The following is a 58,086-nucleotide window of genomic DNA, read 5'->3' on the forward strand; positions in this document are numbered from 1 at the left end:
AGTGGCAGATCCGGGGCGCCCCCCCCCCCCCCTCTTAATTTCCAAAGCGAAAAAATATAGCTACAAACGGCCGCAGTTTTTGGACTGTAAAATGTCAAAATTTTCAAGCTCGCTTGCTCCGCTCGCTCGCATTTAATCGCTATGCCATTATTCTCCTGATGTTGCTGCCAGTAATTGCCAGCAGTTGCGCCCGGTGCCCCCCCCCCCCCTTAATTTCCAAGTGAAAAAGTATAGCTACGAACGGCAGTTTTTGGACTGTAAAATGTCAAAATTTGAAAGCTCACTCGCTCTGCTCGCTCGCATTTAAGTGGTATGCCATTCTCCTGATGTGACTGCCAGCAGTTGCGCCCCCCTTAATTTCCAAAGCGAAAAGATATAGCTACAAACGGCAGTTTGGGGACTGGAAAATGTCAAAATTTTCAAGCTTGCTCGCTTCGCTCGCTCGCATTTAATCGTTATGCCATTCTCCTGATGTTACAGTGATTGCCAGCAGTTGCGCCCGGTGCGCCCCCCCCCCCCCCTTAATTTCCAAAGCGAAAAGATATAGCTACAAACGGCTAGTTTTTGGACTGTACAATTTCAAAATGTTCAGGCTCGCTCGCTTTGCTCACTCGCATGTAATCGTTATGCCATTCTCCTAATATTGCTGCCAGAAATTGCCAGCAGTGCGCCCGGTGCGCCCCCCCCCCCTTACCCTTAATTTCAAAGCGAAAAGATATAGCTACAAACGGCAGTTTTTGGACTGTAAAATGTCAACATTTTCAAGCTCGCTCGCATGTAATCGTTATGCCATTCTCCTGATGTTGCTGCCAGTAATTGCCAGCAGTTGCGCCCAGTGCAATTTGTCGTTTCACACCGTCATTACATAATCCATGTAGGCCTAAGGAAAACTTACAATGTTGCTCAATGACTGCGCTGTGGAATGTATCACATTCCGTTATGCATTGTAGTCCCCATTAAGTTTGCAGACTGACAGCGCACGCACAAGCATACACACCTTAAAATTACTCTTCCACGAGGTGCCCCTCCCCCCCCCCCCCCCCCCCACTCCAATGTCTTGACCCACGATACGCCACTGGTTGCTACTCCAACCGAAAGACGCCCCCAAAAAACACTCCTTTCACTCACGTGACCATCATTAACTTAGGATGAATGGTTCTGATAGAATAAAAGAATATTGATTATTTTACTATTTCACACAGACAGGTGAAAAGGCGGGTTTTTTCACTTAACTTCTCCATTAGGGTTTTCCCAGATATGATTAAATTTCGCAAGCAGAAATCTGTTCATATACGCTTATATCTTGATGTGATATCGTTTTAAACGCCGACTCTTGTTTAGAATTTGCGAAAATGATCATGTAACATCTCACCCTTGTAACAACTAGACCCGGTCTCCCCAAGTCATACTCCCAGTCTGTAGTGAAGTATGCCTTATATTTGCATTTTTATTTTATACAACACCAATTTAGACTGTAGCTATCCAATTAGTCGATTGCCTATCACATGACATTAAGTGAAAAGTTCCATCGCACGCCCTAGCTGTCAGCCGTGTAACTGTGATTTTCCTGTCGTCTGCATGTTCATACATTTTACATTGGTATTTTGTTCCTCAGAAATCATTTTTTTTTTTTAAGTTAAATTCACCCGAGAGGTTAGACCTGTAATACAAATCGAAATAGTTATCGGGATACCATGGATAATATTAGGAATACGATCCGAAGTTTGATATAACCCTAAATACCCCATGTCGCCAAACAAGGAAGTGCTCACGTTGTTTTCTGTTAACACTTCATTCAAATCAAATTTTTTGTACCTCATTCCATTGCCCCTCTGGTGCCTGAATGAAAAATAATATCACATAACAATATGCTGCTTTTATATTTCTCTAAGAGATCATTTACATCATGTCGCCAAATCGCTGTCAGATACGTTACCCTTTTTCAGACTCTTGAGGGAATATCAAAGAAATGCCGCATGGCAGTGTAATGTCATGATATATATAATATGATATGATTGTATATGATTATTATGTATTGTTTTCATTTGGTAATAGCACTTTATATTTCATTGTATATACTAGTGTATGTTACTCCCCTATTCAGCCATTTGGCTGCCATGGCAGTATTGTGAATACAGAGTCAACCTAACGCATACATAGAACCATGATTTATTCATTGAATGTCTTGTTGCAATTACATATACTGATCAGAAGCCGCGGAAGCTTCATGTTACGATGAGCTGAAATCAGATACGATATCTAAACTTTGCCTCATTTATAAAAAAGTATGTTGTGAATAAAGATAAAACTCAGATACTTTTGAATACGTAAAGTAATGATTAATCACACAGCAGAAATTGTTGGATAAAACGATACGTTACCATCAAACATGTCAGATACGTTACCAATAAAATGTATCGTGCAGCAAGGTTAATCGCGACGCGCTTTTGAGCGCGGAATTAACCGGTTGATAACGCGATCTATATGACTTGTTAAGGGGAATTAAAAGTTTATTTGATGAAAATCGGTTTTGAAATGGCCGATCTATCCAAAATAAAGTAAAAGAAAGAGGTCGTAACAAAATGTGATGGCTCATATACTTTTATTTGGACATCTGTCTTGTACACTGTACTTTATTTTGGACATCTCAGTCATTTCACAACCGATTTCATGAAATAAATACTTAATTCTTCTTAAAGGTTTGTATACTCTTAAGTATTTCGTATTGAATTCGGCTTCGCCTCGTTGAATAGAGCGCCTCTATCTTTCACCTCGTGCGAAATCGTGTACCATCGCACTTCTGACCATTCACTATTTGTATAAAATCAAGATGCAGCTGAATAATGCAATAATTTCTGATCTGCTATTCGTTAACTTCTACAATGTAATTGCTCACGCAGGTACACTTGTGTGTGCTGTTGTGAGAAAGATAACACCAGCCCCTTCCAGTAGTAGTAACTGACTTGAAATCGCCCATTGTCTCACTTGTTTGCAACAGTATTGTCATGTATCATTCATATACTACTATTTTCTAAACTGAACTGATGTATGTGTGTGTGTGTGTGTGTGTGTGTGTGTGTGCGTGATGGTGTGTGTGCGTGTCTGTGTTTGACTGGGGGGGGGGGGGGGGGGGCGTCAAGCGAAGTGTTCGTAGTTGCGTTGGTAGCACCCCCCCCCCCCTCCAGTGCAGTCCTTCCTTTTTCTCGTGGTGTTCTCATGTCTCATTGCGTACCGTGTTATTGACAAGATGACACAAACTAATTACACGACCCTACTATATAGATAAAGCACAAAGAAACCAGTCTTTCTATGAAAAGAAGGAAGCAATGATGAAACAAACAGTGATTGCACGGAAACATAAAGATTATAACGTAATTTTCGAACCCATAGAAGGTTGTTTTTTTTTTTTTACACATCTTTGTATGTTTTCTTTTTATTGTTCCTATGTACATGTCATTTTGCTATTTGATTTGTCATGTAGGCTTAACACAACAGAAATTATCCACTGCAGAATACGGTGTTACAGTGTGTCAAACTTGAAAGGCAAAATCAAGATGGAACACTTTATTGTGATTCCCAGATCCAAGCTTAGATAACTAATACGTACATAATATGGTTGAGATTCAGCTCTAAAGAAACCAAGAGAGTAATGCCAAACTGAAACAAATCAGCTTTTAATCTCTTCCCAATGCTTAAATAGAGCCTTATAGAGGCTCTTCACATGAGGTATTTTAAAATTCTATCATTTCGCATATCAATGTTTGTAAAATGGTTAATTACACTGAAAATTGATAGGGCTCGATAATTGAGGATAAATGCCAATAGAGTTGAGTACAAACTGTCAAACATAATGACCAAGTGTAGGGCCTATCTCTTATCAGAAAGAAGGATACATATCGCACGATAGTATGCTATTGTTGTTAAAGTTTACTATTACTATAGGGGTTGAAATGAAAACAGTAATTTCACATTTGAAAAATTATGCCCACATCGTTTCTGAACATACCGAAAGTCATCGGCACGTTCATTCTCTAGTTACATTGTTACCATTATATCTTTAAATGTCTATAAAGGATATTCCTATTCTCGCAATTTGTATTTTTGTCTCACAGCTGGCAGACTGCTCTATTGCGACGCGAATGGAGCCGACACAGCCTACTACACTAACCTGCCTTTAGGGAGCTCAGGGCAGACCAAGACACCTGGAGTTGACATACAAAGTGCAGCCAGTAGCAGAAACCTGAGGGATGTGATCATATTCAACGACACAGTGTACTGGCTGAGGGGGGACGGTGTGGTGGTCACCAGAGACTACGCTTCGAGCAGTCCGACTTCCGTGCTGTATCCCATAACACAGGATGAACTCGGAGGTAATAGGGACCTTTTTCTGAGGCAAATGACCATCGTTTCTGATCACTCACTGTAATTCTGCATTGTCGTCATGTCAAGTCACCGCAAAACCACCATAAGAAATGATAAAAATGATACAGTCATGTGTTTGGTTTCATATTCAAAGTTAGACAAAATTATTAATGAGTTAATGATGTGGTAATGATTTTATGACATCTTCATTTTGACATGATCGTATAGTATACTATCACGATCATCTGTACGATGTAGATAGGATTATGTGAAATAGAAGGTCTCACTGTCATTTACTCCACGATTGCTGATATGAGACTATTACACAGAGGAAAGTTCGGATGTTATTAATTGACATTCTCTCTGGCATTTGCTTGTTTGCATTTATTTTGCTTTTCAAAACAAAATGAAACTATGTTGCTGTCAAGAGAAACAAAATGGAACAAAATTAAAAGAGAGCAAAAGAAATGTACATTCTCTAAAGTACTACGTTATATTTCTTATGGAACATTTGTGGATGTCTAAATTATGATGTTTGATTCTACAAGTATTGGGCTGGAGACCATTAACATTAGGATGGCTTGACTTGGCTGACGGCTTCATGGGGATTTAAGCTCAAGTTTGCTTCTCACTAAAGGTAGATTTCTGCAATAGTATGTAGTAAGGCAAAAATATAAGGCATCGTGTGTGTGTGTGTGTGTGTGTGTGTGTGTGAGCATAATGTGCATTTGATGTTTCTGCTGGGGCCATGTAGGTTATCATTCTTCATCAATATCAATATCAATATCAATATCGATATTAATATCAATGTATACGATAATGCTATTCAATTGAGGAGAACAGAAGATGAGAACAGAATCTGTACAGTGCTGTGTAAATTATGAAGCTGTCTTCTACGTAGTGTACCTCATTAGAATACACTTCTTTTGGTAGCTTTAAAGGAAAACAGTAATGAAAACAGGAGATTGTCAAAACAGAGGGATGAAGATATGATATAAAATATTTTATAAGTATAAACATGTATATGGGACATCTGGAAAAACAAGTGGGGTGTATTTATAACAGTGATTAGAACAGATATGAATAAAATTTTTATATGCCATTTTGGTGTCATCTTCGTGATTAGCATCTCATTGCACCTGCGCTAAACTGAAGTTATAATTAATCAATGTTAGCATTGGTTTCGTTTCCGCGCATTCGACATTCAGCTTGGTGATTATGGTAAAACGGGCATATTTTCTGTGACAGCAAAAATAGCAGATGATCCGATATACCACTCCGAAATATTCAACTAAAATATCATCGTGAGTCAGAACATTTGAAAAATACATTATCAAAAATCGCTTCTGATGTATGCGTAATACGTGTTGGCTTAGAAATATGGGGAGACAATGTACATGAAGATAAATATTCAGCATTTTACTACCTGAGGTTGAAAGAAGAAGAAAATTAGGATTGAAAAATCAATAAACATTAACATATGAATTAATTTCTTCTTTAATCTAAGTTATCTTATTGTCTGTCAAGCAAATGTCTTTACCTGAGACAAGTACATGTACAGCTTTAAGATGCAGCCCTCAAGTTGTAAATTTATATATCTGAGTGCCTGAATTCACGTACCTGAAACACCGAAAACTGCAACAGGATGACACGATAATTGTTCCTGCGACAGTTGCTTCGGTCTTATGTTCTCCAGGGACTTACGGTTAGAGTTATAGGGTTTATAGGGTTAGGGTTGTGATATGGGTTTAGGATTAGTTTTACGAAAAGATTGGGATTAGGGTTAGCGTTATGATATGTGGGTAGAGTCTATTTTTGTCTTAGCGCGGAGATGTTTCGTGGGAGCAATTGTCGCAGATTAAAATGTCATTGAACCCTCAAACAGACATCCGACCTAGAACACACCCTGTTACCCGCATGTGCCAGTCGCCCTTGATTTAAGCTATCAACAAAGTGTAAACTTCGGCTATTAAAAAAGAAATGCCTTGGTAAATGCACCCCATCATTTTTTATTCAGTTTGTTCCCACATACAGGCATCATACTCTTTGTTGAAAACCAGTACACTGTAAGTACACTGTAGCTACTAGTATTGTTGTAGCTGATGTATCTATAACTAGTGAGGCTCTCGCGCTTCAAAGTTTGTTCCGTAGGATTGTAATTCAAAGTATATCGTGTGCACATGTTGATGATTGTCAGAGTGAAGGGGATTTTGTGCTGATTTGCCTTTCCTTTGAATTGATTAATTGGTTTCTTCATCAGCATTGTACATGTACACACTTACATTATCGATAGCATTTATGATATATATGCGTACGTTGTTTACAAAGTAATCTTATCTTGGATGGATTTCCAATGCTGTTTAATGGCAATGCAAAATATCATGATTTAATAATTTCATATAACTTGAGACATAGGAGTCTGCATAAGAAAATTGAGTTTGAATTAAAAGTGTACGCTGAACAATAAATGTCGCAGAAGGGCTTTCCCCAACATTAGTGAAGCTCGCTTTGTTGCAGCCCTTATAATATATGCATGATAAACGATACATAGGGTAATACAAACGAAGAGAAAAAGAACATGAAAGAGGAAAGTTACATCTCTTAAGATATGGTAAAAGAGAGGGAAGAGGGAAGGGAGACGTTTGACTGCTTTCAGAAACTCTGTTTACCTTTTAGTTCATGTAAGGTATCACCTTGATTACTGCCCGCTGAACGGGGGGGGGGGGGGGGGGGCTGAAGGAACTGCAGCCCCAACGTTTTTGGCTAAAAAAATGCAACAAAATTTGAAAAAAAAAAACGGAAAAAAAGGAAGAAGTTCATGTACAGCTACCATGCATCAATATCCTATAACACTGATATATAGCGAGGAGCATTGTTTTGACAGCTTCTTATTTTTAACAGACTACATCATTATAGCCTTTGTATTTCGAATATATCACAAGGAAGAGAGTTCCAGAAATACAGGGTTGTTGTTTTTTTTTCAATTTGTCCTGTAGAATAACAGTGTGTGTCCTTGTTGAACTAAGATCATGAGACACAAAAAATGATAACTGTCGGGTATATAAACACAAATTAGAGTCAATATTTAAAAAAAGTAAATGTAATTTCCCTTCAAGGTTTTTAATTCTGCGAAAAAGGATCTGAATGTTCATTAAAACCTGGGTTATTGTATAATATGCATGGCATTCTTTTGTAGAAGTTGTATGTATTAGTTTTTTGAAGTAGCTCAATATTGCAATATGAAATGTACAAAAATGAAACTCATAAAGCAGGAATGAAATATTCATTGGAATACAATACTTTAACTTACTATTGAGCGTAAGCCTCCTAATATTGCAGGAAATGTACATAACGCTCTATTTCAAATGTCCATTTATAGTATTCTCAAGAAATAAGTGTTATCTTTTTGTTCTATTAATGAGCCATGCATCCTAATACTGAAATGTTGTGTATCTTTATCATTTTCCGTTTGTATGAATGAATAAAACCAGTCTCTTTTCAAATTATAAAATCGAATGATAATCTATCGCTCTACAACTATATTATATAATTTTATATACAATTGTGCTAATTCCGTTTAAAGGAGGTTTTTATAGCCTTTTAGGACTGACTGTAAGTGTAAAATTGAACAGAATACATTGGTTTCGTCGGCTTTTTTTTATATTCTAATTGTAGTAACTAAGATGAGGATGAAATATCATCGTTGTTGACCAAGGATACAAAGGGGCCCAAGTGGTTCAGTACTTGATTTATTGTCAAAAAGAGTGTGTTGTAGACAAGTCTTTCTGTTATTAAAAAAAAGAGAGACCAAGGGGGTGTTTCATACAGCTGTTCATAAACTTACTGGCAACTTACGAGCGACTGGTAATCAATTGTGATGTGCTACACTTATCGAAATTTCAATAATTCAGCACAAGAACTGATCACCAGTCGCTCGTAAGTTGTTTGTAACTTTAAGAACAGCTTTATACAACACTCCTGGGAAGAAAAGAGAGGAGAACCATGGCTGAAAATCAGAAAGGAGTCACTTTTTCAACATTTTAGCAACTTGTGCAATTTTGCATGCGTTTGGAAGTATGCCGGTTATGAGTGGAAGGTTGCAAAATCAATATACTTTTAATGTACTATAGAGGCGTAGTTATACTGCCATCAATTTGTTTCGAAAGAGTTTTAGTAATAGTAGTGAGATGCTCTCTCGTGGGGCATGTCGACTACATTTTGTTTAATACAACACTTTCTTTGCAGAGTAAAAGTGATATTTGTGACAGCTTGAATAGAGCCATGTATATAATGTAATGCACATGACTTGTTATGCACCCGGAAATGATCGTGGTTCAGTACATTATTTAGCGCTAAAAAAAATAAAAGAATAAAAATCACACAGTGTGTTATAAACAAGACATTAGGTCTTTCTATTGCACACAAAAGACCAGGAAGTAGATATAGAACTATTATTGGAAATTTAGAGGAATCTAAGGAGGAATCTAAGGAGGAGTCATTTTTTGTGTCCGTGCAACTTTTGCAATTTTGCATGCGTTTTGAAATATGCCAGTTGTGAGTGAAAGGTAACAAATTTGTACTAGAGGCGTTGTTATATAATGTCAGCAATTTGTTTTAAAAGAGTTTTAGTAATAGGAATGAAATGCTCTCTCGTAGTGAATGTCAAGTACATTTTGCTCCTTACCACACTTTCTAACACTTTGCAGTGCACAAGTGTGATTTGTGAGAGCTTGAATAAATTAGTCATGTAGGGGAGATGCATGAGACGAGACACTTCTCGAAATATTTTAACAAGTGTTTGTTACCTAAGTAGAGTACAACTATAAAGATGTCTTGTACCTATGAAATTTTATTCTAAATGATTGCCTACTTTTACAATATTTTCCTAGAAAAAAGAAAAGTCAAGTTGCTCAGCACTCCCACAGTGTGAGGAGAGTTACGATGTCTTCAGGAGAGCTGAGCCAGCTTGGGAAGGCATGTGCCACTTTTTTGAAGAGTTCAGCCCTGATGTCAACAGATATGAAATAAAACATAAAAATATGAAATAAAAAAGAAATACACTTACGAGAGGCAAGAAATAAATGTTAGCTTAAAATGGTCTCATACTACATCGAATTACAGGAATATCTGTAAAGAGTTTCAAACACTCGTTTCATTCACTTTATCAACACTCCTCATAAGAATCACTCGTATTTTAATACAGTGAAGTTTTGCTTTATAATATTTCGCAATGGGACTTCATTATATTAACGCATTGCGTTTCCGTGTCTTAGATAGGATAACCTCTTGCATAATGAAGCCAAGCAAAAACACTTACGAAGTTAAAAAGGACCATTATTATAGACACATACAAAAGAAATGTTAAGGTAAATCATAGTTTGGTAATATAACAAACATATATTTTCCTTTTCAGAGTGCTTGAGTATCTATCAACCTCTGAGTAATTAATAGGCATGACACATGAATAAAAACTACAGGCAAGTAATATATTCATAGAAGATTGACCAAAACTATGAACTTATAGAGAATAAAATCTACTCGTTCCGGTTAGTAAAGTACAACAATTTTCTGGCGCCGTTGCACCAGAAATGTAGTCATTTATGTCCAGGAATGTGTGTATACTGTTGACATCCGTATGTGAAAGGCAAAGATCATTTATAAAGGTAAATACACAATGATTCATGCCATCGGGGATTTGCTGATATTTCCTATGGAGACCTTGTAATCTAATACAACCTCTGAATGACCATTTAACCTTGAGTCGAAACGAAGGTTAAAATCATACAACTCAAACCCTCATGAGCTTGTGAATCAAAATGCATTACATTGCTAAACTCTCCTCAACGGGGCCATTTTTAACTTTCCTTTCGCGTATCAAAATCAGCAAAATCAAAAACCCATCAAATTTATTAATCAAAGATGTAACAATGGGAACTAGATTACACATAACTCAGTGACGAACCAATTGCTGTCATGTGAGTAATAGAAAAGGTAATACCTAAAGCTCATCAATTCATTTTTTTTTTTTTTTTTGGCTGCCTTCTGATTTTTTTTGACCTGTGTCTTTGTTGTGCTGTACCTCCTCTCCTTGCTTAAGAGTGACAGTGATGTTAAACACTACCAATAGAGGGTACAAGTGCTACATCTGTGAACTCTAACCAAGTTCGAGGGGGTGGCTCAACTTTCCTGCATCTCCCCGAACGTACATGCATATGACATACTGTTTTATATAGACCAGCATTTGTTCGTGATTCAGTGCATAATTTAGCGCAAAAAAAAAGAAGAATAATAATACAGTGTGTAATTTTGCATGTGTTTTGAAATACGCCGATTGTGAGCATAAAGTAGTTACAAATATCGTCAGCTGAGAAGCGTTCTAAGATCGAAACGGATGATACAGTGTTGGTAGATATGAGGATTTGGCTTTTAACTCTCTGCCAGATACTGAAATACCACTCATGATATACTCATATACAGGGAATATTATGCCTATAATGGGTACCATTCTTAGAAGAATTCAAAGTTCATTTGATGGAAATTGAAGACCTGAATATAAGAACGACCCAAGTCCAATTTTTGGCCAAATTCAGTTTGACACGGGAAATTGTAGCTTTATGTATGGACTCATCTTGTGTATAAATGATATCTCCTAATTACCCCCGGAAGTGCCTGAAATGAATGAGTGAAATCTTATATGAATGTAAGAATGACCCAAGTCCAGGACTTGGGTCACTTTTACATTCATAATTATCATAGCGCCCTCTCTTATCGCTTCTCTCATCTCAAGTCCATATGATTCAAAGAACGACCCAAGTCCATCACACAAAATGGCCTCTCCATAATTAATGTAAATGTTGATTGTCATAATAATATGTATGTGCAATGTTGCCTTCCCTTCACAGTTAAATAGAATACGATTGGACAAATAGAAAATATATGACGTCTTTTTTTTAGTTTACTCGAAATGGCCTTCCATGGACTTCGGTCGTTCTTATATTCAGATACCCAATTGATTTTGGAATGGCAAACATATCCGGAAAAAAAAATAATACAGTGTACAAAGGAATCGTAATAAAAAGTGTGTCCCACCTTTTTTTTTTTTTTTTCTCTCTCTTTTTTTTTTTTTGGATATCTCTTTCAAAACCAGCTTTCATCAAATTAACGTTGAATTCCTCTTGAAATTGCACTTTCTTTCATAAGTTATGCTCATAATCTCGCGCCCCCCCCCCCCCAAAAAAAAAAAAAAAAAAAAAAATGTTAACAAAGAGAGGTTAGGTCGCGACCAAAAGACTTTAAAGCATAAATAATGAAAAAAAAAAATCAGTTTTCATGAAATAAAGTCTTCTTTAAATCAAAAGTTGGGAGATTTACAAGCATTGTTTCCAATATCGGGTAAAATAGCACCCTTATCGTTTTGATTTTTCATCTTTTTCTAAAAATTGAAATGATCTAATATTAACACCAAGATGTAAAGGAGGTAAATTAGTTCTACATCGTGATATCAATAATTCAATATACCGAATAACTGTGATAACGCCCTTCTGGTTCTCAGCCGACGATAAGTACTAGAGGTGTCGGTATACTGCCAACATTTTTTTTTTCAAGAATTTTAGTAATAGGAGTAAAATGCTCTCTGGTGGTGAATGTCTAGTACATCTTGCTCCTCGTAACACTTTCTCAATTTTTGAAGTGTACCAGTTGAATTTGTGATTTGTGACAGCATACATAGGAGTCATCTTTTTGTGTGTGTTTGAAAATTGGAGCAACATAAGCAATTTTGCATGCGTATGCTAATATGCTGGTTGTAAGTGAAAGGTTGTTTATGTACAAGAAGTGTCGTTATATTGCCAGCAATTGGTTTAAAACAGTTTTATTAATAAGAGTATAATGCACTCTCGTATTGAATGTGAAGTACATTCTGCTTCTTGCAACACTTTCTAACACTTTGCAGTGTACCAGTGTGATTTGTGACAGCTTGAATAAAGTCATGTAGGGGAGATTCAGGAGACGTGCCACTTTTGGTATTTTTGGAAATATTCTAACAAGTGTTTGTTACCAAATTGAAGTAGAAGATATAGTAATTGCAGAATGTTAAAAGCACGAAACTCAAACAATCGTGTGTTTGTGAATGAAAATTGTGGCACAACTCCCCCAGACTGCATTGCTAATCTCTCCTCAATGTGACCGTTTTTTACTTTTCTGACGCGTATCGAAATGAGCAAATCAAAAATCCATCAAATTCATTAAAGATTACAATGGGAACTAGATTACACATAATCACTGACGAACCAATTACTGTTCTGTGAGAGACAGACAATTTAATACCTGAAACACGTCAAATCGTGTTCTGCTGTCTTTTGATTTTTTTTTTCGTGACCCGTGTCTTTGTAGCGCTGTGTCCACCTCTACTTGCTTGTGCTAAAATGACAGTAATGTTAAGCACTGCCAACAGAGGGCACAAGCGCTGCATCTGTGAAATCTAACCAAGTTTAAGGGGGTGGCTCAACTCTCCTGGATCTCCCCGAATGTACCTGCACATGACCTACTGTTTTTTATAGACTAGAATTTGATCGTGATTCAGTTCATCATTAAAAAAAAAAAAAAAATTATATAGTGTGTAATTTTTGCATGCGTTTAGAAATATGTCGGTTGTGAGTAAAAAGTTACAAATATCGTCAGCTGAAAAGCAGAAGGGCATTATCGGGTTCTAACATTTAAAAGGGATGATATAGTATTGGTGTATATGAGGATTTGGGCTTTAAACTTCCTGCAAGATACCAAGATACCACTCATGATATAGTACAGAGCATAAAATCGGTTTTGAAATGGCTGAAATTTCAAAAAAAAAGTAAAACACAGGATATTACAAGAAAACATGGATCCCTCCCCTCATTACGATTTTAAATACCTCAGATATTTCAACAATAAAATAAACGTTACATTCCTCTTAGAATTACGATATCCTCTTTCATGATTTATTGTCATTATCTCATTAAAAAAGTTAGAAAAGAGAAAATAGGTCTCAACAAAAAACTATACAATATCTTTAAGTATAAATACGCAAGGAAACGATCCAGTTTCATGGTTTTTTAGTGAAAGTTTTCATTTGTAACATTTTACTAAAAAGAAATAGAATTTCAAAATTGAAACCATATCGTGATACGTTGTGACGATAACTTGATACGATGAATAATTGTGATAAAGCCCTTCTGGTTCTCAGCCGACGATATGTACTATCAGAGGCAAACAATTTGTTTTAGAAAAGTTTTAGCAATAGAAGTAAAATGCTTTCTTGTGGTGAATGTCTAGTACATCTTGCTCCTTGCAAAACTTTGTCAAACTTTGCAGTGTTATAGTGAGATTTGTGACATATTGAATAAATTCATGTAAGCTTACTGTACATGCACATGTTATTGACTTGTTTTCTTGATGATTTTCATATAGGTATATACAGTGGAGATATGATTACATTACATATATATATATATATATATATATATATATATATATATATATATATATCATACCATGTCATATCATATCATAGTCAAATAAATTAGACTTGAGGTGGACGTTGCTCCTGATCTCCTTCTCCCTTTCAATCAATCGAACTTTCGGCCTGTCATCAGGCCTTCATCACGGTCTACCAACAGAACACTCATTAAAATGTTTGTCCAAATGGCCTAATGTGCCATGATATACAGCGCAATGCTCTACAATATGATGATCTTCTGAAGAATGACATTCATTTCCTTAAACACAAAAATACAATGTAACATTGTCTCATCAACAGAAACATATGGATAAAAAATGAAACATAAATTCAAATCCTTTATTTATCAAACTTCTGCTATGCGATAATCATACTTTGCAAAACAACAAAGAAGGAATTATCAGATTCAAAACTGAAATTGTGCAGGCTCTATCAACATGCTTTCCATACTAAATGCGTTTTTTTTTTTCAAAGCAGTAACAGTATCCTCTCAGACTTTATTAGAGTTAGAAGTGAAGAGTGTGCAAAGGATTTTCACGAAATGTAAAGGGGCATCTGAGACTCTTGATCACACTCACACTATGCTACCAAAAACGGGTTGTTGAAAATCTGCTGAAAACCCACTTTCCCATTCATTATTTTTATCATCGCAAACTTAGGAATAGTGTATAAAAAAGAATTGTCCTTCTGTAAAATATAGAAACTAAAAATTGGCTTGCTTAACTATATTTTCACCATTTCTTAGTCCGTAAGATCAAGGGGTGCGACTTTTGGTGGATTGGTGATGAACGGTCACATTATATTATGCCTACATGTACGAATACATCTTTCTGGTATTTTGTTTCCAAAATATGCATTATTAAATCTATGATTATATTTCTACATTATGAGTGTATTATTGTGTATGCTGACTCACGTGTGTGTGTGTGGGGGGGGGGGGGGGGGTTGTGTGTATCGGTGTGTGCACGCATACCTAAAGACATATTTGGTATAGGATAACCAGCCTTCAAACACATCGGGTTCTGGGGTGGCATCAATTATTGTAAAAACGATGAACGTACGTTGAACGATGAACAATATTAATGGCATCCAAACTGAGAATTAGGACAGTGCCATCTGCTGAACATCAATTCTATACAGTGAACTAGGACAAACCAAATGCAAGATATGGGTCAATTTTGGGGGGATATCGTGTTTCAGATACTAGTAACAATGATAATGATGCACTGCTGTTTGTGCTTGATAGGCACACTAGTTAATACATGCATAATGTACATGCATACACACTAAGCATTATGATTATGTAGGGCATATACATTTTCATTGATAACATTGACTGCTTTTTAAAGTTTCATAAAGTTTCATACAAGTTGTATAAAAACAATATCTGATTTCCTTTGTCAAACATTGGTGAAAATGTTCAGAATGATTTGCTCAGAATCGTTTTCCGAAGTCGGTCTTTCGTTTCATTTCCTTTCATAGATATCAATTCATTTCATGATATTTTATTTCACTTTATGTTATTTTGTTTTGTCAATACACAGTGCTTCAACGGTCAGCAAATGGCGGCATAATATGTGTACATAATCATTATGCATTATGCGCAGTCCATACTCAGGCCTACATGAGAAAACACTGAAGGAAATGTCATGTTTAATCCACACTAAAAGACAGAACACACACTGTTAGTATAGATCAAAAAGAAAATAGGAAGTGGAAAGCAGCGGACCGTCTCCATAGGCATAGCTTCACTATTTAAAGAAGATGAGTCTATGGAATGATGGTCAAGAATGAAACAAATAAACTCTCGTAATGCTACGTTTACACCATGTTCCCGGCAGCCACGGCAGCCACGTTTCAGGCCACCATGGACAAAACAGGATGAATGTGAGACAATGGGGTGAGACGGGATAGGCAAACATGACAGACTGTGGATGCCGTGTTAGATTTTTAAAATGTCCAAAAAAAATTGTCAAGGCAGTCCTGGTGCTTATGAGGATTTTTGTGTGACGTCATAAAACAGGGTGAACGCAACGAAACAACGTAATAAGCTGTAACAAAACAAATTCGCGACACTGCATTTATTTTTCACTCTCTCTCGTAGCAAGGACGCGTAGCTGAGATGGATATTATTCGAAAATTTTAATCAGACAAAAGTGGTTCCATTGCATTCTTAATGGGCTAGCAATGGAACACACCCAAAAGGTGAAAAAAATGAAATCAAACAAATTTTGCATAAAAATGTGTACTGGTAACACACATACACACACACACACACACACACACACACACACACACACACACAAGCATACATATAATATATATACAGTGCGTATATAAAAAAACGCAACAAGATTTGATTTCAATTTTGTCAAGATTGTGTTTACTTTACACCAAAGTGAGTAGCAACATCTTTAAACCACATATCTCCTCTTTCCAATAATATCTTATTTATGCATGCACGGTCATGGATGGCTGAGTAATCATTCTTTTTGGACAATGGGTCAAATTGGACTTGGGACCAAGTTTAGACACTCAAATTCAAATTCAAATTCAAATTCAAGTTCAAACTTTATTTTCACTTTTTTTTTTCAACAGAATGTTCAAGAAACACTGCAAGAATCAATGCACCTTATTAGAAATTAACTTAACAAATGGAATAATGAAATTAATAATCGCAACTTACCATTGCTTTCTTTCGGATATCTCTTTTTAACATTACATCCCATACCCCTCAACATGGTCACCATTCCTTTCCACACAGAGATTAGCTCTTTTCTCCATCTCACGCGCAGCCCTGCGAATCATTGGGGCTTGGTGGCGTAGAGCTTAACACTCATTTAGTGATTCTTTGTCTCAGAGTTGCAATGTCAGGTGGAGGGATAAGAACACTTTGCTCTTGAGATAACCCCAAAGAAAAGTCACAACAAGTCAGATCCGGAGATCGTGGTGGCCAGTATCCATTTCCATTCATGTTGTTTTCAAAGACGAAGGGCCCGAGAAGCAAACCGTTTCCACAAAGTCCGGCAAAGATTTATTATTCAGCTTTTCTCTACGAAAATCGACGTCATAGTTAAATGCAGAAACTGAAACGTGGTCCCAAGTACAATTTGACCCATGATTGTCTAAAAAGAATGATAACTCAGCCATCCATGACCGTGTAATAATGAATAAGATATCATTGGAAAGAGGAGATATGTAGCTTTAAGACCTTAACACAATCTTCACAAATTCGAAATTAAATCTTGTTGCGTTTTTTTTTTGATACGCACTGTATATATATATATATATATATATATATATATATATATATATTTATACACATTTATATATATGAAGAGTTCTAACGCAAAACCAGCTAAATCAATTCTTGTCAAGTTGGGATATTTGTGATTAAAGCTGCAAAAAAAAAAAAAAACCCAAAACAGAGAAACGAATAAGAAACTACATGATATTTTTAATCATATCTTCTCGGATATTCATACTCATGTCACAAGTGAGGTATTAATGGCAAAGGTTTAATTTTGCTCTATCTGATGATGAACTTACTTTGAAACGTTTAAAAATGGCGCTTTGGTCAATTTGCACTAAGACTCTCCATATGTATGATAATAATGATTATTGTTATCATATATGTATATATATATATATATATATATATATACATAATTATATACATATATATACATTATGTATATAATCATTGTAATATTCAAACTGGAGTTGCTCCGCGTGTTGGCAGTACTAGAAATAATAATGTCACAATAGATGAATGTATTAAGTGCCAATTGCCTTGATTTTAATTCAAAATTCGAATTTTCGGGGGCCTCCCCCTTCGTCAGGGATGATTAGTTTAAGATCAAGTTTAAGTTTGAGTTCAACTTCATTTTCATTTTCATCAAATAGCGAAAATTCTATACAACTATGCCAACAATGCCATTTAAAATTAAAAAAGATATATAGAATTACGGAATTGTAAAATTATATTAACATTGCCCAATACGATTAATATTGTCGAGGCTTTCGCCAGTCTAAAATCTAATGGCCTACTTTATGCGGTTACGTAAAAATACATGTAAATGATAACATATGTATTTCAGTATCGTAAATATGAGAACTTTGCAAATTGCATTATTTCTTTGTCGAGGCTAGCCACGAACTTAGCAGAATCGAAATTGTTCTCTTCCCTTATAATGATGATAATAATAAAGGACATTTATATTGCGCAGCTTCTATTATAACATACTCTACTGCGCATTACACAATGACATGCATACAAGAAATTCAAACAGAAAATACATTACTTCAAGAGATGACTTTTTATTCATTAAAACGGACAGTACAGTTTAGTTTGAGATGGGGGTTCAGGTTTTGAATTTTTGCGGGATGATCAGGACCCATTTGTATGAAATATCAAAGAGCATACAATTCCATGATGATTTAAAGGCTATTTAATGATTAGCCGTTTTGAAATGGCTGAGATATGGAACATCAAAGCAAAGCAAATTGATCCTGATAATAGTTGAGTAGAAGTGGTTTCTAATCATCTCGCAAGATTAATTAATTGCAGTAATTGGAATAGTTGCACAGCACACTGCACATCACTCTAAAGTACGACGATACACCTCATTGGTGGACTGTACTGGAAAGGAAGAAGAAGAAGAAGAAGAAGAAGAAGAAAAAGAAGAAGAAGATAAAATCTGGATCCCCATCTCAATTTCTTTAATTTTATATGGAGGGGGGTGAAATACCTTTAGCATGATGTGTGTTCTGATACTAGCCTGCTCCAAATGAGTTACCTCAGTTTTCTCAAGGTACAGAAACAGATAAAAGACTCCGTCCAAGTGAATATCAAAGGATCACCTTGAAAAATAGTCAATGAAAACGGTCAAACCTATTAAAATCAAACATCTTTTTAAAAGACAGGTAGGTAAAGTCTCGCAGAATATCCAGAAAGAGCTATCGTGATATAATGAATGATAATTCGCCACACTGAACAATTACTAAATGATAGATTTACCATAGTAATTTTGTTTTACATCGGTAAACAAATATTACTGAGGTATTTATTACGACATTCATTGGGTGACAAAGGTGTCTTAAAGCCTAGGGTAGAGCTTCTTTAGTCACGTGACTAAGTTTTGTTGGTTTCATATTTCCCATACGATTTGGCGTTAAGTGCATGCTATGCTTTCTCTGTTATTATCTTAAAGGTATGTCGGGAAAATTACGATCGTTATTGCAATAGCCCAAAATTAAACAAAATTAATAAATGGAGGTACATTAAAAATATCTCTTCTTCGTATCATTGTATGTCTTAGTACGTGAAATACACGGGTGGATGTTGACTAACTCACTTCAAGTGATTCTAAATTTGATTTGTGTTAATTCCAAGATAGCTGACTTGAAGTTAACTCGAAGATTTTATAGCTAACTTGAAGTTAATTCGAAGATAGCTAACTTCAATTTAACTCGAAGATAGCCAACTTGAAGTTAACTCTCAGATAGCTAACTTGAAGTTGACTCGAAGATGGCTTACTTGAAGTTTACTCGAACAATCGAAGATAGCTCACTTGAAGTTAACTCGAAAATAGCTATTCACGAGACATCTCAAGGTTAGCGATAGAGAAGCCGCGGGGGTCCCCACATGTAGTCAAGCATCGTGTGGACAGAACCGAATACTAACTTGGAGATAACGCGTAGTTTTGGGTGCAGTGAGTCTATCCTCGAGGATAGCTACCTGCAAGGACAAGCTTCGTCGTGTGAATGCATATCGTGGTGAGGAGGCCAGATTCTCGGAGATAGTTATCCTCGAGCACCGTCTGAACCTAACTTTTGTTATGCAGTTGCATTCTTTATCAGTTGATGTTATTATGGGAGGTTTCGTCATCCCTATTACACGCCAAATGTGGAGATTATTTATAACAGTGCACACAAACTTTTAATTTCTGGCCCAGATGTTCTCATAATAACCCTTTAGCAGCTAAAGATTCTGTACATATTTGCCTATTGTACGTCGGAAGTTACAGCGATATTACTCTCATTTCAGAACTTTTAAGATAATCACTGAAAAAATAACTGAATGTTTACTTTTGTCTATTATAAATTATGTTTATTTGAAAGCCTATTAATACTTAGTCGAGTAATTGTGTGTCAAATAAATAATTTTGGCATACTTTTGTTCACTTTTGACCTCTTTCAAATTACGTAATTATCTATTCTTTATGAAAGCAAAACAAATAGTTAAGTATAAAACTATAAACAAAAAGCAGACGGGCGGTTTCGGGTGTTTTAGGGAGTAATCTGACGGGCGGTTTCGGGCGCTTCAGTTACTAATGGGATAATATATGTGACCGTGCACCTCAAAACGAACAAAAAGTCGCACACACTGATTTTGCGTGAGGACTGAAAATAAGTGAAATGGGTCAACCTAGCCGAACTTGACTTTTTTATATTTTCAGAAAGAGCGGATCTTCTTTTACATTATGCTAAAATTTGGTATCATAAAACGGGCAGAAAAGTGTGTTTTTTTAGCAGTTTATCTCGAACGTTTTTGGTAGAATAGTGTGACTAGGTGTGTCTTTAGAATCCCTTTTTCATTTCTGAAAAACCTTGTCCACACTCTTCACTTTCAACTCTAATAACTTTTGAAAGGATAGTGCTACTGCTTTGAAAGTTGGCATTGATTATGGACAGAATGTGTTAATGAGGCATGTTTAATTTCAGTTTAATCCAATAATCCCTTCATTGTTGTTACTCTGGTAGTTTACTTCCTGTTTTTTGTCCCATTCATCGCACAGCCAGCACGGTTTGGTAAAGATTAAGCGCTTGAATAGACACTGTACTTCAGAGGCTCTTTTCTCCGTTCACACTTTTCGTGAGTTTGTGCTTTCTTTCCAATATTTAGATAGGTTAGGAGAGTCCATTTGATTTGAGTTATACATAATTTTAAAGCTTAAAGTCTGTTCTTTCAGAATATGGTCTTAACTAAAAATTCATGTCTGGCGACTTTTTGTTTGTTTTGAGGTGCAGAGTCACATATCATTAGTTTATTGGCCTCTATAGTATTGATTGTCTAGAAATTACGTACGCCTGGTCTGTGTCAATAGTATACTCCATATACAGTAGTCGAACGTCAGCTCTTCTTTCACGCACAGCGTTCAGTGTGTAGTTTGATAATCCCTCGTGCATGCAGCTCTGAGAGGATAGCGAACTCAGCCGTGAAGTTGTGGGAAGAACCCGAACGTCTTTTGTCGTAGTAGTGGTATCTGACAGGCGCCCCCTCCGGTGACAAGTTGAAAGGCCAGAAGCCGTAAAGGTGCGTCTCCTCACACACGGATATGGCCAATGTCAGTAGGTACAAACCTTAGCAAAGATTACCAGAAGACAGACAGCTTATACAGTTTAATTCACACTTTCGTAGAATCAAGATACAACATTTCCCCTTGACCATTGTTGACATGAACTGTAAATGATAGGATGTATCATTTTTTTGTTCTTTGTTAAATTTTAAATAGGATCGTGGTAGAATACTTCGTCCTGATCGGCTTCACTGTCAATGACAGCATGTATATAAATTTTATATAAAATCGCCTATAAAACTCTTGCTGGTTAGGCATATGATGTTTCCAATGTCAGTTTTTTGAAACCTCTTTCATTCTTTAACGCCCTATCTCATTCTTTCTCTGTTACTTACAGTTTAAAATGAAACAACAATTTGTTTCGAGCATTGCAGTTAATTGCCATAATATTCATTGCAGACGTGAATTTACACGTTGCCTAGGATATATGATAGTAGTGTAGGCAAGATTTCTGAAGGTGCCAGTGAAAATTGACACTCGGGATTTCTTAATTATCCCAGAAAGGGCGTTTTCCAATTTTGGTAGTCAATGATATGTTTGAATTTTAATTTTGATATGACATAATAAAAGGGGGAACAGGCTACATAGAAGTGTCTTATCCTGATATAAACGAGGCTTAACGGGACTGGGGAGGAGTGTTGGAACCCAAAATGCAAAAGTGCCATTTCATGAAGTGAAACAGGCAAAAACAAGGGCCAATGCCTATGAAAGGACTAAGCAATGAAAAAGAATCGATGAAAAATACGGCATTATGAAGATATCTATGATTTTGTGAAGAGCGTTACATGTAACGCTTGTCAAAATCACAGGGGGTCGGCTTAGAGGCTCTCCGTTCAAGTGTTGTTTTTGCCTCCCTCTTTTGTCCGATTTTGGCACAGCGTTGATTTATTGCCTTCTCCTCGGCGAAAAGCAAGCCCAAGATACATCGCCGCGATCGCGAGGCGAAACCCGGGTGCCTGTTCACTGGCTAGCGAGCGTTTATCGGTGCATTTCCCGGCATCCGCCGGGCAGCTAGCTAGCACGGGTCCGCTCGAACTCTGCTGGCTGCGTATAGGCCTACTTACCGTACCACTCCCACTCCATCCACACAACAATGGATCACAGCCGCAGGAGGAGAGCGAGAAATCTGTCTCCATGAAGAGGAAGACCATGAAAACCAGTGACAGAGTATGGAGATGGCGACAGAAAAATAAAATGAAGTCAATCCCAATTCCCCTCAAGACACCAAGGGGCTGAACGACAGAGATGTCATTTCACTTCTGCTGGATCGGTAATAAATTTGTGAAACTCGGAAGACTTCATTCAGTTCAGTGTGAGTAACACTTACTAACAGTTAACTTCAGTTACGACCTACAATGTAAGTGTAACATTGCTGATAGAGATGTCACTTAGAGGATCTACACACACTATACTATTGTTATGAGTAGGCCTAGATTAGTAGTTTTGTTAGGTGTCCTATGCCACACCCTAACATGTTTCTATTACGGTAAACTAACAGATATATCACAATTTGCCTGAGATTTTACTCACATGTGAAGAAAGGCTACATGCAGATTCACAAAGCCAAAGGTGTACCGGTATTCAGAATGCGATTGAGGTATTATGGTAGGTATCCTAGACCAATGTTCTACCACTCCTAGTCCGAGGCCCTTTTTCTCTGCCAATATATTAGATAACTGGAATTTTTTTTTTTTTTTTTTTTTTTTTTTTTTTGCGTAATGACATATCCCAAATTTGGCTCAACAGTTCTCTTATTTGAAATGTGCTTCTGGCAATTGCACAAAATCGCTGTTCACATTAAGAAATGGCACGCTAAAGTGTTTTGCATGTAAATACGCGAATTCCTATTTTACCATATTCTGGATTATGTTGCCCTATTCTACCTTCATGTCAAATTATGGGTCTCAAAATGTTGAAATAAGAAAGTTACGACACTCATCAGAACTACCGTTTGTTACAAATCGGCGATAGGCGAGAAATCCAATTTTACGAAACGACACTGAATGAGTGAAAGTGTCAGCGAAGAGCTGCGTAGAGTGATCATCTGGTCACTCTTGGTTTTTACAAATAGTTTGTGGAGAGTCAACCGTGTCTATGTTGTCACGGCAGCTATGATCGCGGACCAAAAACGTGAATTCACATGTTTGGTAAGGTACCTAATTATTGTCTCCGGTACACATGGCATTGCAAAAATGTTGATTGAAATGTATCTATTGTGCGTATACATAAGTGGCTAATGGCGTATATGCATTGCAGCGCAGTTCACTCAGTCCCTAGTGTAGTGGTTAATGGTGTATGCTTTGTAACACAGTAGGTGCTAGTTGTTGAGAAAGGTCTGTCAGATATTATTGTGGCAAATGTGGGTATCTTTTGTAGGGCAACAGCCAGCATCACATTCAAGGACCATCCTGACTAGGCAGCTCAGTGAAGCCCGTGACATCCCCTCTCGTCAGTTGAGACCAGCCCTCCCAGCTACCGAGCTTGATGTCAAAAGCCAGTGAAATTCCCTCTCGTCAGTTTCGACCAGCTACCCAGCTCGGTGAAGCCAGTGACATCCCCTTTCATCAGTTGAAACCAGCCCTCCTAGCTAACCAGCTTGATGAAGCCAGTGACATTCCCTCTCGTCAGTTTCGACCAGCTATACCCAGCTTGGTGAAGCCAGTGATGTCCCCTCTCATCAGTCGAGACCAGCCCTCCCAGCTACCCAGCTTGATGAAGCCAGTGACATCCCCTCTTGCCCATTGAAACCAGCCCTTGCACTGGTACAAAAGGTTTGTACAAACTGTCTTTAATTACCTGGTACATTTTGTTTTAATACACCTAGATCCAACAACTGTTTTGAACCTGCCAATGAAAATTAATGTTGATATTTAGTAAACAAAACATCAATAAATTGTTCGATTTAACTCTGTGTTCTCAAACGATGCTGTTATTATTCTTGGTGTAATAATTGATAACATTTTTTTTTTTTTTTGAACCCATAGCTGTGGTAGTGGTTAATAAGATTATGGTTGTCTTGATCATTACTTTTTGGGTTACAAGTTATATAGTTTGTACATTGCAGCCACATATAGGCCTCCTATATGATTGTATGTGGAATTACAGACCCCCAAATCCCATGCATGTGGCTGGATTTAAAGACATAGGCCCTATATGAGGTTGTATACATAGGGCCTACTTTGTAGACGCACAATGAGAGGCTGAGGTCATCCCGACGTCATGTGCAGTGTCAACTCATCAAAAATTTAGCTAGGGTCTGTAGGTCTTATTACCTATTTGCTATTTAACTTCTACAGTAGACAGTCTATTTCTAACATATTTCATGGAGTTTTCTCTGTTGCAAATATGTGAGCACTACAAGATATAGCTACCTGGTAGACTCTACACTGATATAAATGGGATAGCAAGTTCTGAGACTAAATTTACAGATTGGTGAAGAACTAATGGGACTATCCTAATTGTAAGTCAGTGTTAATGCCTTTCATTGTGTCTGATATACAGATGAACTCCAGCCCAGATGCCCCTGTGAAATGGAAAAAGGACATCTTCGTAAATGCCGTTGCCTTCTCCAATTAGTTTTGGAGGAAAATGCTACTCCGAGGAAAGGACTTGGGTCAAGTTGAAGTGGATCAAAACCTGGTGAGAGTGCTGACAGATACATGTATTGATTTTATCAGAGCCTGGGCAGATGTTAGAAGATAACAGGTTAGATGATGAAGATGTCCTTTTGGCATGCATATTTGGGAATTTTTATGTAGATATCATAAATAAAGTGGGCTATTTTCATTGGACTTTCAGCATCTAACATAATTACTTTCATCAGTACTAAACTTGTCATTGCTTGAATGATAGTCTTTAAAGAGAATATGTGTGTAATACTGAATAGTTAATTGAGTCTATATGAGTACAAATTTCAAGGTGTAGTAAAATAATTTTTCATTGCAAATGTGTAGTAGTTACTACCAACATCAAGTCATTAGATGAGAGAGCAATAGAATGTGCTTGTTGGCCTCTATTGGAGTGGAACAGCTAGCATCACATCCAAGTGCCATCCCAGATATCCAGGTTGTTGAAGCCAGTCACACCGTCCCCCTCTCGCCAAATAAGACTGCCTCTTCTAGGCTACGCACCTCGGTGAGACCTGTGACATCCATCTCGCCAGTGGAGACCAGCCCTCTCTGCCACCAAGCTCAGTGAATCCAGTGACATCCCCTCTCATCGATCAGAACCAGCCCTCCCAGCTACTTAGCTCCATGAAGCCAGTGACATCCCTCTCGTGTTCTTCTTTGTGGCTGGCAAATGTTTGAAAACTGATGTTTGATGACTTCGATATCATAATTATGTTGAGTGCATCCAAGTGATGGCAATGATAAAAGCTCTGACACCAGCTCTTCCTGTAGGCCTACTGTCAATTTATGCCTTCATTGTGTATAATAGCAAAGTTAGTAATGAAAAAGCTGCACCTTTGTACCAGGATTGTTGGGGATTCTGATAAATGCACATTGAACATGAATAACGTCAATTCCAATCATAGACTACATTCATGTGATGGCAATGATAACTGATATGACACTACATTTATATCTCTGAACTCTCTATTTCTGTCTTTTCTGTGAGGTAACAACAAACGTGTTAGTACTCAAATGTGTGAATCAGAATGAAACAGTGAATTGATTGCCTAGAAAATTTGTTCTTGCCCCATGTGGCAAGTAGGGAATATAAATCCTGTAAACTCCTAAACTGCATGTGCTTAAACTGTTACTGGAAACTGAAAGGGCTGCGATATCCAGGCGCAAAGTGTTTTGTCCTTTTTTTTTTTCATTTGGTCTTTTTCCCCCCTTTGTTTCCCAGGTGTTTAAGTGGTGAAAAGCTACAATTACTCCGTTACGATAAAATATTGCATCAGTGTTATAAAGTGAACTTAAACAGGGCTGTCATGCACAGCAGTGTACATCACTGAAAGGGCCTTTCACACATTTCATTATTGCTCTAATTGTTATTATCATTATTATTATTATTACTATTTTTGTTGTTGTTGCTAATGTTTTTATTACTATCATCATCTTCATAATGATTATTATCCTCATCATCATTTATGTGATCACTGATATCATGCCATGTGTTACATTCAAGTGGCACAGCAGGTCCTACACAATAGCATTGTCCATCAGCATTTCGGAAGACACTTTTTCAGCACATAATTTTGTGATAACTCTATCAAATCACATTATTATGAGGACAATATTTTTGTGGTAAATGGAGTTTGTGCCCTTGTAATATTCATTGCATCTATATTTTATAACCAAAAAAAGGTATGAATTTTGATAAACAAATGTGTTGGAAGTACTTCAAATGAGATGTTCAGTTTTCATTCACATAGATATAAAAATACATTGTAATATACATTTTGGTAGGTTCCTACATAATGTTCTACTGATATAATTGTGTATGCTAAAACCCTAAACTGAATGTGTTTTGACAATGCAATATGGCCTTTTTTACGATCAGTGGTGTAACTTTTGTACTCAGAGGGTCAAAATTTCAAACAAAATATTTTTTCATTATTCTGTTTGATTCCTGTTGGAAAGTATTCAAATTTTTGAAAAAATAACATTTCAGACCTTAAAGCTGAAGAGTTATTGGTGTAATTTAAGGAAAACCCTGGCACCTGAAGTAAATTTAAGCAAAATTTTGTTTTCATGAATTGCACCATAATGACAAAACTCAGTAGTCAAACTTCACCATGCAAAGTTTATATGGTTAACAACAATATATAGTTTGTGAATCAAAACTATTTTGGGGTTGAATATAAAGTGAATTTAAAAAAAAATACATGAGATTTATAAATTTTTGGTAAAAATACCAATTGACATGCAATTTTTAAGATTTTAACTATTTATTGGAGGGCAAGCCAGGTCAAACTCTATACTATAACAAGTCTTTAAGAAGGGCTACCTTCCTATGTAGGTTGAATGAAATTCCAATCATTTCTTTAAAACTTGGATTTTTCACACATGGATGTTTCGGAGGTGACAGTTAACATAATAGAATGTTTCGGAGGTGACATTAATATTAACACTCAGTTTTTTTGAGAATAAGTGACAATAACACAAAACTTCTTCTTTTTATCAATGTTTTTAATAATTATAACTCGAGAACAAGAAATTAACTCCTGTTTCAAGCAGATAAACCACACAGAACAAGTGTTTTTTTACACTTCATTAATTAGCATGGGCACCGGTAGTTTGCCTTCCATTTGGACAAAGGTTGTGAGCTAAATATTGTAATCTGAAGAAACATGGCATTCCATTTTCTACCTTAAATTTAGATGAGGGTGTGAGATCATTTTAGTAATGTTTCTTTGCTCTCAGAACATTTTATTCCACAACACCAGGGAAGAATCACTTCGTTTCGGAGGTGACATTCAATGTTAACATTGTGTTGAAATATTCATTTACAGTAAGAATATGACGGACATAAGCTAGATATTGTAACCTGAAGAAACATGGCATTCCGTTTTCTACCTTAAATTGAAATGAGGGTGTAAGATCATTTTAGTAATGTTTCTTTGTTCTCAGAACATTTTATTCCACAACACCAGGGAAGAATAACTTTGTTTCGGAGGTGACATTACATATTATTGTGTTCAAGTATTCACATAGTATGTTCCCCCCCCCCCAAAAAAAAAAAAAAAAATACAATTAGACTTTTGCATTGATAGCACCCAATGTGATTATATCAGCTAAAATCTACTTTGGGGTCTTAAATTATAACATCTTAGCTCTATTTTGCAGAAAGCCCCAGTCAATTTGGTTAAGTGGTCTCAAAGAAATGTGGATTGTTATAAAGGATGTCAGGAGTCTGATTCTTCCAAGTTTAGCACTTGGATGCTCTTGGAACTGCATATTAATGTGTAAACACAATAGACAGAACTTGGAGGGAAGGGATTTCTGACATGCTCTACAAAATTCCTCATTTATCTTTGACCTCTGAAGCAAATTGAATGGGGTTTTCTGTAAGGTGTGGGCAATGAGTTATAGTTTCAATCCCTCAAATTGTATTTTAGATTGATTCATTATCTTTAAAATTATCGTTGCGGAGGGTACCATTGTAATTTTTTGGTGGGGACATAGGTTATGAATGCCAAAAGCAAAAATTCTTATTTGACTTGTATTATGTTTTTGTTTGCACATAATATTATAAATAGATTAATTCAAGGATGTTCATGAAATCTTCATCATTCTTGATAGCCACCATACAAATGTCATCTGGTGAAAGGTGTTTGGTTCATCTGGGATAAATTTTCTACCTGTATATGCCAGATTCATTTAAACTGTTGACAATACTAAATATACTAATACTATACTACTATATATTCTATGTATCTTTCTGAATTGCTTGAAAATTACCAGCAAATCATATATATTAGTCACTTTTGAGAGTAAAAAGTATAAGATAAGAAAAAATCATTTTATTGTTTTGGAGGTGACACAACACAGAGACAACCCAACTTCTCAGGTGTTAACTAATATATTGTGAACATTCATGTCTTTCCTCGTGGCTTTAATTTTCAAATATAAGCTCTTTCTTTCAGTTCTTACTTGTTATTTTGTTTCGTTATTCTCTTTCATGATAGTGGATACCAGCTCTTATTTTGTTTTAGATTGTAATTCATACTAATCTTTAGCAAGTTTTTACAGTTTGGTTAAGACAACAGTTTGTGTTTCCCAGCTGAAGAGAGCAGCATAATGCTTTTGTGTGAACTTATGGGGAAATTTTTTTTTGTTCAGTAATTTTACCCATCAACTTCACAGAAGGTCCCGGACACAAACTGGTCTCAACCCTCTATTAGGGACCGAAAATGGACAAGTTCACCTCAATAGACACGAGGGTTGAGTAAGTACAGCAATATTAGTAAAACACATCAGTGAGAGTTTGAGGAAAGTAAGGCAATCCGTTCCAGAGTTTTGAATTTTTGAAGTTTCTGCTCTGTCAAAGCTGAATGAGAAGACTTCTATAGCTTGTGATGTCACACGTGTACAAGGATATAGAGAAAGTATCAAGAAAATTCAACATATTTTCACTTTTATTGCATAACAAAAGAACACTTGACTTTTCTCTTTTGGAAGGCAGGGTGAATAATATTGCCGTAACATACATCAGTAGCAAAAAGTAAAGTTTTGTGAAATTTACTTATATTTTCTTTATATCGTTGTATGCATGTGACATCATACACTGTCATAGTCGTGTCATCCAGCAGTGATTGCATAGATACTTAAAAAAACCCATAACTTTTGAATGGATTGTCCAATTTCCCAAACTTTCAATGATGTGTTCTACTAATGTTGTTGCATTCACTCAATCCACATGTATATGAAGGTGGACTTGTCCTTTAAGAAACCATTTTCTTTTCCTTGAAATCCCAGTACTTAAAGCCAAATTCTAAGATAAAACATAATAACAAAACAAGGTAAACACGTCATCAAAATTATATTGAGATAGAACTACAAATCTTGTTTTTTGATCTTTCCCTTTCCAGTCCTGGGGACTTGTTCCTCTGTTCACTTTAGTTGTCAGATAACTTCAATAATCTTAAAAAATACAATGTCATAAACAGTTTGTTCAACTTGGAAAATGTAATAATTATTGTCATACATGTATTTAAAAAAAAATTACATAATTTTGTTTATGATTACCACGTTGTACATGGAAAAACAACAACTAAGAATTCAAGAACAAGTTGTGCACCAGCTATAGGCATGTGGCCTTTTTTTGGAGTTTGATTATTTTATTTTATTTTTTTTAAGATTGTGGACTAGAGCATGCATGAACTGCCTCATGTATCACTTTGGTATCAAGGGAATTCTGGTGAGCTAGGTATACAAAAGTCACTTCTATTGTGATGATTTTGTAGATATTAAATTTATTTGAAATATGTTAATAGATAGTGAAAAGGAACTGAAGTCTTGCCTTTCACTATCACATAACAATATGGTGTTAACACACAATGTCACCTCCGAAACACAAGAAAAAGCAACCTACATGGAAAGCTTTGATTGGTAAATCTTCACAACTAAATTGCTTAAATTGGAAATCAAGCTTCTAAGATGAAAGCATCTATATGTTTACTTAACTAAAGCAGGAGAATTGATCTTGATTACAATATTATATAGACAACAGATGGGTGTATTTTGTGCATTCTCTTTGTTAAAAAAGTGAAAAAATGTAAATTTGCCCTAAAACGTACAGTATAGTAATAAAAACAAGAGTGAGAGTGTGTTAGTTGATTTTTCCACTTTGAGACTTATGTTACTAAAATAAATGAAACCATTGGTGTACATGATATGGTTTCTCTTCAATAGAAATGAGCAAAAACTCTTGTTAACAGTGTTTTGTCACCTCCGAAACAGTAATTCTTAGTTTTTATTAGATCTTTTATTAATCTCTAGAAAATTCTCACTTCCTGTTGCCATATTACTATTTTCATCCAAAAGAGATTCCTGTCAATTGGACAGAATCAAACAAAATTGCTTTGTCTTCGAGAAATTATCAAATATAATACGCTTGTTGTTTCGGAGGTGACGATTGTTTCGGAGGTGACAAGTGTTAACGGAAAATTGTAAATTGCTCCGAAATGAAAACAACAGGCTATATTTCTACTACCTTCCTTCAGAGATAATGTGAGGGGATATGTTACATTTTTGTAAATGTAATGTATAACTGATGTCAAGAATAAAAAAATCAAATACATAAATCTGTTGTCTCGGAGGTGACAGAAAAGTTAACGGAAAAGTTGCATAAATTTATAAACACTCACCAAAAAATGATAAGCTATTTGAATCAAATAATCTTTGGATCAAAGTTAAGTCAGATTGATTACTATTCTGTTTTGATGGAAATTAGCAAAGTTGAATTTTATAATTGTGAGCAAGAGCTAACTCAAAAGAGGGGTTAATTGTTAACGGAAAATGTCACCTCCGAAACATAAAGTTTGGACAATTTCAGTCTTTAAAGAAGACAAAGCAGAACCTGGTAAACATAATAGTTCTTAATGTTGGATACCTGTCTATCACTATAACAGCAAAAATAATGAAAAGGAATAAACAATTTAATATGCTAGGTCTGACAAAAAAACCATGTTAGAGTGCATACACCAAAAGTGTTGGATTTCAAGCATGTAAGTGCATGCCACATCTGAAAGAAAAAGAGAGGAAAGTTCATTAAGGTACCCAAGGTAGACACTGTGGGTGGTAAGTTTATGAGAAAAAATAATGCATATCTGTCAGTGTATAAGAAAGTTATACACCAATTAGTGCCAAAACCGTGTTTTACACCACTGATTGTAAAAATGGCCATATGTAGAAGGTCTCCACACTGAAATAGTATAGTGTTCTTTGTACTTGAAGTCATTAAACCATGTGACATTGATTCTTGGACTTTCACTTATTTTTTTTTCCCTGCAAATGTGCAAGTTACTTGAAAGTGGTTGCATTTGTTAGGTTTTTTTTTTATTTACATGTTATATTATCGTTATCATAATTGTTCAATATGATAGGAGTAAAATGTGCAGATGCCAAAATTGACTAATGGCAGAATGCTGAGCATTTTTTTTTTTTTTTTTGGCAAATGACTACCTTACCTGTGTAAATTGGAAATCTTTGCTATACAACTATTTCTATTATGACATTTCGTATTTAAAAGATATAGGCATACATGCAAGTCGTCAGCCCAGATTTGTTATCTCTACACATTGTATATCACATCACATTACTGTGAGAGCAGTTTCTAAATACATGTAGCACATTTGCAATTAGAACCTGTGCTCATGATGCAACACCAAATGCAAATATACATGCAAAGATGAAAGAAAATATAAGGTCAGTGTACCCTGGTACACACAACTTCTAATGTAGGTCCCATGTACAATTGCAATTTATATGTACACATGAAATTTGTATATGTATGCATGGTAGTATACCGTAGTAACGTAAGTGTAGGGATTTACTTTGAACCATTTATTACAAGTGTATCCCCCCTTCTGTTATAACAGGTACCACCCCTCTACACATAAATACGTCAACCCACACATACAGTAGTATTCACATCCACATTCAACCACGCATCCCACCTATCACAGACACACCACATACATGTATCACATGACATTTTCCACTCTTTCACTTCTCACCCATTGTTCCCTGTAATACTGAAATCATGCCTTTAAATAATCACCCACGCCTACACACCATTTACATACCGGTATTATGAATATTTAGTTTTAACCTTTTTTTTCCTTATATGCATGTTTTGTTATGTTGATTTTGTGTATGAATATTTGTTACAACCCACATTTACATGTAAACCCATGCCAAATTATGTGTAGAATAAACTGGCTACAAGTTAGTTAGCCAGGGGACTCCTTCTAAGTACGGTAACACATGTGTGCTGCCCTAGTTTGCTTTAATTGTGACGAGTGCTAGAGAGCTAAGCGAACCCGAGCCCTACATAAGAAATGTGTTAGATTTTTATTCACTGAAATATCAGAACAAGATATTTATACCTGTGTAGGCCTAATTGTTAAGCATCAATTTACCACTGAGGAAAAAATGTGTTCTGATGATAAAAACCTAATCAGGATTCTAGATAAAACTGAGTGAATGTTGTTGGCCTATGTGGAAATAATTGACTTGAACAGATTATTTCTTGTATCTTTTCTCCTTGTAGGTGAACAAGACATATTGCATCATGCATGGTTGCATTGCATGATGAATAAGAAAATGTGTAAGATAGCCTCAGAAATTGTTGGACTAGTTATTAGACTATTACAGGTGTCACATTATTCAGTCTAGAAGACTGAAATGATCTGATTCCCAACATTTTGTGTGTATCTGTGAAATAATTCCAATTAACCCTATTCATACAAAAAAAAAAAAAGGTAGGCCTAAGCCATACCAATGATCAATTTTCTAACCTATTCAGTGCATGTGTCAGTTGTGAAGAAAATCATCCACAATAAATGTTACAACGTAAAGTCACATTCGAAATTACGAATACATGACAAGTTGTACCGGTAATAAAAATGAACTATTGGTTAGATCCAATGCAAGTTTAGATATAACATGGTACCTGGTACTTCTCTAGCCTACTTGTGTTTCAAATCTTTGAAGAACTAAAAAAAAAAAAAAAAAAAAAAAAAATGGGTTTGCCATGAAGATTGCATTTCTTGACAATGTGCATGAAAAGTTTAAGATATGTATTGAATTACATGACATGTAATAACACAACCCGTTTGTGTTTCATGTAATTGTAATCAATTATTGAGATTTCATTGATTTTTTTTTTTTTTTTTTTCTACGTAGCCCGACCAGACGCCGTGCGAAGCACGGCAGCTTCTGCGTACTGGGCTGTGTCCTTACCCGGAAAAGTTTCTACGTACAGCTACAGGCACAGCCCAGTCGCTGTATAAATAGCCCGGCGTCTGGTCGGGCTACGTAGTACTGTACCGCGTTTACCTATCCCGCTTTCGGTACTTCTCAATGAAGAATCTTGTAATGGAGTTTGATGGCTTTTAGGATACGTAGCTTACCGAGTCTTCCGACGATAGAACTATCTCTCATAGTATCTTGGAAGAAGGACATGTGAATCAGAATCGGAGGATCTAGGAGTCCTTTGATTTTAGGTTAGCGCTCTCATCAAATGAAAACACAACGCGAACTCATACACTCGTACACAGCATGCAAGATCGTACAGCTCGAGCTTAGAAGCACTGCACACTGTGTATGATGCGAGTTATGGCAAGTGAAGTGCGGCCAGCGCTCGCCGCCGCGCGCGTATTTTTTTTTAGACGGCACAGATTGGGGAAACTAAAAATCTATCGGGAACCCTATCCCTTAACCAAACCCTAACCCTAACCCTAACCCTAACCCTAACCATAACCAAAAACCCTAACCCAACGTTTTTCCCATAGGTTCAACACGCGCCATGCCCCAATCTGTGCCGTCTTAAAAAAAAAACGCCCGCCGCGCCCATAGGCACAGCCAGCCGTCAGAGCTAGCTTGCTGTAACTAACGTATGTATAGTAGTTCCGCAGCTCACTCGGCATGTGGGCTTGATTTCGCTGTAAGTTGGCTTGATGTTCGCAGTCAACAAGCAGTATTCCGCAATTCAAATACGTATCGCCATCGTATCGAAGGATCTTTTTCCAGAAAAGTATGTTTTGTTTTTCGTTTTTTAAAACATTTGAGAAGATTCCGATTTCCAAGATATTATGACACATGTTAAGTTACATATCTACCTTTCATTTTATACCCAAAACACCTTCTCTTTCGCATGTTTTGCACAACCGAACACTCCTCACCAGTCCCTTTAATAATCATTGTGAATATTCGCACTGTCATCCCTGAAGAAGAGGAAGGATCCTCGAAGATTCGGATTATTCATTAAATCAAGATTGGCTATTAATGCATTCCCTGCATTCCTCTGTTGTGACTTTATTATATCCATATTATATATATATATATATATATATATATATATATATATGTATATATATGTATATATATATATGAGATTAAAACCTAAAATGGCATTAAAATGCTTTATCCTGGCGAGGAAAGCGCATGTTTTAGAAACAAGACACCAAACAGGTTAGTCATCGCATTCTTCATCAGCGACCAGGATGCGATGTGATGTTAGATTAAAATCCGTTTCTGAAGCAGGACATACACACAAGGGCATACGTCTGCTCCTGGTCGGACGGATTTCAAAACTTACCTGCTTGTGTGATGGAATGCGTCTAGACTGGTAGTTGCTGCCACAGTGCATGGTAACCGCGCAGTGTGTATGTGCGCGTTTGGCGTAGCAACGACGCATCCATGAACTGGTTCCCTCCACGAAGAGCCAAAGATGAAAGGATGAAATCAGTGTTAAAAAACGTTAAGTGTTAAAAAAATCCCTGGTAGCTTTTCAAGGACTTACATTGCCAACGTCATGCTCCGATTTACTATCACGAAGATAAATGGTTCAGAGACCCACCTCATCTTGTCTTTCACTGACGCAAACTCACACCTCCGGCCCCCATAGAGACATCATAGCCAGTAGTTGTGCCTTGTCCGTGATGGAATACTGTATCAGACTTTCCTGATAGTCAACGGTCTTTCCCGTAGTCAATCAGACTTTTCCTGATAGTCAATCAGACTTTACCTGATAGTCAACCAGCCTTTCCTGGTAGGCACTGATCAATAACGAACAGAAATGAATGAGATTAAAACCTAAAATGGCATTAAAACGCTTTATCCTGGCGAGGAAAGCGCATGTTTTAGAAACAAGACACCAAACAGGTTAGTCATCGCATTCTTCATCAGCGACCAGGATGCGATGTGATGTTAGATTAAAATCCGTTTCTGAAGCAGGACATACACACAAGGGTATACGTCTGCTCCTGGCCGGACGGATTTCAAAACATATAGACCAGACATACACACATACATATGATGTATATGATATAGCCGTAGGGAGACACTGTAGATAGAACATTAAGGAGACACTGACCCTAAGGAGACAAATTTGTGTCTCCTTGAATAATTGTTACATTTTTTACTGCTGACAACACTCATTCATATTTTTTACACACTATTAATCTAGGTTCAGATTGTTAAATATATAATTACACACACACACACACACACACACATTAATATGCATATATATATATATATATATATATATATATAATATACAAAATTATATATATTATATATATAGATATATATATATATATATATATATATATATATATATATGTATCATATCATATTCATGAAACAATCTGAACTCAGCCTAAGGGAGACAGTGTATGAAACATTGTCAGCAGTTTATATACCGTACATGTATAATGTAGAGAGAGAGAAAGGAAGAGACGTGTAGTGATACTGCCTTGGGTTTTCCTTTGTTCACTTATTAGTTTCCAAAGTTTTTTATGATGTTTTGTTTGTTTGTTTTTAGATAATGAGAAACCTCTCATGAAATATTAAAGAGCATAAAGATTCTAAAAGGAATTCAAACTTTATTTGATGAAAATTGGTTGTGAAATAGCTGAGTTATCCAAAACAAAGCAATCCTAATAAAAGGCGGGACCCACCTTTGTTTTTGGATATCTCAGCCACTTCAAAACCAAGTTTCATCAAATAAACATTGAATTCCTTTTAGAATTGCATGCTCTTTAACATTCATAAAGTGGTTTCTACGTATTTCGCACAAAGTTGAATGTTGCATCCTCACCTCAAAAGTTTCAGGTATTCAGAAGGCGTTTTGAATCCAGAAGACAATGTGACCGTCAAGAAGTTAAAAGAAGAAAAGGCAAGAAAAAAGTTACGAATATGATGATGATTACTATTATTTTTATCATCATCATTATCATTACTATTAATATTACAATTATTATTATTACTACTATTATCTTTATTATTATTATTATTTTTTTTTTATTATTGTTATTATTATTATTATTATTATTACTATCATTATTATCATTATTATAATTATCATTACCAGGCATTTAGATACACCATACACAGTTCATCTATCTATATCATAGCGCTTACAAAAAAAAAAAAAAAACTAAAATGTACTAAATAAGGAAAATGTATCAATTCCTTACAACTGAGATAAAATATCTAATCACAGGTCATAAACGTACGCATCAACATGTGATGAATGAAATTGCTTCTTTAACTGGTAGTATGAATTTAACTCTGAAGCAATCCAAATGCTGTTGTTTTTCGATCTGTTGTGGATCGCCAAGCGATGTTGAGTTTTCGATTAATGGCACTCCAATTCATAACGTGAAAGAAAAATCTGAAAAGTTCTTGGGCTCATTGTTAACATTTTGGATGAAGACTAGCGACGCTTTCATGTTTATCAAAGAGAAACTGTCACATATCTTGAACAATGTTGATGAAAGTCATGTCCGAAATGAATACAAAGTAGCCGTGCTGACCAGATACTCTTTGCCTTCTTTGCGTTATGTCCTTACTGTACATGATATGACAAACACCCAGTTATCTATCCTTGACGGAATGGTAACTAAGCAACTAAAACTATGGCTGAAGATACCAACACACGGCGCTACCCCGGCTATTCTCCACAGCCGAGATGGTCTCCAATTCAAAACCATATCTGAGTTGTACAAAGAGTGTCATGTACTAGCACATGCATCCTCCCGTTTGGGAGCTGACAATAAGGTTCAAAATGCTCTGGATAACAAAGTATCACGGGAGTCAGAATGGTCAAAGAAAATGTCATTATGTAATGCTGCAGTCTGTGAAAGTTATGTACATCAAACACAAGGTGTAACCATTGGAAAGACAAAGACTAAGATCAAAGGGATACTCAAAGAGGAACAGAAAGATTATTGGAGATCTAAAGTTGCTCCTTGGGTCTTTCAGGGTGACTTTCTGAAGTTGGTGGAGTTAGAAAAGGGTGACCTTACATGGAGATCACTCATATTTAACCTCCCTAAGGGCGTGTTGAGCTTTATAACTCGTGCGGCTATCAATGCCCTTCCAACGGCAGACAACCTCAGCAGATGGGGCAAAAGGCTAAACACCCGCTGCACTTTATGCGAAAACCACGAAACCCTGTTGCACATTCTCAATAATTGCAAAAGTGCACTGGAACAGGGTAGGTACAATTATCGACATGATAGCATCTTGCAATACTTGGTCTCTTTCATAGGCAAAGTGAAGCCCGACAAAGTTATCTGTCATGCAGACCTCCCGGGACATGACATCAATGGAGGTACTGTTCCGTCTGATCTAACACCCACCTCAGAAAGACCAGACATAGTCTTAGTCAATCAAAGTAGCAAATCAGTAGTAATTGGCGAGCTCACCGTCCCTTTTGAATCAAACATTGACTCCGCTCACAACAGAAAATCTGAAAAATACGCCTCATTGGTGCTTGACATTGAAAACCAAGGATACTCATGTGAGTTAATCTGTTTCGAGGTAGGATCTAGGGGACTGGTGACCAAGGAAAACAAACGTCAAGTCACTAAGCTGTTCAAGTTTGTAAGTGACACCCGAAGAATTCGGGAACATATAAGAACCATATCGAAAATTGCTATTCTTACCTCGTTTGCCATTTATAATGCCCGCAACGAACCCTCTTGGACAAAACCGGCATATCTCCAGCCTGCAATGGGAGATTCTTGGTGTATCTAAATAGTTCTAAGTACACACACATACATAAACACCCATTTGAATACACACACCCATACCCACATATAAACACACACACACATCCACACACACATGCACATACACCACACACACTAATTTTTCACACTCACACATGATTATAAACTTACAAAACGCATGCACATACACACACGAGCGGGCCCATGTGCGGACCTATGCATGCCTTATATTCACATGTTTATTTTTGGCGAGTACAGTATAGTAGATTGATCATTATAGGTCAATAATATTGATTATCATCAATAATATGTACCCCTCATTTGTATTGGACATTCTGCGCTCCATATCAGTATATTATTCTGTTATAAATGTGTCTTATATCTGCAATGACGACGAATGGATTTTGTATTGTATAGGTACTGTGAAAAGATTACATATCTTAAATTCTGATGAATTGTTTTTGGCATAAATTGTCAGAGATAATTAGTTAAGTGTTGTTTTGCTTTATGTATTGTATTTGGGGAAGTTTTCATACCTGGATTTTTTCTTTGATTTTTTGTATTTTGTATTAAGAATTTGAAGTACATTTTTTTTTCCCCTCAGGCATCTTTACAGTACATGACCCAGCTCCTTCAGAAGGCTTAAAGAATTACATGTTTTTTTCCTGTAAAATTGAACATATTTATCTATAATGATATTCTTTTGTTAAATATGCCAAATAGAAACAATAAAACAGAGGCAAAAGTTTAAGAGGGTTGAAATGAGATGAACCTAAAGATTGCAAAGGTTAAGATTTGGTGGTTTGCTGGCATCTTAGACTCATCCTCTTCCTCATCGCCACTATCATAATCATCATCAACATCATCAACATTGTCATCATCATCATTTTCATCAATATTGTCATCATCATCATAATCACCATCATCATTACCATTGTTATCATCATCGTCATCACTATGAATTATACCACAGAGGTGAGAGGAATACTATATGTATATCATATATTTATATAAAGTAATTATTTGTGGGCCGGTTATGTCCATTTTGATCTTCCCCCTTTGTATTGTTAATTATGTATATTCATAGGATCTATATTTTTGCATTATGTATTTATCATTATGTATATTTTCCCGTTTTTTCTATAATATTGGATGTGAAATAATTACGATTATGTTGGGTGGATTTAATGCAATTCATTGGTAGTGAATTTCGGTAGATTCGTATAATTGAACGAATGATTAGAGTTATTTTTGTGTGTGTGTGTGTGTGTGTGTGTGTGTGTTTCTTAGGTTAAATTTATGCTGATATAAGTTCATTTTAGCGGGTTTTTTTTTTCTTTTCGTCCTGAAACAGCTGTTCATGTATCATGTTTGTGTGTAAATGTACTTGTATACATGTATATATTTGTGTAACTGTCAATTGTGGTGTGATGGACCGGGTCCACTGTATTTCTTTCCTTGTACTTACCTGCCTGTGGGCAGGTAGTATCCTAGGAATATTCATCACATGCTTTAATTTGCAATTGAAATAAAGTATGTTATATATATATTTCAACATCAGCGATGTATCTTAAATGACACAATGCCACTACAGAGGAAGACCAATATTTTCTTTTAAATTTCAAGAAAAACTGGTTACAATCAGGTAAAAAAAGTAAGTATAATTCATCAACATTAGATGTGCAGTATCTTACATGTGGCGTCATTAAATCGTGTAGGCCACGGAGTGCGATCTCAGACTCGGGTTGATCCATGAAAGACTTGATATGATCAAGTGTGATAACTCTTTGATCATTATTATGATCAAAGAGGTATCACACCTTTTTATTAGGTATTCAGGGTTTGCTTTTCGTTCTTCTTACAGAGTCGCTCATGTCAAAGCTATTCCTGAATAATGAATCATTATGTATCCTGCGCTTTTGCGCATTCCTACTGTTACCTAACTATGGGTGCGTTTATCAACTCCTTTTCTCGGCAGAAACAGGTTTTCCAAACAGCTTTCAAGGAATTTTTACGAGTTGATAAACGTAAAGCTGTTTTGAAAGCCCTTTCGGAAAGCATTTTAGAAAGCCGCAAATTTGTGGCTTTCCAAACAGGTTTCTTAAACAGGTTTTCAGAAACCTGTTTGTAAAAGCCTTTTGAAGTTGATAAACGCAAAGCTGTTTTGAAACGGCTTTGTAGTATTGTACTGCGGTTACGAACAATGCACGCCTTATGGACCTCTTCTCCTCGGGTCGAATTGCCGGCGCAATGCAGCTGTGCAGTGACAGGCCAGTTATCGTGTTCGCGGAGAGAGTTGATAAACGCAACTATTTTGGAAGCCGTTATGATAAAGGGCTTTGGAAACGGCTTTTGAAAGCCGTTTAAACAGAGGACGTTTAAACGCAGCGAAAGTCTCATGCCGCCACTCAGAAATATTTGAAGTATGTGGTAAACTGGAGCTGCGTCACAGATAGGAAGACAATTGATTCATGTGGCATGGCATCATAACTCGTCACTCTCAAAGGAACATATGTCTTTATGATGGTAGTTGCTTTTCGCCGTCCCTTCTTAGAAAACAAGCGGCACATTAATAGTACAGGGCTTTGTAAAGGGCTTTGGAAAGGGCTTTGGAAAGGGCTATGGAAAGGACTTTGGAAAGGGCTTTGGAAAGGGCTTTGGAAAGGGCTTTCGGAAGCCGTTTAAAAAAGGGGAAAGTTGATAAACGCAGCCTATGTTGGTCGGATGACGAGGAATCTACCAACCATATTACAGGTGGCTAATTCGTTCTGTTCTGATGTATTTTATTTGTTTTTCTTGCTTTTTTGCTCTCTTTTCCTTTACGTTCATTTCCTTTCTTTCATAATTTTTGTTACTAGGTTTTTTGTTTAACAAGACCAACATTTTCATCTCGGGACCTATACATCACAAGCTCTGCTTTTTCAGTAGGTCCCACACATTTCATGTTTATACAATTGTCTTCTCTTGTATTCTTTGTAATTACGACGCTTGGTCCAGTCTAAAGTTCAATCGATTTTATCATATTATTTTTGTTTTAGATGTGGAACAATGAAATCAGATCAGATCAAATCAAATCAATTTAAAAACTCCTTGAAATATATGATCAAACTACTGAACCGTCATCTCTCCCCGCAGGCTACGTTTGAGGTAAGCCTCGCGTTCTGAGCCTGTGAAGTTTTGGATGACGTAATCAAGTTTGGTGAGCGCCGCCTCTGGTGTGATGTCAGAGAGGGGGATTACCCCTGCCTCTATCAGGACCTTAATAAACCAAGATAAAACATCGAACAAAATTTGATAAGCAAACTCACGGATCAACAGAATTTAGATCGATCCTGATAAACGCGAATTAAACATGTTTAAGAACGTGTACAAAACAATAACAATGCATGGTTTTCTCATCTTACATAAAAAATCAGAGTCACAAAAAAAAAATCTAATTAATTTCTCAAATGTGACCGTGCACCTCAAAACGAACATAAAGTCGCACACACTGATTTTGCGTGAGGACTGAAAATAAGTGAAATGGATCAACCTAGCCGAACTTGACTTTTTCATATTTTCTGAAAGAGCGGGTGTTCTTTTACAATATGCTAAAAATTGGTATCATAAAACGGGCAGGAAAGTGTGTTTTTTTAGCAGTTTCTCTCGAACATTTTTGGTAGAATAGTGTGATTAGGTGTGTCTTTAGAATCCCTTTTTCATTTCTGAAAAACCTTGTCCACACTCTTCACTTTCAACTCTAATAACTTTTGAAAGGATAGTGCTACTGCTTTGAAAGTTGGCATTGATTATGGACAGAATGTGTTAATGAGGCATGTTTAATTTCAGTTCAATTTGATAATCCCTTCATTGTTGTTACTCTGGTGGTTTACTTCCTGTTTTTTGTCCCATTCATCGCACAGCCAGGACAGTTTGGTAAAGATTAAGCGCTTGAATAGACACTGTACTTCAGAGCCTCTTTTCTCAGTTCACACTTTTCCTGAGTTTGTGCTTTCTTTCCGATATTTAGATAGGTTAGGAGAGTCCATTTGATTTGAGTTATACATCATTTTAAAGCTTAAAGTCTGCTCTTTCAGAATATGGTCTTAACTAAAAATTCATGTCTGGCGACTTTTTGTTTGTTTTGAGGTGCAGGGTCACAAATAAAGTCATGCTCTCAACTCTAGGTTTTGTTTACTAGTGTCTCCTTTACTCAGTAGTCATCTAGGTGAGTGGTCTACCGATCTTTAAAGGCATAATTTACCATTTGCAGATGAAACAAAAATCCAGCATTAAAGCGTCAAAATCGTTCTAAAATGTGCGTTAGGGATAGAAACAGCCAATGCAAAAATTTGAACTAGTTTAATCAATATTAAGTATTGTTAAATATTAAAATGTGAACAAAAGTTATAATAAAAATGTTTCCAGACTTAACCGTATGGTTTAATGAGAAAAATAGTGATATTTCCTTATAACATTATTTCAGGCTTTATTGCAAAAAAATTATATGGTAGGATGTTTTGTGATACAACTGACCTACACATATGCATCAAAAGTGATATCTTGAACATTTTTTTTTTTTTTTTAATCACTGCTCCGAAAGGAAAACAAGACCTTTAAGATCACTTTTTTTTCTGGCCTGATCTTATTCTAAGGCGGGTGTTAAGCCCCTACAATGTATTTCTGTCAAACCAAGACTTACTTGTCCGGTCTCGTAAGCCGGTGTGACTTGTCCGTTAGGACACTGGGTGCAGTTCACGATCAGTTTGCCGCCCTCAACGGCCTCTTTGATAGCATTCAAGATGTCTTTGCGGTCTGATGGAAAGTTTCCCGCGCCGTACGTCATAAACACAACGCCCTTGATGTCAGTCTGGAGATGTGCCTTCACCTGTTCAATGTTCAATCGTACAAAATTACGTTTTCAATATTGAATAGACATTCATCAAGCAATTGAATTTGATTTTCACTTCCCGGTTGAGCACACTCGCTAAAGGCAAAGATTTTAAACAATAGATTCTCAACGTTTTTCAAACCCGAGGTCCACATTGGCTCCTACAAACTTTATTGAGGCCCAGTAAGATTAAATATGAATATTCATTTCATTTTTGGCGGCCCACCAGCGAGAGCTTCGCAGCCCACTGGTCGAGATTAAGTGGGGCCTTAGAGTATAAAAAAGAATACACGTCTCAGTGGCGGATCCAGAGGGGGGCGCAAGAGGCGCACGCCCCCCTTTATTTATCGTTAAAAAAAAGAAAAAAAATGAAATGAAACCCGGAGGTGCCACCAGAAATATTAGTTGCGCCCCCCCCCCCCCCCTTTACAGAATTCCTGGATCCGCCCCTGCGTTTGCGGAATAACCATCATTATTCGGGGTAAGGGTGGCGTGACACTGTCCCAAAATTGACACAAGACGGCAATACAAATATGGACTTTTCAATTATTTTGTGTGAAGTTGGCCCGGAACTTGGTCAAAGCCAATCAGCAGCCGAAGCAAATACGACGCCTACTGAAAGTTACACGATGGCACCCGAAAAACACACGAAGGCTACACGAAGATGTGAATCCGAAGGACAAACGAAGGAAAAAGAGATGTCTACATGAATTTGACGATTTTATCACCGCTCACAAAGTTGCTACAGGAGCCTGAAAAACTCCACCATCCATACGATGGCTTAAGTTGCCTTCACGAATGACCCAATGTTTATACGATCAGCGGCTAATTGGAACATTTCCTTTATCCTGTGTTCATCTTTGGTCAATTTCGCGACAGTGACGCCTACATATCAGTGATTAGTCTGTTTAATATTGCCTTCTGGCGTGGTAATGAGGGTGATGTTATTATCGACTATTGTCTCAAACGCACTGTTTCGAGGGTGACATTATACCGACTATTTCCCCGAACTCACCGTGTCGAGGGTGATGTTGGGATAGATCCAAAGGAGATCCACTTCGGCTGTCATGTTCGCCTTCACACTGAACTCTTGACCAGGTTTCGGTTGACGGACATTGGTCCAGATCACTAACCATGATGGAATGAACGAAATAAAAGATGTCACATTGGAATTAAACAATGGAGGATGAAGGACGGTGCCAAAGTGATCATACATCAAGTAGCCCTGGTTTACAATGTACTGTCTGATTCGAACTTAGGAAATACTACGTTTTAGTATCATACTGTCCCATGGAGTACAGATCTATGCTATTGACATTGCTGTTCAAGAATGAAATTCAAAAGAGGTAAAAGTTTAACAAAAAATACATTCATGATTTACGAATGTTGGTACATAATATGAATATACAAATGTTTTTTTAACATATCCCCTTTCTTTTGGTATTATATAGGTCTAAATATCCTTACTTTCTTTAAGCGCCAACAAAACCCCAATATTTCATCCCGATTTCATCAGTACACATGATAATTACGTACACTCTGAATCATGAGCTCAAGTAGATGTTGTTAGCACACTGCAAAAAGTCCGGTGTTAAATAGTGAACACCGAGCTGGTGTTAAATTTTCGGTGCTCATTTATGGTGTTAAATTAACACCTCCGGGTGTCATTTCCAAATTTTAAACTGTTTTTTGAAGAGTTTCTTAGTAACTGCACTTTTTGTTGATTTTTAATTTAAACAAGACGATCAAGAATTTTACATTAAAATACTAGATTTTTGAAAAAATGTGAAAATAAATTTACCCCAAAGTAACACCAGCTGGACCAGGTGTGGTCTCTTATTGAAGCTGGACGGGTGTTAAACCATTGATATTAACACTAACAGATATCAAATCAACACCATGTGGTGTCATTTTTGAATTAACACCAGTACAGTGTCAAAATAACGATTATACAGTGTCAAATAAACACCACAAAGTGTCAGGTGAACACTTTTCAACACCATCACAGTGCATTTTTAACACCTGCGGGTGTGGTCCTTTATTGAAGTTTGATCGGTGTTAGGCCCTAGATTTAACACCCGTGGTGTTAAATCTAACACCGATGTTTTTACAGTGTAATTATTGATGTTCCTGTAGTCACCTTGAGTATTGGTGCCCACGAAGGCGAGTGGCGGGAAATTCGGGGATCTGAAGGCATCCAGTCTGCAGCAGGAGAATTTCATACTTCGGTTGCCACGGATCAACTTGCCGTTAAAAAATAGAGTGACCTGAATGATAGAGGGCGTAACGTACATCGTGGTTGATGAGTTTGTGGGAGTGTACTTGAACGGTGACGCGAGGGAGGAAGAATGGTCGTATACCTCCCTTGGTGGGTGTTGGGGAGGGGATATATTGTCATACTTTAATTCATTTCGATCATAAATTATCTTCATGTTGGGGAAAAATCTATGATCATGCATAGGCTGAAATTTTCATGATCACCAAGAGATATGATTTACGAAGAATTTTGTTCGACATAATTTTACTATATGATAATCTTATGTTTTATTCTTATAAAAAAAACAAAAACTGTAGCGTGGGGATTCACGGGAGGCCCGATTTATTCGCTGTCCATCGGGGAACATTCGTAAACCACGAACAGCACCGGTCAGCTAATATGTGCATCGAAGCATACTCTCATCGGTATTACACGGTCCACTCCAGTTGAGATTCTACGGTGTAGATTTACTTATAGCCAGAGAGCTAGCGACTACTCAATTTACCCCATCAAGCCCAAAAGGTTTGACCCCTCAGAGTTGCTGGGGCCACCCTCCTCACTAACAAAATGCGCGTCACCCTGGTCCCGGGGGGCGGGTTCGGCCCCCAGGAACCCCCCGAAAAGGGTCCTTGGCGGGTGTAATTTACCCCATGGAGCCCATGAACTAAACTTGGTCTAAAATAATGTACTATGAGTGTACATCATAAAAATATAAAAACTGACAAAATATCTGGTCGGGAAAGGGGTAGCCAGACCGCTAGTTTATAGGCACAAACCCTTGCTGGTTGTTTAGGTGTCTGCATCAAGACTACACTTTGCCATAGGCCCTGTACTGTAGCGTCTCCCAACAGTCTGAGGGACAGTGCCAGTTGAGTGCATGTAGTAGTCTTGCTGCAGACTCTGTTACTCCCAACAAGGGTTTGTACCTGCAAACTACCCGGTATACCCTGGGACCCAGGGTAGTTTGCAGGCAGAAATTGACCAGGCACAATAGAACACAAACACACATACATACACACACACACACACACACACACACACACACACACCCACACCCACACACACACACACACACACACACACACATACTCGTGCATCATGCAGTTCGAGCCGGTAAGCCGTGAACAGGAATTCGAGGAGCGCTCGAAATGTACTGTTTGTAAGAGCAAGTGTGCTTTTACTGTGTGAGTGTGTGTGTATGTGTGATTGTGTGTACTCACATAATATTATGATGTGTGTCAAATGGGAGGGCGCCCTCTCAGTCAAGCCAAGGAATAAATCAAGTTTGCTGTTAAAAGGGCTGGGGGATTGTGCGAGGGGATAAGTATTGGCGTAGCCAGGGTTTTGCAATGGTGGGGTACAATGACCCCCACCCCTTCCATTCTGACTTGTCTGTTTTATTTCCATTTTTTTTTTTGGGGGGGGGGGGGGGGAGGGATTAGATGCATAGAGGTTAGGTCAACGGGGACCTAATGGGAATATATTAAGACAGCGAAAATGTATAAGGGGGGGGGGGTTCTATTAATTGATTTCATTACTTACTTAATTATGATTTCTTTTAAGGGGGGGGGGTCAACTGCTGCCATACTTTATTATACATGTGCATTGTGAGCTTTGGTTACGAGATGTTGGGTGAGGAAGCATTTTGAAAGTGAGCAACAAGAGCATGAATCCCCCTCCCCATCAAGAGGTATTCAAAACGTACATTGAAATGACTGAGAGAGGCACATTACAAATGAGAGCTGCTTCTAGTTTTCTTTTTATTTGAATATCAAGAGAACAGACTGAACATGAAAAATGAATACTATGTAATTATATCAACACAGAATTATAATTTTGTGTATTCATAAATGACAATAAATGACATTCAAACGCAATAAAATTCAACTGAAGTTGAAATTATACCATTCTACAGTGCATTCAATACTTGTGACTTGCAACTATTTTTTTTTTACATGAATTGTATGTCAAAATGTGATCATAATGCCAATACTTGTACATAATATTCATGGTTGACATCGCCAATGTTCATAATTGTGTCCAAACACGCAATAAGATATGGACCCACTACCATGGTTGATAAATTAAATGGTATGCTATGGCGGTCTGCAAATTCTAGCATTTTGTGCTCAGGTGATAATCAAAAGATAATGAATAATGCAAATTTATATGCATAATAATCATGGTCACATGGCCACTGTTCAAAATTGTGCTCAAGCATGCAATGAGGCCTGTACCCACTGTCATGATTGAACAATTAAATGCTATGCCATGGCAACTTTTAGCATTATCTGGTTGTGTTGTTTTGCTCAGTTGATAATCAACAAATAATAAAAGACGCTTTGAATCAACTTAGGTAGCACATATAATAGATCTTTTGAACATCATTAACAAAAAAAACAATGACCAGGTTATGTTGCATATTTGATTCTGTTGAGGAGGTATATTACATTTATGTCACTGTATGTCGGTACAAAAGTTCTATAGTCTCCCAAAAATGAGAGACAAAATTTGTCTACTTCCGAGTCATGTTCATAATAGCAAAATTAGGGAAGAAACTTTGCAGATGGCTGGACAATGCAGACATAGACATGACAGAAGAAGTTTAGGTGAAAAATATAAAATGAAGACATGCACAAATTTCAAGCATGGCATTGGGTATAACAATTATTATTGTCTGTAAACCCTCAACTCTTATGACAAGCTATATCCCACTGATAAGTTCCCATTGGGTACAATGGGGTAAATTGGACATGATTTGTGGATTACGTTGAGCAGAAATACATTAAATAAAATTTTTGCCTGACACAAAAGAAATATCATTCAGACACATGAAATACTCTGTCTTGGTGTCGTCATATACATGCATATCATTTTCAGGGATAAAGAAAAAAATCAAGGGTATCAAACCCTCCCATTTACCCGAATAGATAAGGACAACTGGGACACTTTTGGGGGGTAAATTGGACAAACAAGCACACAAACAACCATATTAACATTGGTATTATAACTATGGCTTACCAACTTAGTAGTAGGTGGAGGGGTGAGGGAGTGGGGATATTGATAAACTTGAGCTTTACTATTGAACCACTGACTAGCATTGTGAAAGACTGCTCATGGAAATGTTGAGTCACACAAACAAGTAATTAAAATTATAAATCACTTGTCCTTTTATCCCAATTGAAAGGGGTGAGGGGACGATGTTCAGGTCTCTTCACCTAAGTAAATGATTTGTCCCATATAGTAACAGTTTGAAGTGAAATAACATCCTTAATGATAATAATACAAAGGAACAAACTTTATTGTCAAAGTCATATTCTGACAAGAAAATCCTTAATAATAATATATACTCCAACAAGGTGATGTATCTATTCCAGGACTGCCTTCCTCATACAAGCAATTTACCCCAAACAAAGAGGCAACGTGAACACTTCTTCAAACACTAATTTTCAGTATTTCATACAACGAATCCTATCAGCTTATATTTATAAGATGAGTAGCACATGTACAACACATTTACTTACTAAATTTTGCAGAACTGTCTGCCATTGATATTAATGTACACATTCAAATGTTAAGAAAATTTAACTACCTTCCCCTAAGGATGAATCATGCTAAGTTTTGTATAAATAGGGCCATTACTTTTCAAGTAAAGGTTTAACTATGCATTGAACACTATAAGGAGGCTCCTCCTTCTGGGGTTATGCCCCTGATCCCCTTGATGGATAAAAGGTAAACAATATATTTAAACCATGAGGAGCTGGCCCCACCCAAGAGCTAAGCCACTGAACCCCCTAGGGGTGAGACTCTCCACTTTAACTCCCTTTCCCTACGGATGATTCATGCCAAATGTTGTCAAAAAAATAGGGTCATGAGTTTTGAAGAAAAGGTCAAAAGTGTACTTTGTACTAAAGGGAGACAACCCCCCCCCCCCCCCCCCCCCCCCACTTGTACCCCTCCCAGGGGCCAAACGGCATGACCCTGGGTGCTCCAATGAACAACATTGATTTTTTGTCCACAAAGGCATCTTCCCACAATATGGCTGGCTGTAGTAGTTCTGGATCGGGAGCAGAAGATTATTGAAATCTACTGTGTGTTTAACAAAAGGGGCTATGCCCCATCCCCCTGAGGGGTGGCATACCCCAATTGAACAAACTTAGATCTCTTCTCCCTTAGGATTATTCCACCCAAGTTAGGTTGAAATCGGGCCACAGATTTTTGAGAAGTCAAACATCTAATACGTTTACGAATGGCGGAAGACGCATGAGCAAGTGAGCATTAATAGAGACGGGTAAAATTTCCATCTTACATGTACTTGCTAGCCAGAACAAATCCAGATTGCAATGTCTATGGATATACAAAAAGAGAATGTTTCAACATGGACTGTACCAAACAAATTGGCACATGTACACTGAAGCTGACATATGACCAAGGAGGAATGACCCCTCATGGTGTGCATCCTTACAGTGAACGTTGATTGTAGCAAAAATCCTACTTTACAGGAAAAAGTTTACACATTGATGGTTTTAGGAATTAGATCCAAATAACACTTTCTATCTAATTACAAGCTTCAAAAAGCATTCAAAGCAAAATATTTCAAAGTGGCAAGTAACATTTTAATAGCACAAACAATACAAAAACTTGTCCCTACAGATCCAATACTTGCCATAATACAGAGATTAATTTTAACATTTTCGGGGACATTTTTTTCTTACAATCACAAAATCATTTTTTCCTTGTTTTCACATTATAGCACAAATGAATCCTTCAAAGGCTTCAATTTCATATCAGTAGCTACATCGCCCAGATGCAAGTAGCTTTCTTGAAACAGTAAACTTTCAGGAGACCAGACAATGTTAAATACAATGAAAACTATAGTTACTGATAGTCATTTTTGAACCTCTGAAAGATATTGATCTATTCACAATCACCACAAGGCTTAGAAAGTTCGCCATATGTTGTAGGTCTGTAGTCTGTCGGTGTAAAGTGAAATACCTCCTCAATTTACATAAAGCAAGAACAAATTCCACTTTCGAGTTTTTCAAAATTTTTGTGATATTGACAAATTAGGAGTTTGAAAGTTTATATTAGGAATCGTCTAACCTGTCCCTCCCAGGGTCAGTTTAGACTTGTCAGAAACTCAGAGGCTAAACGGATCATTGTTGATTTCTTATCACACAGAGAACATCTCATGAGAGGAATGCATATTGAAATGGGCTCTAACAACAACAATGTAGCCCAATCATTTACTGTCACATGGACTCCAATAAGGAAGAAACTCTACAGACGTGCAGCCTTTCTTCGCATTGTTTGTAACATGTTCCATACTTTGCTCTTAATTTGTACAGTTGTCCTTTTGCCCAATGCAGGAAAGCTGTCTATAGCCTTTTGGCAATCTGGCAAAGATGGGACTTTATTTAAGGCCAGACACTTCTTTAGTGCAACATCAGCCTTTATTGCTGATATTTCTTGCTTGGACCATGCTTCTCTCTGGCCACATTTTTTTTTTCTTTCAGGAAAAGAGGTGTCCTGGTAGGTGTTAGCTCTTCTTTGTGCTCGCTTGAAACCTATGCCAGTGCCCATTTTACCTTGTACTGTATTGACTTCCTGATGTGTTTCATCATCTGTTGCAGTCTTGCGCCTTTCATTTACTGATGCATCTCGTGACAATGTCGGACTACTAGTATTTGTCAAATGAGAACTGGGGCTTGGCTGATCAGTGAGACATGGACTTTCTTCCATGAAAACTTTTGTGTTCTCACTGATATGAATGTCATCTAAAGTTTTGTCTCTGAACTCCTGAATCCTGCCCTGTTCAAAAATATTCAGGAGCTTGCTCACTTTTGCCAGGACAAGTGCCTCGCTAGGGAGGCGATAATATTGCCTGTGCACAGACATGCTGTGCCCTAAATGCTCTGCTAGCTGATCAAGTTCATGTTCATTGAGATGTAATAGCTGACTCATAGTGGCAATCTGCTTTCGTAGGTTAGTTGCTGTAAGTGACAATGGGCTTTCTGCTTCGCACTCCTTTGCAAAAGCTCGCAGACAGTCATGGGAGCGATGCGGACCTTCAGCATCAAAATGAGATCTAGCAAAAACATATGGGTTATCAACACTGACACCAGCCTTCTGCCTGTTCGTCTCATTTGCAAGAATGTCTAGAGAGTCTTTCATGTTCTGGGTAAGAAGAACTGAAACACCCCGATCTCGTTTTCCACGTATGTAGATCAATGACAATCGATCTATAGCTACTTGTTCAGAGAGTGGCAAGGAGTTGAGCACTTCACGCTGTGTACTTCTCCCATGAACTGTTCTTGTCTTGTATGTGTGAACTTTCAGAAATTGCATTTCGCCTGGTCTTCGACGATTATATAAGACCACTTGCGTCAGTGCACATTTTGCAAGGTCTGCAAATGAGTTCTCATTGATACCCTCATGTGTGATTCTTGTTTTCACATGTTTTTCCTGCTCTCCAACATATTTGTTGAGTTTCATTATGTCATTTGTGAGAGGGAGTTGACGTGGATTCGTCCACTTTTCATTTGAAGCCTGACGGAGTGCATGTGATGATATTCTGGGACCCCATTCAAGAGCCATGAGTCGTTTGAAACCTGCAGCATGTTTGTTCACTACACCTGCCTTTAAACTTTCAGCATCTAGTATGTCAGCAATTCTGGTTAGGCAATGACCTAATTTTCTAGCGAGTGAAGGAGTTTCATATGTTGCAGTAGCTTCATTGAAAGAACAGCACTCATATGTTGCACTCATGACTACCTCAAAGTTTTCTGGATTAATTAGATCCTTTGCTGTTTGAATACATGGATCTAGTGATCGTGCCTGGGAAAGCAGACGAGATGCCTCTCTCATCTTTTGTGAGACATAATTTCTGTAATTATCCGTGTGGCCTGCTGAATTTACATAATACTCCCCAAGTTTGACAATCATAGGATCATTTCTCGCAATCAGTGTTAACCTATCACTTTGCATTCCCAGAAACACTACCTTCAGTTTTTCTGAAACTGTTCCGTTTACTGGCATCAGAGCAGCTCCTGACCTTTGATGATTTTCACGCTTTTTTGCTCTTCTTTTACACTTCTTTGCATGCCTGTACAATGCTGCCTTCTTGTATAGGCCTTTGCATCCTGAGCAGAAATTGTATGTATTCAGGTTATCCTTTGTCCCAAATTTTGGCCTTTTGTGGACCACCAATGGGCCTTCTTCTGACCCTCCTAATACCCGAGAGTTATGCTCATAGTCTCCACATTTTCTTAATTTAGCAATGAGGCTTCTCCGCTCTTTGCTTCCTATCTGCAGCGCACTGATACTACCCACCTCCGCTTCCTCACAGTGTTTTTTAAACCAGTGCTCTACTACCTTTTTGTATCCCTTATTACAGAATATGCAATAGTGTACTTTGTCCCAGACTCTCTCGCCCGTTTTCGCTCTAGCTCTTGAAGATCCGATCCAACGTACATTGTCTCTCTGGAAAGCATCTTGTCCACTTGACTCCTTGTCCAGTCCTTGCACACTTTCTCCATGAGGGTCACGAGTCTCATTTCTAGATTTTGACATACCTGGCGGTTCATCATCAGACTCTGTACAATCAGATGAGCTGTCTGGTAACCATTCACTGCCAGATGTCTCGTTAGCTGATGAGCTGTCATTACCCAACGTCCTTTTCATGTTCTGAAATTAAGGACAACAGAAAACACAATGCACAATTATACTGGAAAAATTTGATTATAATGTAGTCAACTGAACTCCGTCCGCCTTTTCACCCATTCAATTATTATTTTAACACAGGATGACAAATATAACCTTTCATTCAAAGAGAAAGGAAAGTAAAGTGATATTTATTAGCCCTTTAGCACTCAAACTGCCCGAAACCGCCTCTCAGGTTACTCCTCAAACCGCCCGTCCATTTTTAGCGCGCTTTAGTATCCGTAATACGCACCGTACAGGGCTGCAATTGTGTTTGTTTGGTCAATGGGATTTCTGCCGTGAACATCCATAATAAAAAGTTGATGCTTCCTGTGGACCATCTTCATGAAATTTCCATTCAAACACAGTGATGCACAGCAGCGGGCAAACAAAGCCGCGCTAGTTGATCTTGCTGCATGTAAATATATAGGCCAAAACTCGTCGCTATCGAAATGACTACGCTGCAAGAAAAAAAACCAATATTATCTTTAGGAGAGCTCGTGAATCGGTATTTCAAGATGATTTTCAATGTCAATTCCGATTACTGGATGTAAGTACCACTTTTAGCAATTTCATAGTATTTTCAGCACAAAATTAGGAAAATTCCCCATTTTCTATTCTCCAAAATAAACATAACTTGCGATTGACGAAAATCAACTCCTAAAGCATTATTTCATTTTTGCGGACCAAGGTCTATAATACCGTGTTTTGGCACACCGCTGTGAGGAGTAAGCTGACGCGTTTCACGGAGGCTCTGAGTGCTAACGGGTTAACAATTAGGTTTACTTTATTGGCAAAGTACACAAAACACTAGAACTTACATTGGTCATCTCTAGGTCAAGTCCATGCATACTTTCTTGTCTCTTCTCTCTAGATTTTGACAGACCTGGTAGATCGTCATCAGAATTCGTGGAATCAAATGAGCTTTCTGGTACACATCCGCTGCAAGATGTCTCGTTAGCCGATCCATCATCATTAAACGCCTTTTTGAACTGCTGGAATAAAAAGAACCAATAAAAACGCTATTTAACATTCATTAATTTAACTAACAGTTCAAATTATATAAATACAGTCAACTCCGCGTAAGTCGAAGTCCACGGGAATGAGTTAAACGCGTTGACTTAGGCGATACTTGACTTACGCGGAGTTTATATTTCAACACATGGGATGCCCTAGCTGCAGCGCATGTTGCTTTGATGTCGTTCGCTTGCTAGAAGTGAGATTGTAGTGCTGAAAAAAGAAAGGGAGAGAGGCAAACAGAAGGGGCGAATAAGGAACTGTGAAGAGAGAGGGGAAATAAGAACTAACGCAACAGAGATGAGAGATGAGCGTTGGGAGTGCGACGGCTAGTCTAAATTTGCTGGAATGTGCTGCTTCAGTCGTCTGTGCTAACGTTTAACCGGGCTGAACAAAGATGGAATGTGCTACAACTGGTGGCGCGTGCTTGACAACATGTTGTGGTTTATTCTACTTACGTGACGTGTATCTAATGGTTTTTATTGCAACTGTTCCGGGAAATTTGTTCGACTTAGGCGATAATTCGACGTACAGAATTCGAGTTATGCGAAGTTTTAACACACGTGTGTCTATGGGGGAAAATCAGGACTTTCTACAATCATCGACTCAGGCGATTATTCGAGTTATGCGACTTTGACTTACGTGGAGTTGACTGTAATACACAAAGGTGCTTTTTGTTTGTCTTCTGTAAAAAAGAGCTGCCCACATGAATGCCAGCGCAGCTAATAGTAAAAGGATCATATGAGGATGGAATTAACATCATGGTCGTGCCAGTACAACTTACTATTACTACCTGTACAACTATCAATTGGACTAACTGTGACATCAAGCATCGGATGCTATGATAAAATTCTCATCATTCTCATTATGCTAGAGCTCTTGATTAATCATATGCTTTAATGATTTGGGATTAATGTTAATCTTGGTTACAATTTGGGGATTAAAGAAGATATTGTGGATTCTTTTGCACACACACAAAAAGGCTGAACGAGAGCCCCAGGGAGGTTGGCCTCTCCTACGAATGGATCTGCATTCCTAACAAACCTCTGATGCACCAAGGGGGAAAATATCCCTTCCAAAATATAGGATGATTTACATCAAGGTGTGGTAGCTACCAATTCAGCCTACAAATTTAAACGTACAAAAATATATTCCCATTTGACTACATCTCATTCCTATGATAGCCAAGTATGTACAAGAGATGCATGCTCTTACACACACAGTTATTTGAGGAGATTGATAGCCAAGTATGTACAAGAGATGCATGCTCTTACACACACAGTTATTTGAGGAGATTGATAGCCAAAAATGTACAAGAGATGCATGCTCTTACACACACAGTTATTTGAGGAGATTGATAGCCAAGTATGTACAAGAGATGCATGCTCTTACACACACAGTTATTTGAGGAGATTGATAGCCAAGTATATACAAGAGATGCGTGCTCCTACACACACAGTTATTTGAGGAGATTGATAGCCAAGTATGTACAAGAGATGCATGATGCTCTTACACACACAGTTATTTGAGGAGACTGATAGCCAAGTATGTACAAGAGATGCATGCTCTTACACACACAGTTATTTGAGGAGACTGATAGCCAAGTATGAACAATGGATGCATGCTCTTACACAGAAAGTTATTTGAGGAGATTGATAGCCGAGTATGAACAATGGATGCATGCTCTTACACAGTCACACAGTTATGTAAAGAGATTGTTAGCCTTGCAAGTATGTAAAATGGAAGCATGTCCTTACACACACCATTATACCAAACATGTTTTATCAAATTTCTAAGCATCCATTGGAGAACTGTCAGTTGCTCTCTATTATTTTTTTTGTTCATGCATCCATGCTGTTTTTTGTAAACAATTAGTATGATCAGGAATGATCAGTTTATCTACTTATGACCCTCACCTGCACAATTACCTAAAAACTGCAGCATTTGTCTCAGGCTCCGGCAATGCACGAACCGCGACCAGCCATAAGAAGAGAACCACTTGACTGGCGTGCCGTGCTATCCTGAGTGTACCCGTATAGTTGCACAACTGATTACCATAAAAGAAGCAGCGGAGACGACTCCTCCACCGCCTGTGCGCTGGGCGCATAACATTTCCCATGGAAGACTTAAATTGCCTGCGACTCACGTCCTAAAACCGCGAGGTGGGATGGCAGATCTCATAAAGCGGGGCTTGACAAAGCCCGAGGGGAAGTCACCATTGCCAGCAACATCCGCTTGGAAGGAGAACCCTGCCCTAAATTCTTTGTTGCAGGAGGGGCAAAAACCCATGCAAGCGGGGGGAGCTGCCTGCAACGGACCAGACGGAGGAAGCTGGAGAGCACCACGGAAAGCGCCAAGCGCAGGCGATGGACGAGTGTGAGAATAAGTACCAAGGGCACTCAAGTACACGGGCAGGTGGACTGGCGCCGTAGGAGGGGATGGTACCAATGTTTGAATGGCCCGCTGGGTCCCAGCCTGAATAGAGCGTGATATCTCACCCAGCCGAACAATCGAACGCCAAGCGCACACGAACAGGCCGACGCTGCGAGAGATGACTAGCGCCCAAGAGCGCAAAAGACAAAGTGAGGTTTAGGCAGCAGTTGTGCAGTGTATACGGATACACTCAGGGTAGCATGGCATGCCAGTCGAGTGGTTCTATTCTTATTCAAATTTCTTCTCTCTTTTCTGTGTTGGCTGGTTGCGGTTTGTGCATTGCCGGAGCCTAAGACAATGCAGTTTTTTAGGCAAGTTTACTGGTGGGGGTCACGTACGTGGTATATAAACCATTCACAAACAGACAAAAATAATTATTACCTCCTGTGAGACCTTCATCTTCATGAGCTCTGCTTGTGCTTCACGAGCCTCTCTCTGGGCCTGTTCTAACTGATGCTCAAGGTCCCTTTGAGTTTCCATCATCTTTAGTTTGTACCTCTCCAGCTGTCAATGGAATCAAACAGTACTTATAATATTATAATAGTAATACAACATAATGTTTTAGTGGGAACACAGGTATTTTGGAGAAGAGAGTTAATTAAGGTGCAGTGGCCATGGAGGTTATTCTGTCATTCACATTGACTGGCATGCTACATGAACACATTGAATGCTCAAGTACATGTACTTTGACAACTTGCAATGTGTTTGATCCAAGTCGCAGTGTACGGCGTCCTCGTGTCAACTAGCCTCATGCTTTTTATAAAATTTGCCCCAATGCTTTGAATCCAGTTTCAAAACACTACTTGTTGCTCTAGTCAGCAAACCTCAGGCAAGTTTAGTTGAAATCAAGCCAGGAGTTTTTAAGAAATCAAAACATGTACATATATGGAACAATGGTGGACCCCCCCCCCCCCCCCTTTTCATGGTACCCCTCAAAGAGGCCTACAGGATGTCTCCGGGGACTCCTAAATACAACTCTTATCATTCATTTTAAAAGGTATCTTCCCACAATATTACTTGGGTCTAGCACTTCTGGACCTGGAAGAAGATTTTTGAAAATCATTTAGTAACTGGCATAGGCGGCTATGCCTCTGATCCTTGGGGGGGGGGGGGGCAGTGTAGCTCATTTGATCAAACTTGTGACCTCTTTCCCTACGATAATTCCTGACAAGTTTGGTGAAAATCCAGCCAGGGATTTTTAAGAAGTAAAAAAGTGTAAAAAGTTTAAAGACTGACAGACGACACCCGACAAACGACAGATGACGGGCGAAAAACAATTGCATAAGGTACGTTGCGGTCACTTCAGGATGCAAATCACATGGTATAGCACAATGATCCATAGCAACTATTCATCAATAAAAATGCTTGCAGATATGCCGGGCAAATACAGCGTTC

General features: G+C 37.6%; 2 protein-coding genes across 2 annotated transcripts; both read right to left on the reverse strand.

Annotated features, from left to right (window-relative positions):
• Nucleotides 1-41,521: 41,521 nt before the first annotated feature.
• Nucleotides 41,522-45,577, reverse strand: LOC139714551 (L-asparaginase-like). The gene is made up of 4 exons (XM_071626242.1): nt 45,424-45,577; nt 44,299-44,411; nt 43,095-43,280; nt 41,522-41,671 (listed from the first exon to the last, which is right to left on the reverse strand). The coding sequence occupies exons 1-4, from the start codon at nt 45,575-45,577 to the stop codon at nt 41,522-41,524; spliced, it is 603 nt and encodes a 200-aa protein (XP_071482343.1).
• A 3,985-nt stretch (nt 45,578-49,562) lies between these two features.
• On the reverse strand, nt 49,563-57,113 carry LOC139714550 (uncharacterized). Its single transcript, XM_071626241.1, has 3 exons — nt 57,073-57,113; nt 54,063-54,233; nt 49,563-53,226 (listed from the first exon to the last, which is right to left on the reverse strand). The coding sequence occupies exons 1-3, from the start codon at nt 57,094-57,096 to the stop codon at nt 50,821-50,823; spliced, it is 2,601 nt and encodes an 866-aa protein (XP_071482342.1). The 5' UTR covers nt 57,097-57,113; the 3' UTR covers nt 49,563-50,820.
• Between the last annotated feature and the right edge of the window lie 973 nt (nt 57,114-58,086).

This window comes from Diadema antillarum, unplaced genomic scaffold, assembly GCF_040938485.1.
Source record: "Diadema antillarum isolate AM-2024a unplaced genomic scaffold, OU_Dant_1.0 seq00002313_RagTag, whole genome shotgun sequence".
Lineage (NCBI taxonomy): Eukaryota > Metazoa > Echinodermata > Echinoidea > Diadematoida > Diadematidae > Diadema > Diadema antillarum.

Bases quoted from the DNA above. Each gene is read 5' to 3' on its own strand.
- LOC139714551 (XM_071626242.1), bottom strand. From the start codon at position 45,577: ATGTACGTTACGCCCTCTATCATTCAGGTCACTCTATTTTTTAACGGC. The intron at 44,412-45,423 runs GTGACTACAGGA...CATCATGGTTAG, and splicing joins CGTGGGCACCAATACTCAAG to TGATCTGGACCAATGTCCGT. The intron at 43,281-44,298 runs GTGAGTTCGGGG...AACATTGAACAG, and splicing joins CCAACATCACCCTCGACACG to GTGAAGGCACATCTCCAGAC.
- LOC139714550 (XM_071626241.1), bottom strand. From the start codon at position 57,096: ATGAAGATGAAGGTCTCACAGGAG. The intron at 54,234-57,072 runs GTAATAATTATT...TTATTCCAGCAG, and splicing joins AGATGAAGGTCTCACAGGAG to TTCAAAAAGGCGTTTAATGA. The intron at 53,227-54,062 runs GTAAGTTCTAGT...CCTTAATTTCAG, and splicing joins TTGACCTAGAGATGACCAAT to AACATGAAAAGGACGTTGGG.